The sequence below is a fragment of the Tursiops truncatus genome, chromosome 15 (genome assembly GCF_011762595.2).
Source record: "Tursiops truncatus isolate mTurTru1 chromosome 15, mTurTru1.mat.Y, whole genome shotgun sequence".
In the NCBI taxonomy this organism is placed as follows: Eukaryota; Metazoa; Chordata; class Mammalia; order Artiodactyla; family Delphinidae; genus Tursiops; species Tursiops truncatus.
In genome coordinates, this window is record NC_047048.1 from 85,146,865 (window position 1) to 85,210,251 (window position 63,387).

Consider the following 63,387-nt stretch of genomic DNA (forward strand, 5'->3'; position numbering starts at 1 on the left):
TGGCAGGATTCGGACAGGCCCCATGGGATGGCCGGGTTTTGTTCCTCAAGGTCTGGGAAGACTTGAGCCTGGGGTCCAGTCACCTGAGGGCGTCTCCTGCAGTCGTGGCCTCTGTCAGCGGAACCTTGGCTGGGACCCCTCCCGGGGCCCTGAACATGGCTCCAACTTCGGCACCTGGCGCCCAGCAGAGACCAGCGCAGCCTGGGCCACCTTTTATGGCCAAGACTCTGGAGTGGAATGGCGTCATTTCCACCATGGTTACAGGGCCGCCGGATTCCAGAAGAGGGGACAGAGACCCCCCACCCCTCCATGGAAGGGTGTCAGAGTAACACCGGAGAAGAGCCTGGGGCTGGGAGAGACCTGTCTTTGGAAAAGTGCATCCGACCCTTGAGTGGCTGCCAGCAAGGGGCCCAGAGCTGCGTGCAGCCACCCGCAGGCCCTGCCGCCAGACCCCGCGGACTGTCCTGCTCCGCCAGGCAGCCCTCCTTCCTTGGAGCCCTGGGTACAGCGGGAGTTGCTTCTCTGATTACTGTGACCCCTGGGGGAAGGGGTGCACCCCACGCACACCTAAACACTCCCAGAGCTCGCCCAGGACAGGCCTCAGGTCGGGGCCTCCCTGCTCAGAGCCTGGGGGAGAAAGCACACCCACTCCCGGCTGAGCCCAGACGAGCTCCCAGACCCCGACTGCGGTCATGCCCTCGTGCTCGGCTGCCCTCCCAGCCGTGCTCCCAGGTGAGAGGCCCGGTCCCCAGCCTCCTTGCCCGTCTGGAGCCACTGGAACCACACTGGTGGCCTGGCGCCCACCAGCCTGCTGTGCTCAACCCTCTGTGAACGTGGGGCCCCTCCCCTGCTCTGCACCACCCAGCTGGGCTCCACTGGTCACAGACGTCTCGTCCCAGCCCAGCCCGGTGATCCACTGGCCTCCCTTGGGATGTCTGCTTTTCTGTTGCATCGGTGACGGGGGTTGGGGGGTGTGATGAGAGGTGGGGGTCTCAGCCTGGCTGGGGTCTGAGGACGTGGTCCCTACACCCCCTCCAAGGAGACTGTGCCCACTCCCCTCCAGCTGTGCGGGGCAGCAGGGGAGTGGCCGGGTGGGAGGGGGAGAGGCTGAGCGGAAGGGGCCCCGAGTGGGGAGACGGGGCCACCTGGACCAGCCCTAAGCCCCAGATCTCTGGCAGCTCCGGTCGAGCCCCACTTGGGGCCCCTTTGGGGCCTGATGCCACCTTTCCCTGACCCTGCAGCACTCCTGCGGCCCTCAGCAATGGCCAGCCATTCTCTGCCAGGGCCGGCCCACGCGCAGGGACAGTGGGAGGAGGGGTGCCCTGCAGGCCCATCCTCATGGGGCCAAGGGACAGCTCACAGCAGCTTCAGGACCCAGCAGGCCTGCAGGTGGCCCCTCACTGGTGGCCACTCTTCCAGGTGAGTGAGCCACTGGTGGAGACCGGCTGGCCGTTGGGAATCATGTGAACTGTTATTTGTCATTAACTCTTTTTTTTATAGGTTTTTTTTTTTTTTTTTTTTTTTTTGGCTGCGTTGGGTCTTTGTTGCTGCACACGAGTTTTCTCTGGTTGCGGTGAGCGGGGGCTGCTCTTCATTGCGGCGCATGGGCTTCTCATTGCAGTGGCTTCTCTTGTTACAGAGCACGGGCTCTGGGCACGTGGGCTTCAGTAGTTGTGGCGCATGGGCTTAGTTACTCCACAGTATGTGGGATCTTCCCAGACCAGGGCTCGAACCCGTGTCCACTGCATTGGTAGGCAGGTTCTTAACCACTGTGCCACCAGGGAAGTCCTGTCATTAACTCTTCTCTGATGTCACTCTATGACCTGATGAATAGTTGAGCTGGGCGGCCCCAGAATGTTTAAACTTTTTCGCATTCGGGAATTGCAGGGAAGCACACATCTCCGGAATGTTCTCCCTCACACCTGTCCGGGCAACTTTATAAAATCCAAATTGCCACTCCCACCTTTTGGCCACCATCTCATTGATAACGAATAGAGCACTTATGGACGACACCTTCCTTTAAATGCAACGACTAACCTACTTGGCTTTCATGCAAGTGGGTGGCATCATCTGAAATTCCAAAAGGAGAGAAAGACACTGCTGGTCAGAGAGGGGGGAGAGCAGGGAGGGCCAGGGGCTGATGAAGTCCCTGCCGTCAAGAACAATCCCTTGCTGGAGAACAAAGGGTAAAAATAGCAACCCAGCTAAATGGACCACACTCCTGGCGAGCGATGCCGGCTCTTCCTGCCCCCAGCTCTCCGAGGACCTGCGGGTTGACCCTGAGCTGGGAAGTGCTGGGCTGGGGGCCAGTGAAGCACTCAGCGCTGAGAGCGGCCCAGTTTTAACTGGTGTTATTCATTAGCTGTTTTACTCAGCTGGCTGGCAGGGCCCCAGCATGGCCCCAGCTGCCTCCACGGCTGGAGGGACGCGGGACTCTGGGCGAACGTCCCCCAGGGCCAGGCAGGGTGCACCCCCCACCACAGCATCCTCTCCTCCCTACTCTCTGGGGGCGTGTGTCAGAAGACCCGTACCCCCAGCGCTCACCACCCGTCCCCAGGCCCTGCCCAAGGAAGCTGGCTGCCAGCTCTCACTTTCTGTGGGTGACTGAGGCCCTGGCCTGGGGAACCCCTCGACTGCATGCCTGTCACGAGCAGATTCTCCGAGCTGTGGCCCAGCCAGAACCGCAGCTCATTTCAGCTCAATATTCACACTGAGGGGTACGAGGATCCGCTATGTGTCCGCTGTGGGCGCGCACATTTTAGGGAATTTGGTTTCCTCCTTAAACAGCATTCAAGGGGACTAGCAAACTCACCCCCCAACCAAGCTCCCGACAGAGTAAAGGGCCTTGTACGCAGCATGCTCCCAAACGACGCTCGCCCAGACTGCAGCTAAAGTCTTCCTGTGCTCAGCACTACTAAGGCCTAAAAAGGAACGAAATAACGCCATTGGCAGCAACATGGATGTGACCAGAGGTGATCATACTAAGTGAAGTAAGTCAGAAAGAGAAAGACAAATACCATATGATATCGCTTACATGTGCAATCTAAAATATGACACAAATGGACACATCTATGAAACAGAAACAGAATCACGGACATAGAGAACAGACTGGTGGTTGCCAGGGGGAGGGGGGTGGGGGAGGGATGGAGGGGAAGGTTGGGGTCAGCAGATGTAAGCTTTTATGTATAGAGTGGATACACAACAAGGTCCTCCTGTAGAGCACAGGGAACTATATTCAATATCCTGTGATTAACCATAATGGAAAAGAATATTTTTTAAAAATGAGAAGCTATATATGTATAACTGAATCATTTTGCTGTATAGCAGTAATTAATACAACGTTGTAAATCAACTAGACTTCAATTTAAAAAAATTATATATATAATATATATAATTTTATATATATACATTTTATATATATATATCTAGGGCCTACCTTCAAACCAAGGCGGCAACGCCCACATTTGGAAATCCGTTCTGCTTTATTGTCTCTTGCCTGGAAACTGTTGCAGGGGTGCAAACACCGCATCTCACACTCTATGATGATCTGAGATGGGCCAATAACATGTCTCGTAAACCTAAAACTGACGCGCCCCTGACCCCCTGCTCTGTGGCCACTTACAGCGGAGTTCTGCAGCTCCGAGGCCACGGGGAGATGGGGTCAGCTGGGACTTCCTTCCCCGCTGCAGAGGACATTTGTGGGAGGACCCCGTTCTGGAGGTGGGGGGACCTGGCTTCTTCTGGGGGATCCATCCCTGCCCCTTCCCAGCCCACGTGTCCCAGGGCTGGCTGGCTGGCCCTGGTCCAGGGCTGGCCCGTGGCCTTGGCGGCGTCAAGGAGACTCAGTCCTACGAGCAGTGATGAAAGGAGCAGCCTCTGTCTTTGCAGGGGGCTGCTTCTCTGCTGGCAAGGTGGGCCTGCAAGGGCAGAGCAGTGGGGCAGGGTGGATCTCGTGCTCATAAATGTGCCGTGGGGCCCGAGAATCACCGATTTAAGGCCTTGTTGGCCGTGATAAAGGTGAAACGTTTAAATGAATCAGGTGCTGTGCAGAGAACAGCCTGGGAGGAAAACGGTGAAGCCGGGGTCCCCCCACCGTTGGCCAGGCTGGGGCGGCAGGGACAGGGAGGATGGGAGAAGACACCGGGGGCCAAGGGGCTCCCCGCAGTGGCGGGTGACCCCCACCCCCCAAAGCCATGTCCTGGCTGGTGGCCGCCCTGTCAGGGGACCCAGGGGAGCGAGTGGAGTGGGGAGGAGAGGGAAGAGGTCACTGGAAACATCCAGGGGGCCCCTGGAACACTGGGTGGAGGGCCCTGCCCCCCACCGCCTGGGCCAGGGGACACTGGGAGGCCCCTGCAGGCGTGTGGGAGCTGGACCGGTGTGCACACCCCCATTGGGCGTGTCCCCGAGCCCCCGAGGACAGGCCCACGTGGGCGAGGGGCCCGAGCCGGCGGGCCTGGGAGCATTTTTTTTTTTTTTTTTTTTTGCGGTACGCGGGCCTCTCACTGTCGTGGCCTCTCCCGTTGCGGAGCACAGGCTCCAGACGCGCAGGCTCAGCGGCCATGGCTCACGGGCCCAGCCGCTCCACAGCACGTGGGATCTTCCCGGACCGGGGCACGAACCCGCGTCCCCTGCATCAGCAGGCGGACTCTCAACCACTGTGCCACCAGGCAAGCCCCTGGGAGCATTTTAGTTGCAAATGGAAGGATGGGTGGTGCTTAACTGGGAGGGAGGAGGACAGCCCATTCCAGGGAGTCGGTGTGGTCAGAGGCTGAAGGGAAGCTGGGCCAGGCCACTGGGAGGGGTTTGGTCTGTTTCTAACGCAATAGAGAACCACTAATGGGCTTTTAAACTGGGGCGACGGGGAGGGGGACGTGATATGATTCAGCAGCTTGTGTCTTTCAAAGATCACTGCTCTTGTGACTGGATTGGAGGGGGCAGGGTGAGGGATGATGGGGTGGTCGGGGGATGTGTTAGGTGTCAGGTGACAGAAGGTGATGGTTTGTACGGGGCGGGGGGAGGAGAGACGCCCACAGACACCAAGGACACTCAGGGGCGAAGTCAGAGGGATGAGCCCCAGCCACGCTCAGCTGAGGCCCCTCCTGCATTGGTCAGCTGTCACCGTGTGACCAGCATCCCGTGGCAGGCGCCCCAGGCGTGTCCCCCTCACTCCTGGGTCTGTGGGTTGGTTGGGGGTGGGCTGTGGAACCACAAGCTCTACCCACTGTGTTTCTTGTTCTTCTGGAGGCAGCAGGCTGCCAGGGCCAGTCCTTCCCAAGGAGACAGAAGCAGAGCACGGCCCACCCGCCGACGCGCAAAGCGAGCCTTTGCTGGTCGAGCACAGGGTCCCTACGGGGTGTGGAGTCCCAGGACCGCCCCTGGGAACAAGGGCCTCTGGCCCAGACAGCGCTCCCGTCCCCGGTCATCTCAGAGGACTCAAGGGGCAGTGACCAGCAGCCTTTATCGTAGCTCAAAGGAAAAGCTTCACAAAGGGGGAGGTTCTGGCCTCAAGTCATCGTACGGGGCAATGTTCACTAGGCGTGTAAACTGTTTTAAAAGGCCTCTCCCCCGGGGTATGTCCGATGCAAACCTGGGTCAAATGAACAAAGAAATGCGGGGCGGGGGGGCTCCCAGGCTGTCCACGTGGAGGAGCAGGAAGGCTGAGCGGAGTCCAGCCCAGAGGCCTCAGCTCTCCCCCCGAGGGGTCATCAAAGGACCAGGAGCTTCGGGAACAGCGCGCCCGCCTTCTGCAACCCCTGTCTGGCCAGGCAGCCGCAGTACAGTCATCGGTCGCGAGGATGCTCAACATAAAAGGATTGCTTTCCGGGAAAACTGCTGACGCGCAGGACCCTGGCACAGAGAGAGCTTGAGGCAGTCGGGCCTCCCGGATCCGCACGACCCGGAATCAATTTTCAATCCTTGGAACAAAAATAGTCCTGATTTATGAAGTTCCACAAGTTGTTTCTTTTCTGCATCGCCCGGCGTTGGAAGCAGGGACGTCCTCCCAGGCAGCCCCATCGGGCGCAGGGCAGGGAGCCTCAGACCGGCACATCCACGACCCTCCCGGGCTCCCACAGGGCCCAGCGCCTCGCACGCTGACTCCAAACACAGCGGCAGCAACCCTAGCGTCCACGTCTCCCGCGGGAACCCGGCCACACCCACGCTGGCCGTATCTGGGGGACCGTGTTTCTGTGCTTTTGTGGCGCTCATGGGCTCTCCTCTCTGAGACCTTGTGCTCGCTGGGGTCAGCAGTGGCTCTGAAACTGACTGTTACTTCAGGGGCGTCACTGCCCAGTAGATGGAAGATGACCCATTAAGGGAAAACAATTCTCTCCAAGTCCACTGACCTGGGAAAACTTTGTATTCAGAGGGGTTGATGAAGATCTATAGGATCTGTAGGAAATATCAGCTTCTACCCATTTAAAAACCATATAATCATGTTCCATCTGCAATCTCCGGTCACTAATGCAAGATCCTCAGCTAACTTTTAGGTAAAGCATCTGAAGCGTAGATTAGAAGCTTTGCGTCACCACATACCCCAGTCCACCAGGCAGATAAAATACTGGGCATACAGATGAGTCACTTCATTATTCTGGGATGGCGAGGCCCTTCCAAGCCCCGCAGAGGGAAAGCGTGATATATTTGGCTACATGAACATTTAAAACGTCTGTATGGTTAAAGATACCATAAACCCAAATTAAAAGCACATGGCAAACCAGGAGTAAGTGTTTCAATCCATGTTACAGACAAATGGTTAATAGTGTTCTGAAAAAGCGGTACGTTTCTGAAGGACAAGCACCTCCGCAGAAAATGGGCAAAAGACTTGAACAGGCATCTCACAAACGCTCTGATCGGCTCGTGACAAACACTTGATGTCGCCTGAATCAAAGAGGTGCGATGAAAGCCCTGACGATAGTCTGTTTGTCTTCTGTCAAACTGGCGAATAATGGTTGAAATTTTAAAGCTGGTGCTGGCCAAAGAAGAGAGAAAAGACACCCTCATGCCCTGCCAGCAGAAGTATAAATTGGCACGTCGTTTTTGGAGGGTGCACAGATGGACTAAAATCCCGATAAGATCCGTGGAACTGCGTCCTGCCTGAAGATTCGCAGGCAAGAATAGTCATTACACATAATCCCCAAAGCTGGGAACAATCTACGTAAGTTAGATAAATTATGGTAGAACAGGATGTAGCCCCCGAGAAAGCTGTAGACGACTATTTATGGGCACAGAATGTTATCCATTATACACTGCTAAGTGGTAAAGAGGGTTACAAAAAACGGCGGGCATCGCGTGTGTGCTATTTTATAAGAAAGGAGCGAGTAGATAAATAGATGGTCAAGGGCGTGTGCACACTGGTCATCGCTCTCACGTGACCACAGGACCTTCATAAACTTTCTTGCTACAAATCAGAAGAAATTACAAGGCAGGTGGATCAGTTTCCCAGCTACCCTGCTGACTAATCATCATTCTGTTCCCAATAATTTTGTTCTACAAATCACCTCCAACTGAGTTATTTGGAATCATAACGCCAAGAGGCACGCACTTGCCTGACACCGGCAAACACAGACGAGGAAGACGGGCACCCTCCGGTCAGCCGGATCCAGCAAGTCAATTACTGTAATAACAGAGGGGGAAGCAGCAGGCGGCCGGGGCAGGCCTACCGTCATAATATTTTCCTTGCAATTAAAACTGAATTTCTAAAAGGTAACGTGAGTGGTGGAGAGGAAAACAAGCGCCTGCCTTTCAGAGGTGAATAAAGGCCGTGTGAGCCGTGGAGACCGGTGCCGCCGGATCTGCATTCCAGCTCCCCGCTCACCCACAGGGGGATCTGGGCAACCTCACCTCAGGGTTTATCCTGACCTGAGACGCTGGGGAACGATCGTGTCTGGCCCACAGAGGGGTTGTCACCGGGTTAGAATCCACTTTGGAAGTATTTGAGAAATATGTGTGGCGACTGTCAACCTTGGTATGTTACTGTATTTAAGCACAACACAACTCCTTTCCAGGGAATTTTGCATGGATAAGGCTTGTGAAAAGCCAGTTAAGGGCTTCCCTGGTGGCTCAGGGGTTGAGAATCCTCCTGCCAATGCAGGGGACACGGGTTCGAGCCCCGGCCCGGGAAGATCCCACATGCTGCGGAGCAGCTGAGCCCGTGCGCCACAGCTGCTGAGCCCGCGCTCTAGAGCCCGCGAGCCACAACTACTGAGCCCCCGTGCCACAACTACTGAAGCCCGTGCGTCGCAACTATTGAGCCCACGCACTGCAACTACTGAAGCCCGCACGCCTAGAGCCCGTGCTCCCCAACAAGAGAAGCCCCCGCAATGAGAAGCCCGCGCACCACAGCAAAGAGTAGCCCCCTCTTGCCGCAACTAGAGAAAGCCCACGCGCAGCAACAAAGACCCAACACAGCCAAAAATAAATAAATAAATTTATTTTAAAAAATCCAGTTAAGGCACATGCATACCCTGGACCCATCAGCTCTGCGCAGGTCTCCCCAGGCACGGGCTATGATGTGCAGGTGGCACCATTCGTAACAGCTCCAAACTGGAGACAGCCTAGTGTCCGTGAGCCATTTACTGGATAAATTGTTGTGTGTTTGTACAATGGCGCACAATAAAACAGTGCAAAGAAACAGTCTGCCACTGTATGTGAGAACCAGGATGAATCTCATGAATATAATGTCACATGAAAGAAGCCACACACACACACGTACTGAACGATTCCACCTAAGGTAAAAGACGGGAGAACTAGAAAACAGGACGGCAGTTCCTCAAAAAAGTAGAAGCATAGAATTACTGTCTGATGGGACTTCCCTGGTGGCACAGTGGTTGGGACTCCGAGCTCCCAGTGCAGGGGGCCCGGGTTCAATCCCTGGTCAGGGAACTAGATCCCACATGCATGCCGCAACTAAGAGTTCACATGCCACAACTGGGGAGCCGGAGAGCTGCAACTAAGGAGCTGGTGCAACCAACCAACCAAACAAACAAACAAATAAATAAACAAAAAAGAATTACCATCTTATCCAGCAACTCTGCTTCTGGGTATTTACCTGAGGAATGAAAGCAGGGTCTTGAAAAGATATTTGCACATGCATCTTCATAACAGCATTATTCACAATCACCAAAAGACAGAAACAACCCGGATGTCCATTGATGGATGAATGGACAAAAAAAGGTGGTCCATGCAATGGAATATTATTCAGACTTAAAAAGGAAGGGAATTCTGACACCAGCTTCAACATGGATGAACCCCGAGGGCATGATGCTAAGTGAAATAAGCCACTTATAGGAGGTGCCCAGAGGAGTTGAATCCATAGACAGAAAGTACAATGGTGGGTGCCAGGGGCTGGGGCAGGGCGGATGGAGGGGTCAGCATTTAGCATGTAGTCAGTCTCCGTCCCAGCAATGCAGAGGCTGGGCTGGCTGGCTCCACGGCACCAGAGGGCATTGCTCCTTTTCTCCAGGCCGGAAGGAAGGAAAGGAATCTCTGCTTTGCACTCAGCACCCTGACGTCTGATCCAGCACAGGGATTTGGGAGACTGGCCCCTGCCCTCCCCAAAGAGCAGCCCCCAAGTGCAGAAAGCCAAGCTCCACCTCTATCTCTGCTGTGCGGCGGGGAGACAAGCGCAGAGGAGAGAACATTCAGGAATCCTTCAGGGAGGGAGGCAGAGAAGTGGGGGGAGGGAGGAACAGTCCTGACAGTCGCATCCTTGGAGGCCCTGGAGGAGAGGAGAAAGAGTGTTGAGAGGGAAAAAACATTTAAAGAAATAGTGGCTGAAAACTCCCCCAAATTGGTGAAAGACATAACTTCGCAGATTCAAGAAGTTCAGTGGACCCCGACCAGAATCAGTTCAAACAACACCACGCCCAGACACATCATCATCAAACTGCCAAAAACCAAAGGTGAAGAAAACTCTGGGAAGCGGCCATGGAGAGGTGGAGAGGAGGCGGAGAGGAGGGAGGGAGGGCGGAGCTGAGGGAGGGGGGCGGAGCTGAAGGAGGGAAGGCGGAGCTGAAGGAGGGAGGGCGGAGCTGAAGGAGGGAGGGCGGCGAGGAGGGAGGGAGGGCGGAGCTGAAGGAGGGACGGCAGATCCCCCAGGGATGCCAGGCCCAGGGCTGACACCAGGCATGCAGCTCCAGTGCCGGCTGGGCAGCTCCCTCAGTGGGATGCTTTGTGATGCAGACCCAGACAGCGGGGAAGCCCGCTGGAGGGCAAAGGGAGGCTCCTACCAGGGCTGCCCCTTCTGGGCTGTCTCACCTGGAAGAATCAGAAAATGGGATTTCACGGGTTACAGACAAAGGGGAGACCAATCTGGGGATGTGAAGGACACCACAGCTGCAGGTCAAGGACGAGAAGCAGAACCCCAGAGCTGGGCCCAAGAGTTAGAGGGACCTGTAGGACAGACGGAGTTGGAGGTGAGGATGGTCCAGCCCCTGGCCGTGGACCCAAGGGCAGAGCGCATCCTGAGGATGGCTTTCCCCAGGCTGGAAGGGGCTCAGGACCTGAGCCCTGGAGCCTACAGGACCTGGTTCAAAGCCAGCTCTCTCTGCCACTAGCTGGTGGTGGGCTCTGGACCGAATTTCTTACCTGGGAGACTCAGTTATCCCATCTATAAAGTGGGGATGAGACAGCCTGTGCTCCATAGGCTTGTTGTGAAAGGCCATGCTCGGTGCCTGGCCCGTGGCTCCCACGCATGGCTCTTACTGTTATCTTCCATGGTCCCGCCCAACCCCTAGACAGGCAGGACTCTGAGTGGGGTGGCCTCCCTCCTGGCCAGCTGGTAAAAGTGTGGAGGTTTTGTTTTCCTGAATCTACTCTCTGTGGATTCAAATCTCAGAGAAGATGCCAAGGAGAAGCTGCTCGCAAAAGAACAGTTGAAAGTGGACTCCATTCAAGCAGAGCCCGCTGGGTTCTCATCACCTGGGCAGACAGAGCAAAGAGGCAGAGGCCAAAGGACCGGCAGATACCCTCCCCCCCGCTGCCCAGCTGAGGACCTGACACAGCACTTCCTGCAGGTGGATCCGCACCTGTGCACGGTGCGCCCTCCCCTCACCCACGCACAGGGGCTTCCTCCACAGACCCCGCCTCCAGACAGCCCCCTGCCCGTGGCGTCCGATGGCAGCCAGCTGTAAGCACGAGGTGACGGCTCTGGAAGAGGTGGTGTCCCCTAGGTCTCCCACACCCACCTTCCTGTCACCCTCTTTCTCCTGTTTGGGGGAATGTGGAGCCCAGCCTGCCCTGGAGGAGCCGTGGCCTTGATGATTCAAGACAGGGACTCGGTCGAGGATGCCCCCTCCTGAGAGGATCCAAGTGGACGCCGGAGGCCCCGCGGGTGCCGGGCAGACACGGGAACCGGAGAACGGAGCCTCCCGGGGGATTTTGTAGCTTCCTCTCCTGCTGCAGCAAAGACAGGGACTGTTGGGCATGGAAGAGCCATGCCTGTCTGGACACAGAGCCTCGGGCGGGAATCCGGCTCAGAAGCCAGTGCTCACAAGGTCACCAAGCAAGGCCACCTTCCTAGGTGATGCCGTTTCACTCCCCTCCTGGGAAGGCAGTCCCAGGTTCTCCCTCAGCAGGACCAGCAGCCGCCCCTCCCCTCCAGCCCACAGACACCAGCAAAGACACCGCCTGTCCTGTGGCTGCCGCAGCCAGGGCGGCCAGGGCGGGACTGGGGCCTGGGCGGGCTTTCTCACCTGGCTCTGGGGCCTGGGGCGGCCGGTGTGTTCTGAGCCGTGAGTGTGGAGAAGCCGGCTACCATCCCTCACGTACACCTGATCCTTGCTCACAGAGCCCCTTCCTCCAGGGGCAGGCTTCCTGCGTGGCTGTACCCCTCTCAGGGCCAGGAAGGAGGGCAGGAGGGGATGGTGACCAGACATGCCCGGCTGGCCTGCCTGTGTTCTCGGTGACTCCAGGGTCCCCCGATGGCAGCCAGCTGACTTATCACCTTCCTGCATCATCGACCTTCTCAGACCCGCGTCCCAGGGAGGTGCTGCCTGAGGGGCAAGATGGAAACACAAAGGAAGGACACAGGTAGGAAACACAGGTGCTGGGGGCCAGCTGGGCGGCGTCCAGCTCTCTGCGGCCTCGTAAGCAGCTACCGTCCAGGCCCACTGGGCTTTCATCGCACCTGCCACCCCAGGGAGGCACCAGGAGAAGCGGGTGTCAGACCGCCTTCCTTCTTATCCACCTCCTGGCACTGCCACTCACCCTCAGTGGCCGTGGGAAAGGCCGACGGGCACCTCCCGGCTTTTGCGAGGCAGATGACCTCGAGGGGGACACAGGACAGCGGGCTGAGCATCCCAGGGAAAGAGCCACGGCCACCCCGGCAGACCCAGGCCAGGAGGACGGACGTCCCGCAGTGGGTGTGGGCCAGCCCTCACCGAGGCCCGGCTCTAGGGGGGGCCCGCGGCCCCAGCCCGCTCGCCACCAAGGTCCCCCGCTTCTTGCCTTAGGCTGGCTTTGCCACCAGCCCTGGCGGGGACACTGAGAAAACAGGGCCTGGGCTACACAGACTCCCAGCTGGAGCCCGATGGGTCAGGCCACCGCGCCCCCTCCCCATCCCACCCTCACCCCCCTCACGGCCAGGGCTGCCAGACCCCTCCCCCGGCCTGGTGTCCAGCCCGGAGCCACCTGGGAGCCCGAGGGGTTGGTGGCCCCCTTCCCAGCCCGGGCTCAGGTCAGCTCCCCACCAACACCTGCCCCAGGCCCGCCCGGGGAACTCGTGGTCCTGCGGGAGACGGGAGAGTTTCCCAAAGACAGAGTTCCGACTTGCCAACGCCTCCACGTGGCTGCCATGGCAAGTGCCCGCCATGCGACCTCCACTTCCTGAGCACGGGGGCGGGGGGCGGGGGAGCAGGAGCTGAGCAATCCTGGGACCGCAGAGCCCCAGGAAGTGGCCTTGATGGGAGGGTGACGAGACCGCAGCTCGAGAGCAACTAGCAACCAGCGAAGCCCAGCCCCTCCCTGGAAACACCCCATGCGAGGCCTGCCACCTCGCAGGGGAACCACCCGTCACCCAGGTTTGCCTTCCTGACAACCACCCTCTGCCCAGGGACCTGCCTCCCCGACACGCAGGGGCTGGGGGCTGGGACGCCCCTCAGGCCCCAGGAACCTGTATGTGATCCAGCTGTGCGGCTCTCAGAAGAGGAAGCTTCCAGCCTGGACCACCCTCCCAGGAGTCCTGTTTCTGGATGGAGAGCAACCTCTCCCCTGGGCTCCAGCCAGTGAGCTGGGCTACCCCCAGCAAAGGAGGGGTCAGTGGGGCGTCCACTCTGCCCACTGTGCTGGGGACTGTGGCCCAGACTGGCCCTCTGGAGGCAGAGACCACGGGCTTCACATCCTTGTGTGGCCAGCACTGTGCCCTGCGCCACACAGACACACAGACACACAGACACAGAAGCACAGAGACACAGACACACACGCACACACACACACACAGAGACACACAGAGACACAGACACACAGACACAGAAGCACAGAGACACACACACGCACACAGAGACACACATAGACACAGACACAGGCACACAGAGACACAGACACACAGAGACACAGACATAGACATATAGAAACACTGACACATACAGACACACACACGGAGACACACACAGACCAACAGACACACACATGCACATGCACAGACACACACACAGAGACACAGACACACATAGACACACACACACATACACACACACATTCCCACCACCCTGCAGAGATGCTCACAGCCCCCAGCTGCCCTTTCAAAGTTGCCACTAGGTGGTGCATTAAACTTTCAGGTTTTGTTTTTTAAACTTTTGTGCATCTAGACCATCACAGTTCAGTAAAAATATAATAGAGCCATGTATGTAATGTTCCATGAAACAGGTAAAAGTAATTTTAATACCTTTTAATTTAACCCTAACTAGCCCCCAAATTATCCCTTCAGCATACAATCAACATGAGGAATTACCATGAGGTATTTCACTTTCCCTTTTTTCTGGTGAGTCTTCAAAACCCCATGTATGTTTTACGTTTACAGCACATCTAAATTCAGAACCTAAATCTTTATCAGAAATCGTTGCTTATACTTAAATCTCATAAAATTTATGGTCAGAAAAGGACACTCATTTACTTAAGTTGTTTCAAACATAAAAGTTTTCAGAAACTGCATGGGTATCAGTTTAAATTTTTAAATTTAACTTAAAATCAGAATAAAATTCTCCATGGCTGCTGCGTGGGACTGAGTTTCAGAGACAGTGTCTCCAGCCCCCACCTTCAGGCAGCCCACCTGGCTGAGCAGCTGTGAGATGACATTATCGGTGTTCCGAGGGACAAACAAGGTGGGACGGTAGCAGACGCGTCCCCTGCCAGCACAGCACCGACAGCAGAAAAACCACAGGGACCAGGCACTAGCAGGGTGACCCTGGGGGGCCAGCCCCACCCTGGCAGAAAGAAGGGACACCAGCCGAGATCCCAGAGTGAGAAGGATGGCCAGGCTGAGGGCTTGAAAGCCCCTGGGAGCAGGCACAAAGAGGGAGGAAGGACAGCAAGGTGACCAGTGGAGGGAGGGTGCCTCTTGGCCCCAACAGCACCGCATCCTAACCCCCGAATCTGCGAATATGTTACCTTACCTGGCAAAGGGGTATGAACCGTGAGATGGAAGATGAGCCTGGTGGTCTGGGTGGCCCACTGGTCTCCAGCGTCCCAAGAGGAGGGAGGCCGGAGGGTCAGAGCCAGAGGAGACGCAGCGATGGAAGCAGAGGTTGGGGTGATGCGAGGAAAGGACCATGAGCCACGGGGCGTGGCGCCTCTGAGGGCTGGAACGGAAGAGAAAGCCTCCAGGAGCTCCATCCCACAGACACCGCACCAGGGGGACCCAAGACTCTGGCCCCAGAGCTGCAAGGTGCTGTCTGCGTGCTGCTCCCAGTCTGGCTCGGTGTTCTGTCACAGCAGCCGAGACTCACCACCTCCTGGGGAGGAGCTGGGTGCCGGGAGCCGTGGATGCTTTAGGCAGGAAAGGGACAGTCTAATCCGTGCTTCTGAAATATGGGCTCGTGATGGGACGGCCACCCCAGGGCCGGCCCGAGCGATGCTCACACCGCTCTGGGCAGCTTGTGGCCTTGTCTCCGGAGCTCCTACAGCCCTGCTGGCTCCCCCACTGCACAGACGGACAGACTGAGGCCCACGATGCAGCCTGTGTGCCGGCCTCTTGGACACAGGATCACGGAGGAACCCGGAAGGGTTGATGTCATCATGCGGACATTTAATGTGCCTAGGGTTAGGGTCGGCTGCTCCGGTTTGCCCCTGTTTCCATCCGTCAAGCTTTATGTGGCCCCGGACGGACCCAAGCAGAGCTGTGTGTAACTTTCCAGTGGCTTCTCCCCTGGAGCGTTTAGGAACCTTCCCTGGGACTGACGGGGTTTACCCATGTGTGCTGGTGTGACACCCACACAGGGGGGACAGGTGCCCCAACCAGGGACAGAGGGAGATCAGAGGGGGTCACGTTCCCTCCTCGATCCGAGAGGAGGGAGAGGGGTGACACAAATATTCAGATTAGTGGCATCTACAGACCTGAACGGCATCACCTGTGCAGGTTGGGGAGCTCAGAGGGCTCTAGACCTGCCCCCCACCCCAGGACTTCCAGCCTTAAGTAGGCTGCTTGGCAATTATGTTTTCTGCTCCAATGATTTAGCTGGTACTTAACCCACTTTCCATATTTACCTGACTTCTGGGTGCTTTGAAAAGGAGTTTGCCCAGGGAGGGTGGGGGAGGGCCCGGACTCCTGCGCACATAGGAATCATTTCAGGCAGTCTCTGGGGTTTGCCATGCTTTCCAGAAGGAGTCCATGTGTCTGAACTCACAACTTAGGGTTTGCACCTGTTCCAAACGGCGGAGCCGCTTCTCTGACACAAACTAGCTTGTGTCCACGAGGACAGTCTGGGACACAGCTTTCCTGCTGCCAGAGGGTCAGGAAAGTGGTTCTAATAAAGGTTGCCAGGAGCCCGTGTCTGTCCTGGCAGTCTGAGACCAGCCGGGAAATTTCTCTCTCAAACTGCCCCAGGGCAGAAACCTCCCTAGCTTCCTGGCCTGGTAATTTTCCAGAGCCGAAACTTTCCTCTCAAGGGGCAGGAAGGACGTTCAGCCACTGACAGCTCAACCAGAAACATTTCTGACCCACCAGAAGCCACAGCCTCCCTGAGCGGGAACGGAACGTGACTCAGCAGGACAAGGGGCAGGGCAGGGTGGGTGGCGGAGGCAGCCTGGGGACCGCCATGTTGGGTCGAGGTGGGATGGTCTGGCCGCCCCCCACTTTTCAAATCACGTGCGTCTCTGGCCTCACGTGAGCAGCCTTGACGGGTATAGATCGGTCTGGGGGCGGAGGCTCAGGACGGGGCCGAAGGTGGGAGAGAGGCCACGGAAGTACCTGGCCCCTGTTCCCGTTTGGTGGGAGCATCTGGGGGAGGAGGGAGGGTCCGCAGACTCAGGTTCCTCCCCGTCACAGTGCAGATGGCGGGGCCGGGTGCCTGAGCTCTGCCAGCTCCCCCGAGATGACCCCTGGATTAGACCCAAACGAAAAGGAGTGTCAGGCCGCGACTCTGTCCGGAAGTCCTTCTCTGGCCTCAGGGCACGTGGCAGGAGGTCACCTCCCTGCACTGGGGGTGGAGGCCCCCGTGGAAACTGAGGTTCAGGTGGGAGCCCTCAGAACTCAGCAGGTGGGAGCCCTCAGGACTCAGCAGGTGTGAGGCTCACCTGCCCCTCCTCCCCTGACAACCTGGGCCCCTGCACTGGCCCCTCTGGGGCCCCCTGGGACGGAGCCCCTGGACCTTGGGCCTGCTCGTTACGGCGGCAGAACAGGGTCTGCTGACTGCTGCGCCTCTGAACCGGGCTCAGCCCCAGAAGTGCCGCTAACAGAGCCCCCTCTACTAAGCAACTTCTGCAGTTCTCTATTCGGAGATCTTGAAGGGGAGTTCTTTATTATTATCTAAATATGGCACTATCAAAAAAAAGGGGGGAAAAGAAGAGGGAAATGCCCATCCAAACCACACTTCTGCCAGTTTCACCAGAAAGACCAGATAAAACCGGAAATTGCATGAAGGGACAGAGCGAGGCCTTCATCCAGATAGAGGAAGCGGGCATCACATCCTCTTGCTCCCAGAGGGGCCACGCTGTCTCCACCCTCGAGTGCCTGCCAGGGACAAGTGGGGATGACACAGACTGTGTCCCCACGTCCCCATGTCCCCGAGTCCCTGTTGACCACTGACAGTTACAGATTGGTCTGAATAGAATCCCATGGAGTCCACGCAGGTCACTGGAGCCCTGGCACGTGCTTCCAGAATCACCTGTGTGGAGACACCCCACCTTTGCTTTCCTCCCCAGAAATGAGGGCAAAGAAAACTTAAATGCAAATCCCCATTTTATGAGTTTGGTTTTCATTATAAAACGTCTCCCCATTTCCAGGCAACTCCCTGTGAAGTAGAACAGAAGCCGAGAAAGCGCTGTAAGGGCTGGAACCCGCAGCCCCACGCAGCAGGCAGAGCGGGGCATCACCAAGGTGGCGACTGAGAGCCTCGTCTGCGGCAGCAACTGGGCCCCGAGAGCACTTTCCTTGACCGTCACCCTCATGAGAAGTCCGCTCCGCTGCCAAGCACAGTGAAATTCCCACCATTTTCCACCCTTTGGTTTGTAACTTAATGTTGCTCCGACTAAGACAGAACAAAGCAGCTCACGGAAAAGCCCTCCCTGTGGCCGCCTTCCTGCCCCCGCGGCGCCAGGACGACAGCTGCCAGGATCGATTTCCTTGTTGGGCCCATCCTGCCAAGGGTGTGGCCGGCCCGGGAAAGCAGTGCCAAGGGCAGGAAGGGCACAGCCCTGGGCGATCCAGGAAGGAGACCCCAGAAATCAGAAGGCAGACAGGTGGGTCTCTGTGAAATGGGAGCGACCACAGGCCCCAGCGCGACCTCACCTGCAGGAGGTGGGCGGAGCTTTGCGGGCAGGACCCTTGCTGCCCCCAGGCCTGGTCCCCATGCCCCATGCCCCCAGGGCTTTGCACAGTGATGCAGCTGAGCCCAGTCTGGGATGTGCCGAGGTTGGGGGGCTGCTCAGACCTGAGTCCAGGGCAAGGGGCCCAGGGCAAGGAGCCCAGGGGAGGATGGGGTGACAGGTGACTCAGTGAGCAACAGGCTGCCCTCCTCCCTGCAGCCTGGCCTTTGCTGTGTGCTCTCCCCTCCTTGCTCCAGATAACTCGGGGCCCACCGAGACCTCAGACCAGGGAGCAGGGATCTCCGGGGAGAAGGACACCTGGGGAGAGGTCATCAGCCTTCACATGGGCTTCTTGGGTGCTGCTGTCAGGGTCACGGGGGAGGAGCTGATGCCCCCTCCTCCTCTCCATGCCCCTCTCCTCTGTTGGCGCCTCCTTCCCAGGCTCCTCCCTGCCAACCTCCACCCCGGGGGCCCCAAGCCCTACATAAGTACTGCCTAATTTCCGCAGATGAGGTCCCATTTCTTGCATCCAGGCCTGACTGTCCCTGAAACCCAGAGCAGTGTGTCCAGCTGCTGATCCTGGGTGTCCAGCAGGCATCTCTGAGCAGCTGAATTCAGAAACTTTGGTCCAGATCTGCTCTCCCCACCTCCACATCTCATGGGTGATTCTCTCCCTTACCCGTCACATCTGCTCTAAGAGCTAGTCCTGGGCTCTACCTCCAATACATGTCTTGAACCTGCTGCCTTCTCGTCACTCCTCCTGTCCCCCTCACCTCTTGCCTGACTCCTTGTGCTCCTTCTGGTCCCCTGCACCCACTATGGAGTCTGACTCCATACCGTGACATCCCCCAAGAACACACTTAGAATCATGTCCCAAAGCAGTGAAAACATCTCAATGGCTCACCATCATTCTCCAGATAAAGTCCAAGCTCTTTATCATGTGCTAGGAGGAGTGCTGACGTAGGAGGACCTCCATACATCACTGTCATCACCATCACCACCACCATCACCATCATCACCACCACCACCATCACCACCATCACCATCATCACCACCATCACCACCATCATCATCACCATCACCATCATCACCATCACCACCATCATCACCATCATCATCACCACCATCATCATCACCATCACCACCATCATCATCACCATCACCATCATCACCACCACCACCATCATCATCATCACCATCATCATCACCATCACCACCATTGTCATCACCATAGTTTGCCTACAAAGCAAGGGAGAATCTCCCTACAAGTGGAACCCAGGAGGCAAGGACATCCCCAGACAGTGCTTCTGTCACTGTGAGCGAGGCCCGGAAAGAAGGAAATTAACACCCCCAGGCCATGTAGAGACATAATTAATGAAGGTGATGAGGAAAATATTTATTAAACACTCAGGGTTTTTCCACTTCCCTGACCTGAGCCAACCGGCTATGAGTCACTTGTCACTCGCGGTTGAGTTAAGCAGGCTGGGCAGCCCCCACCTCGCTAAGCCAAGCGTGGAGCCTGCCATCTGGAGCCCCACCCAGCACAACTGCCCCCCACGGGCTCCTGAAGCCTGAATTCTATTCCATTGTGCGGACAGGCACGTTTTGTTTATCCTTCACCCATCGACGGGCACTTAGTTCGCTTCCAGCTCTTGGCAGTTGTTAATAATGCTGCTTTGAACATGGGTGTGCAAACATCTTTTCAAGTCCCTGCTTTCAGTTCTCTTGGGGATAATATACCCAGAGGTAGAATTGCAGGATCACACCGTAATTCTGTTTTTAGGGTGTTTTTTTTTTCAGAATTGCCAGACTGTTTTCCACAGCGGCTGCAGCATTTTACATTCCCATCAGCAATGCATGCAGGCGGACTTTTTGAAAAGCCCCCAGCGGGTAGAGGATGGGGTGGGTGTGCTCTTGAGAAATGCTGACATAAATTCCCTGGAAATTGAGGTCCTAGCTACCCCTGGCCTCCCCCAGTGGCCCCAGCCCACGCAGGAGCCGGGCTCCCATGTCACTTGCAAACACGGAAAGGATGAGAGCAGGAAACAAAGACTGAATCAGAGCAGCTACAACTCTGAGGAGGTGCAAGGCTGGTGCGGGCCGCAGAGGGGGCTTCCAGGGAAAGAGAATGGCTTGGCCAGGGAGGGGTGGGTCCTCCTCAGGGCTGGGTCCTCAGTGGGGCCAGGCACCCCCAGCCCAGTGCATGGGGAGCAGCCTGGAGAAGGGACCTTCCCCATGAATGGCTGAGCCCAGGAGGGTGTCCAGCCCGGGCCCAGCACACCTGGGGGCAGGCAGCCAGCCTTTCTGGTCTCTGACCCTGAAAGCTGCAGCTCCCAGCCCATCAGCTTGATCTCCTCCCCAAAACCATTCTCTGGGTTACTTGGTCTGGGCTGCCAGGCTGCCGGGGCAGCCCCCTCTCCTGGGAGTTGCACCGCCACCCACCCAAAAGCAGTAAGGGTCCCCCACAGGGGGCAGAGTGGGCTGGGGGCACCTTCTCTGCAGGTTCCAGGCCTGGGATTCTGGAAGGGGATTTAAAGGGGCACAAGTGGAGCCTGGATCGCAGCCGGAGAGACGGCAGAACGCGTACTGGCTGTAGGAGATGCAGAGGCCGGAACAGGAACAAGGTAGGGGTGGGAAAGGGGGAAGCAAAGGGGCAAGGTCACACCTGGGGCAGAGCCTAGTGATGTGCTGGACGGTGACACCGCTGGGCGAGGGAGGGAGGAGGGAGGAGGGAGGAGGGGGAGAGGAGCTGCAGGTTTGAGGACCAAGGGCTCGAAGGTGGGAGCCCAGCCCCCTCCCTCGGTGGGTGGTGTGTGGACTGGGGACCATGCTGGGAGATGCCCAGCCGCCCACCACTAGACCGGCTCGGGACAGGCGCGAGTGGGAGGTGCTGAGTGGTAACTGCTGGGTGAGGAGGCCACCCAGGAAGCCGGTGCTGCGGTGGGGAAATAGCTCTGGCCTCGAGAATGTGCTGTCCTGGGCCCGGCTCTCCACCACGGTCCCTTCCCTCGCTGCTTCCCGTGCGCTGGGCTGGGGGTGCCTGGAGCCCACTGAGGAACCAGGCCTGCACCCCCAGTGGACCAGATTGGGGTGTCTAGGAAGTCAGCACCCCCGCCCACACCCCCCAGGGTGGACAGTGGGTGCCCTCCCCACCTTTTGCTAAGACAGGTGCCAGGCCGCAGGGGTGCAGCTCCCGGGTACCTCGCTCTGAGGCATCAGCGCAGCACGGATGTCCTCCAGTAGCAAGGACCTTGCTCTCCCATCACGCACCCTCTGCCCCCTGCCGACGGGCACTGGGCTGTCTGCACGAGCTTGGTGGGGTTACGTGCAGTCTGTGTTTCCGCAGCTCTGCCAGGTCACCCCCCAAAGTGGAGGCGGTAACCACAGCCGCCAGTCCTCTCTGGAGCCACCTGTGCCAGCTCCTCAGGGACCTCAGAGACGTTCCCGAGACGAGGAACCTAGAAAAACACAGAGCACAAGCGGCCCCCACGGCGGCCAAGCCGGGAAAGGGCCCCAGCCCCGTGTCCACGCCAGGCCATGGCCATCAGCATGAGGACGGGACCACACTGGTGACAGGGATGGCGCAGTGGGTAAATGTGGACACAGTGTTAGGAGAGGGTATCTCTCAGGCTGTGTGATGCGAAAGTGGCCGTCACCAGCCAGGACTGCAGAGAACGTGGACACAGGAACGCAGCCGCTGTGCACGTGTGGAACCACGAGCGAACGGTTCTCCTTTAAAAATATCCATTAACGTTGTTATAATGTCGATCTTGCAATAAATAAGATGCCTGGGACAAACAGGAGGCAGAGAACGAGACAAACAGAGGGATAGAGACAGAGAGACATGCAGAGAGCCAAGGGGAGAATAAAGCCTGGCGGGGGCGGATCAGCAGGGCCGGGGAGGGAGCAAATGGAAGTAGCCTGATGAGGGCTGTGGGACGTCCTGGCCCAGGGCTCTGGGGTCTCTGGGGAGCCCTGGCAGTTGGACACTGGGGAGGGCAGGGCTGGGACAATGCGTGGGGTGCAGACAGCGGGCAACAGAGAGGCTGGTCGATGCTCTGGGTGAAATGCAGGGGCCTGTCCGCACTGGTGGCCAGCACAGTCCCTGAGCTGGAATCCCGGACGCAAGCACTGCACAGAGGCACACAGGTCTGGCCAGGGGACCCATGCGAACAGCGGCAAGCAGAGGTGATGGGCCAGGTGCAGAATGGGGAACAGGAAGAGCGAAAGAAGCCTGGGTGTGGGCAGAGGGGGGGGGGGTCCTGGGCCATGACCGCATCTGGGGGACCACTGGAGAGACCCATGTGGACACCTCGCAGGACCACAGGCCTCCACAGGGAGAAGTGGGAGGACGCCTGGTGGGAACACGGGTTTGGGGCACACGGACAGAGGAAAGAAGCTGGCCTGAGCCACGGCAGCGCCCGCTCTGAGGCCGAGGGCACAGAGAGGCAGTGACAAAGGACGCCAGGCTGGTGAGGTCTTGGAGGGCGGGGGGATGAGTTCCCAGGCGGTGCCGCTGGAGGGGGGCTTCCAGGGGAAAGCATGGGAGTGGTTTGGGGGTGGCAGATGACGGGCGGGGCCTGTCGGGGGCTTCGGGGCTGGATGGAGCCCAGGGCAGCAGGCGTAGCATGGGGGTGGGGTCTGCACAGGAGGAGGACGTGGGGACCCGGCCACGGTCACCAAAGTGCCCAGGTTCAGAGGTGACCTCAGGGGGGCTGCTGGCCCAGCCAGGGGCGTCTGGAAAGGTCTGTGGGAAGCCTTTCCCACAGAAATGAGAGGTGTGGCTGCAGAGGGCATCCCAGGCCTGGCCCCAGGCCAGGGGAGGGAGGAGCCACGGGGCGGGAAGACGGGCGGGTCGCGGGGGTGCCTGTGCAGGCCGTGCAGAGCCCCAGAGGCGCCTCGCGGGGCCTGCACACACGGGCACCCTCGGGCCCCGCAGAGCCACCAGCCACCCCACTCCCTGTGGTGATCAAGGCATCTGGGACCCGGAAATTGAGCCGGCTCTTCAAATCCCCTCTGGGTCTGCGTGTTCCTGGGGTTTAATAGAACATTCAGGCCTCTCAGTGAGCCAGAAAATCGCGTTTCTCCCCTGGAATGAGAAAGTGAGAGTTCTCCCAAGTGGGAGAGGGCCCAGCTCCTCTGCAGGGCGCTGGCCACGGGCCGCACAACCATGGAGAGTTTTGGAAAGATTTCCTCACCACTAAGTGGGTTTAGATGTCGTTCACCCTCCCTGAGAACTCGCTTGAGCCTGCCTCGCCCACTGGCTGGCCTGTTCAGGTCAGAGCAAGCTGGTACAAGCTGGATGGGGTCCGGTGGCCGCCAGGCTTCCCGGGCCCCAAAGACAGCAGACACCTCCCCGGAAGGAATCTCGGGGACCAGGAGGCACCCCTCTTTTATGCCCCTGGGTGCTCTCTCCTGACATCCCCTGTAGCCCTTCCAGTGGCCTTGGCCAGGCCCCGGGGGCTTGGAGAGGGCCAGTCGGGGACCCACACACCTCAGGCAAAGCCCCAGAGTCTCAGCTGGTCCCTAGGAGGGTCAGCCCGGCCCGAGGAGCTTCTCCCGGCCGCAGGCCTGACCAGCCCCATCTCTCGTCCAGACGCAGCGGCTCTGTCTCCTCGCAAACCCCGGGCCCTCCAGGAGTCAGACCACGCCCGACCGGGGCTGGCAGTGCCCCTGCCTGCGGCCACAGCGCCCGCCTGGCTCTCCCAGCCCCACCTGCAGCCTTGCCGCCCCCGCCGGCCTGGAGCCACACTTGGGCCTCCTTTCCAGCTGCCCCAGAGCCATGTCAACACCAGTATCAAGGCCACAACACATGCACTTGTCAGGACCTGGGTGGCAGCGCCCCCAGAGGTGGCATCTCCCTCCCAGCAAACTCCCAGACCCCCACCCCACCCTGGGAACTGCCCCAGGGCAGCAGCAGCTGCAGCCTTGTCGTTGCAGCCCCTGGAGCTCGGCTTCTCAGATGGGAATTTGTCTCTTTTTTTCCAGGGGAGGGGCTCTCAGGCCTGGGCACCTGTCAGCAGGTTGGAGCAGGGCCGACCAGGATATCTGGCCGTGGCTGCCCCTCTGGAGGTCAAAAAGGTCCTGGGTTGGGGAGGAAGGTGGGTCAAGGGCTCAGGCCACTCCGCCCTGGCTCGGCCAGTCCTGGTGACTCAATGAGTGTGGTCGGCAGGAAGGAGCCAGCCCAGGTCACAGTTCTGGGACTCTGATAAAGCCATCCTGAGCAGAGGGGACACTGGGGCCCTCTTTACAGAACTACAGAGCCCAGCAATACATTGGCTTCCAGGGGTGAAGAAGAGGGAAGAGAGGACAAGTGGTTCTGGAGGACTTCCTGGAGGAGGCGGGGTAGAGATTTGCATAGTCAACAAAGGAGGAAGCTTTCAAGAACACTGTAAGTGCCAAGGCACGGGGGTGGGGGACGACCTGCAGGGTACCTTGGCGAGAGGAAGGTCCTGGCTGGAGTGGACATGGCAGGCAGATCACTGGGAAGCTGAGGGTTAGGGTGAGGGTTAGGGGGGCGGTGGGGCAGGCCGGGCAGGGAACCAGGAGCCAGGCAGGGGGGTGTGAGCTCCAGCACCAGGCCAGTGGGGGACATGAACGAGGGAAGGACGGGGCAGGAGGGGCCCAGGGGAGTCCAGAGGCTGAGAGCAGGACGGTCCACCCCGGCTCCACCGGAGAAGCAGAGGCCCCTGACTCTCGGCGGCCTGGGTCTATCCCTCCCTTCCACGGTCTGACGCTCTTTTCTGCTGGTTGTCCTGAGTAGCAGGGCATTTGCTCCTGGGGAGGTAGCAGCTTGTGGGTGAAGAGACCAAGGGCAGGGTCTCAGTAGCACGGTTTGCTGAGATTCCCGCCCAAATAAAACACGAAGGAAGGCCCGAGCAGCGCGGCAAATAGTTGTTGATAATTTGAAGGTCTGCGTTTATTGTCTTTAACACAAAAACACCCTCGATGCAATACAATCTTCCTAGTCACGTGGCAATTACAGGATTGACGAATAACGTTGTGCATCACAGGCGGGAGGCTTGGCGGGCGTCTCTCTGCCATGATGGACCCCGCGATGCATACATAGCTGTGTTTGAAGCTACTGTAGCGACTCCCCTGAAGTGGGGTCCTTCCGGAGTGTGAAGTCTCCACCAGGTGGACCTTCTGAGCCCACCTCCACCCTCATACTGGCAGGGCGGGCACTGGGCAGGCCTGGGCAGTTCCCATGCCCTCCACCTGGCAAAGACACTTGCTTCTTTATGGAAGCGGATGCAGAAGGACCGCACAAGTGAGTCCACAATGAAACTCAAATGATTTTTATAGGGAAATGCTGGGCAGCCGAGGCCCTGTGTCTGGACAGTGTTGGGCTCTGCGGGCGCCGGGGGGCCTGGCACGTCCCTGCCCGCAGTTTCGGCAACGCCTGTGCCGTGGAGCCCCCGGCACGGAGGGGGGCTTCTCCTCACTCTGCTGCCTGCCTTTCCTGGAACTTAGGGTGCCCCGGGGTGTCCTCAGATGGTGTCCTTAGGGCTCAGGGCTCTAAGGGAGGGCGGGGAAGTCCAGACTCCATCTTTTTCTACTCAAAACCTAGTCTCTAACTCCAAGCTCTCTGAGCAATTTCCAGTGGCTTCTAGAGAGAACCTGACACCGCCGGCATCTGCCTGTCCAGACGCCTGAGTTATCACCGGCGGAATAAGCCGACCCAAGTAAGTGCTTGTGAATGAGGGTCTCTGTTCTCCTGGCCCAGCGCTCCCATCACCGCCGCCAGAAGGGCAGCCTTTGGACGGTAAACGCATGTTGCTCCGTGTGGCTTATCTGTGAATCTGTAACCCCAGGGAGAGCCTCCCGCGTCCACCAGCGTTTTGGGAGAATGCCCGGGACCTGTGCAGGGGAATCCGATTCCCCAGCAGCTGCCTTCAAAGGCCGCAGATACTCTAAAAAAGACAAAGATGGAATTGAAACTCCGAGTCACCTTGCCGGGGAGACACAAAGAGTGAGGAGCAGGGGGGAGGTTTGTGGCCCCGAGTCGGCCCTTCACAATTTGCCTGGACCAGCCAACAGGTGCTTGCACCGAGCTGGACGGTGTCCCAGCCCCCGAGGCCGACATCTCCGTTCACATCAGAGGTTAGCAAAGCGGTGCTGTTGGAGCACAGAGATCCTGCCACGACGGTGGCAGCTTGAGTGGAGGGCCTGCGCACCCCCAGCACGGCACTGAGCGCTGTGAGAGGTGCCGGAAGCTGATAAAGCGACCCAGGGAAAGGTCAGCAGGCAGCCGTGCAGAGTCCAGAGCCGTCTGCTCTGCTGCAAAGGGGCTCTCCCCGCCTAGGGTGGAATTACAACTTTGAGGACAGAAAACGGTTTGACCATACATAGACTCTTGCTACCAAAGACCCTCCCAGCGGCCCATGCCCTCCTCTCACCTGCCAAGCTTAATCCCCCATGAAGCTCTGCCTTCCAGGAAGTTTGGACGTCTCTGGGCTGAGTCTCTTCCTGGGACCACTCTGACCTCATGATTCTCTTCTTCGGTAAGCCAGCTGTCAGCCCACACCTGGACCGCACTGAATACTCATCCTCACCTGGCCACAGCGTCTGACAGATCACAACAGCTCACACAGCCACTGTCTGTAACCAAGCCTGACCTCCTTAACCTTCAGCAAAATCCTCTTTCTCATGCGAAACAGTGAAATCAGCCTACTTCGTTGCAACATGTTTGCATCATTTCTGAGGTGTGGTGTCAGTTGTCATTAGGCGGAAATGGACATCTTGGGAAGTCAAAAAAGGAAGAACATGGGCAGTTTCAAATGATTCAACTGATACATATGCAAAATTCACCAAAATAGACGTGAACATAGGATTTTAAGTGTTCTTCAAATACAGCACGCTCGCTAAGCTATGTTGTTTTCAGATACCATGTCTGATGGTCCCTTTTCCGGGCCAGACACCAGACTGGGGTGTCAAGTCTCGTGTGGCAGCGGGGGAGCTTCCTGTCTCCAACGACATGGAGAAAGTTTCTGTCTCTCTCTCTCTTCACTTCTCTTCTGATCTCAGGAGGAGACACACTTTCCCCAAAGTGAGATGTCCATAGAGCCAGCTGAAGTCCGTGGAGAGAGGGGGTGTGTCCGCACCAGCTCCTCCATTTCGGTTCTTGGGCGGAGGGGCTCCAAACGCTGTGCCGGAGGACCGTGATTGACCATAAAAGTGTGAAGCGCCTATTCTGAGCCCCTAGAGCTGCCGGGACAGGCAGCAGAGGGGAGCCAGAGGGACCTGGGTTCGTGCTTTCTTTCCCTTTTAATGACTTCCTCTGCAGACAAAGCCCCACCGGGATAGAACTTAGCGAGTTCAGAATGTTCCAGGACACTTTATCAGGCTACCCTTGTTCTCAAAGGCTGCTGTGCTCTGCGGGTGACCTCTAGGGCCTCCTCCCACGCCTCCTAGCTCCTGCAAGGCGAGGATAGAGTCTCCTGAGCCCACGGTGCTGGTGGCCGGGGGGGTCTGAGCTAGATCTTGGACCCCTTGGCATCCGGGGCTGCACAGCACGTGGTCCCAGGGCGCACAGGTGTTCCCGGGGCCCCTCAAGGTGCCTGAGCTCAGGGTTCGCCTTGAGCACCAGAGATCTGCGTTTTGCATTAACACACCTGAAATGTGTGTCCCCGATTTACCTTTCAAATTGTGCCCGTAGCCGAGTCCTGTGGGAGGATCCCTGGTGCAGACACGGTCCAGCAAGACAGGGCTCCTCGGGGGCCTCGGGGCCAGTGTTTCCCCCCAGGGCGGGTGAGGGCCTGTGTGGCCTGTGGGTAATGGACGCAATGGCCCGAGGGAGCTGGCTCCTTCCACCCTCTCGTTGCTCTGTGCCGGTCACATCCAAGAAAACGTCTTGTTAGTGACAGTCCATCTCCAGCACCTGTCTGACACTCGCCAGTGTCCCTTTACAAACAAGGAACGCGCAGGTCTAAGGCTCGGGGGCCCTTCTCAGGCGGCAGTACTTGGCTTACGTCAGAGCAGGTCTAAGGCTCGGGGGCCCTTCTCAGGCGGCAGTACTTGGCTAACGTCAGAGCAGGTCTAAGGCTCGGGGGCCCTTCTCAGGCGGCAGTACTTGGCTAACGTCAAATACCACTTTCTCTTGTGCCCATTTTTTATGGTAATGACACAGATTTACCTTTTTAAAACTAAACTCACTCTTTTTTTTTTTTTTTTTTTTTTTGCGTTATGTGGGCCTCTCACTGTCGTGGCCTCTCTCGTTGCGGAGCACAGGCTCCGGACATGCTGGCTCAGCGGCCATGGCTTATGGGCCTAGCCGCTCTGCGGCATGTGGGATCTTCCTGGACCAGGGCACGAACCCATGTCCCCTGCATCGGCAGGTGGACTCTCAACCACTGCGCCACCAGGGAAGCCCTAAACTCACTCTTTTAATAAAATACATAAATTGTTCAGAGGAAGAAAAAGTGTAAATAATGGTCTCAAGGAATAAAATCCAAAATGAAGTTTGGAAACCCCAAGTCTGATCCTGCTTCTGCCATTGGAAATGCTTTCACGGCATCACCGTCAGAAGGTGGGCTAGTTCTGCTCACACACCTCCCGTGACGGGGAGCTCACTACCTACAAAAAGCATCTCCATTCGGCTCTCCTGGGAAACGCTGCTCCCAGCAGTTTCCACACTGAGCCCAGGTCTGCAGGGCAGCTCAGTTCCCTGTCCTCATGGGGAAATCTTCATGGAGCGGGCACCCGTCCACTCCCAGCAGCCTCCTCTCCAGGCAGAACGGCCGACTCCCCAGCAGTCCCTCATCCTCTTGGAGGGAACTTCTCCATCCAGGAACAACAGTTGCTGGTTTTTTACTCTTAAAGGGCAGTGCCAGGAGTGGAGACCAGTCTTCTAGGAGTAACTGGACATCGCCCCAGCTTCCAGGAGTGGAGACGTGGAGGCGGCCGGGAGCCCTGCAGACATCACGAGGGACTCCCAGCACCAGATGTGAGTGGCAAAAGCCCAGCACTGAGGAAGAGCATCTCACAATTAACTGTGAGCGGGACAGTCTCGCATAAGCCCCAGCGCCTCCTTCTCTAGTTCTGACTCCCCACCCCCGCACAGGAAGAGGCCAGCCTCTTGCATCTCCTTTGCGGTTCCACGGGCTTTACCAGGCTAAGGTCACACTGGTCATTGCTCCCTTACCCAACTTATCTCAGGATTCAAATACACACACACACACACACACACACACACACACACACACACACACGGTTGACCTTTGTAGGCTTCTTTTTAAAATAAATTGATTTAAAGGAAACATTGTGGAGTGTGACTGTGATCGGCTATTAATATGTCACTTCCTGGCAACTCTTAGGAGCCCTTACATGGGCCAACCTCTGGCCCTGTTTTATTTCACTCAGTGTTTTCCACAGCCCTTTAAGGAAGCCCCATCGTCACTCCTCTTTCACCGATGAGGAAACTGAGGCTCAGAGGAATTAAGCACTGTGTTCAAGGTCACACAGCAGGAATATTGGGAGGATTCAAACAGGCCCCCCTGTTGAGGGCAGTGTGTCTGGTGCCTCCCCTTCTCCTGACATCAGCGCTGACGTCAAAAGAGGATCGTTTTACCGAAAAGGCAACAGACGGAAAACAGTGGATTGATTCCCCAGGGGAAGGTGCTGGCCTCGCCGTGCGCCCAGGGCACGTCCCCAGAGCCGCATTCCCAACTCCCACGGGCGCCGGGGGCCCACCACAGGGGCTGCTCCCAGGTGGGCGTCCCAGCCCGGACCTGGGTCTAGACCACTCCTGCGCCTCTGCCCCGGCCCCCACCTGGCCACAGGTGGCCTTGCCGAAGGGGTAGTGCGGGAAACTGCCTCCCTCCCACGTCCTCTCCCAAAGGTCTCGGCCCTACACGCCCTGCTTCAATTCCGAGTCAGTTCGAAACTGAGTAGTCGCGCGGCCTGGGGAACACACTTCACCGCTCGGCTCTCGGTTTCCCAGCCTGTAGCTCGGAGATCGGGGTCTCTTGGGGTTGGGAGGGATTAGTCAGCGAACGCGCGCGCCGGCGCCCGTGCGGCGGCGACCTGGGGGATGGAGGGGCGTCCCAGCCCCCGCCCCTCCTCCATTCGCCCCGTCGGGTCTCGCGCCCCTCCTCCCTGCTCCAGTCCCGGGCCCCGCCCCTCGCCAGCTCCCTCCCCAGCCGCGCACTCAGGCCTCTGTCACCTCTCAGTGGGCGGGCCCGGGGGGGGCGCGGCCCCAGACCGCTCGGCACAGCCATTGGCCGCAGTAGGTGAGGCCGGGCAGCCTCCTCCCCGCGGCGGGGCGGGCCCGGGAGAGGATGAATGAAGCTGGAGTGGGCGCTGAGCGGCAGCCAGAGCTTGGTTCGCAGCGCGGCGGCTGGGTCCTCTGGACGGTGAGTGCTCGGGGCAGCGTGGGCCGCGGAGGGTCAGGCCACCTTCGTGGGCGCGCCGCCCAGGTGCGCCGGGCCCAGACCTGCTGATGTCAGGAGCGCGGCAGGTGCCCTCAGACGTTGGGCGGGGACCAGGGGATCGGGGAGGCCGCGCGGGGCGGGACTCGGGGCGCCGGCAGTGCGCCCCAAGCCCCTCCGCGGCCGGGAAGGCGGGACCGAGCGCGGACCAGCACCCCACATCCCGCCTGCCTCCAGGGAATCGGCTGCACAATGCGCCCCTTCTAGCTGCCCGCTCCCCAGGCGGGGAGCTTCCGAGGAGGCAGGACGAGGGGGAGGGAATGGATGGTGGTTGGGGTCAGGCGGGGATGGGGGGAGCGGCCAGGGCTAGCGGCCGGGGCAGGTGGCCGGGCGCGCACGCGGGCGCAGGCCACGAGAGTCGCACCAGGGACAGATGAGCCTCCCGGAGCTGCAGGCTTGCGGCGGGGCCCACACCTGCGGCGGATGCCGCTGCCGCTGAGTCAAGGAGGAAATCGTCTCGAACTGAAGTTTCTCGCGGGCGGCAGGGCTTTGTTCGCGCCAGCCGCGCTCCAGGCACCTCGGGGAGGGGAGCGCGGGCGGAGCCGGCCCCGCGGGCCGAGCTACTGGGTGGGCGCGAGGGACTGGTCCCAGCCTGGGCGATACGGGCCACACCCCTGTCCCCGCCCCACTACGCGAGGTCCCCGCGTCCGGTAGAGAGCCGGCACTGGAAGACCGGGCGCCCCTGGGCGCAGGCGGAGGCTGAGGGAGGATGGAAACGAGGGGCCCACCCTCTGCACCCAGTGGGCACGCTTGGCTCTGGACGGGAAAACCCAGGCAGATGCTGAGATTTCCAGCCTGGGCGGTGTGGAAGCCGGTGGGGAGGAGCCCATCAGGCAGTGGGGTCCGGGCCCCATCCCCCATGTGAGTGCCTGGAGGCTCCTGCTGCCAAGGTCAGACTTGGTGATGGGCCTGTTTCTGTCTGGAGCCACCAGGAGCTGCAGTAGTTTTCCACAGTGAAGGAACCAGCTTCCTAGTGGCCGCTTTTCGCGGCGCTTTGGGGAACTTGGGTTTCCTCTGTCTAATCAGAAACTGGCTCCCGGGGGCTGGTGGGGCGGTGAGCCGTGAGCATGGCGGTGCCGTGAGGTTTCCTCTGTGCAGCCTGGGGCAGGTGGACGTCAGAGGAGAGAAAGCACTTGGTTTTAGCCGGGTTGGAGGGTGACTCTAACACCGGCAGCAATCATAATGACCACAGGCGTCTTTGTTGGTCACTTAGGATGCTCAGGCCCTGTGTTGCGTGCTTTGAGCGTCGTCTCATCGGATCCTTACCACCACCCACGAGGGAGCTACTATCGCTCCCATTCCACAGATGAGTAAACCGAGGCACTTGTCCAAAGTCACACAGGCAGAACGTGGTGGAGAGGTCTGAACCACATTTGTGTGATTCCAGACGTTTTACAGCTCTGTTCCTGGGGGAGAAGGAGGCCCAGGAGGGCCAGGCCTGACACAGAGCAGGGTGTCTTTTGCTGCCACCGAAAGATGGGCGGCACCTAAGGGGACAAGAGCATTTGGCCAGGACAGTCCAGGCCTGTGGGATGCAGGCGGGATGCCTCTGGGCCTCCACAGCCCAGCTTTCCCACGTGCTGCTGGAGGGAGGGAAGGGAGAGCCCTCTTGGTCGGACCCACGCACCCCTGACTGCCCTGAATCAGCAGGACCCGTCCTGCCGGGCAGGGCTGGCAGATATCGTCTGGAAATTCTTCACGGGGCTGCTTCCGTCCCGGGCGGCTATGACCTAACCCATGGTTCCTCGGGTGTAGTCCCTGCAGCAGGTGCTGGGCAGATCCCAGCCACGCCCTTCCCCGCCGCTGTGGTGAGGCGGCTGGGAGCCTGGAGGTCAGGATGAGGGCCATGTGAACGAGGCAGGATGAGGGCCGTATGAACGAGGTCTTGGGCTGGCATCCGGTCCCGTCTGAGTGCCCAATTCCGAGCAACTCGACTTGGAGAGCCAGCAGGTAGTGACTGACGCCAGCATCTCAGCTCTCACAGGTGGAGCTACGGCGAGCCATCCAAGTGGGGGCCCCTGACCTCCTACCATACAGCTGTGGGGGGGGGGCGCTTGTGAGGCTGTGCGGAGCGGGGGGGGGGGGGGGGGTAGGCAACGTGGGGGAGGGGCCGGGAGTTCCTCGGCACAGACGCCTCTGGGCTCAGCTGATGGGCCAGGCCAGCTTGGGAGTCCGAAGAAACCTGTGGTTTCCTTCTAAGATAGCCGTGCACACACACAAAAGTACGCTCACACGTGTGCACACGCGTACACACCCTCACTCACCCAGCTGAAGCCCCGGGTGCAGAGCTGCTGGCCTGAGGCCCCAGGGTACACGTTACCCCCCTGCCAATCAGCCTGCCTAATCCCGCAGGCTCTGACTCTCCCCAGGGGACAGGGGAGGGAGGCCTCCGGCAGTGGGGCATACTCCCACGGTCCCTCCACCTGCTGCCGACCTGCTGCCGCCTGGCTGGGGACAGCCCGGGAGGGTGGGACAAGATTCCCCCTTGAGAGGGGGCTCCCTGGGGAGAGCTGCGTGCCTCCTGCGAGGAGGACAGTCCCTTCTCTGTACAAGGAGGGGCTCTCCAAGGCCAGGAGAGCTGTCAAAGGCTTCATCAGAGCTGCTCCCGGCCTCAGACGTCTTTCCATGAGAATGCTGGCAGCAGAACAGCAGGGAGGCCTGCCTGAGGGCTGAGCGGGTGCTCCAGGGCCGCCAGCGCCCTGCTGCCCCAGTTTGGGGGTCACATGGCTGGAGCACCCCGGAGACTTTGTCCTAGGGCGGCGGTCCAGCACGGGGCCCGGGGGAGGGTGCCCGGCTCGGGGGGTGGAAGTCACATCCCTAACGTGGGTGCGCCCGTGGTGGGGGATTTCACGGGTGTGCCGTGCGCAGGAGGGGGCTCAGCTGAGCTGGGCCGTGGGACGGGCGTCGATGTGATGGTGGCGGCGTGCTGTCAGGCGCCCTGCCCTGCAGCCCGGCTCCCCGGCCTTTGTCGGCTCCAGGCTGTGTGTGTCTTGCTGCCACCGGCTCTCCGCAGCCCGTGCTGTTTGGATTTGCAGCCGGGACAGTTTGCCGCTGGCTCGGGACAGCCTTGGGTGTGGCAGCTGTGAGCTCCTGTTGGCAGGACGGTGTCCCGCGGTCCCCAAACCCGCCGCCCGGCACAGGCCTCGCACAAGCAGGTGTTGGCACAGGACTACCTGCTGCATGAGTCAGGGGTCTCCGGAGAAGCCCAGCCAGTAGCAGATAGGTCGCTATAGAAAGAGACTAATTCTAGGAGCTCAGCCCACGTGACTTTGTAAGATACGTGGTCGGCAGGCTGCAGGCCCGGCAGAGGTGATGTCGTGGCTGCCGTCTGAAAGCCGGCAGCCTCAAGACCCAGAGAGAGCAATGATGTTTCCATGTGAGTGAAGGCAGGACAAAGCCGGTCCCAGTTCAAAGGCAGCCCTGCAGGGCAGCTCAGGGCTCAGCCTTTCCGTTCTATTCAGCCCTTCAGCTGATTGGATGAGGCCCACGGGCTCTAAATATACCGGTTCAAATGCTAATTGATTCCAGAACCTTCCAGAACCGCCCTCACAGCCGCACCTGGAATGTTTGCGCAACGTCTGGGCGCCCTGGGACCCACCAGACTGACAGGTAGAAGCTATAATCATTCCGCTCTTGGCTCTGAGATCATGGACCGGGCACCAGACTCTGAGGCGTGGGCTCCGCAGAGGGGAGGGAGGAGAGGCCGGGATTTAGATGGCATCGGGGTCTCTCAGGTGAGGATACCTGTGCACTGGACCTGGGATGCTGGCGGGAGCTGGCCCGTCCTTCCTGGGGTGCAGTCTCCACCCAGCTTGGCTGCAGTCACCAGGGCCCCGCTCAACCACCAGCCAAGCCTGAGAATTCAGGTCCTGGAAGAGGCACCACACCTTGCATCAGGCCTCAGCAGCAGGTGGGAAGCAGATACGCTTTTTTGCTAAAACGATTTCCAAGCGGAGAGAAACCATAGGCCACGTGCACACACTCACAGTGCCCAGAGGGGACCGTAGGCCACGTGCACACTCTCAGTGCCCAGAGGGGGAGTTGGTGGGGAGGCCTGACTTCCACCCCAAGCCCAGCCGTGGTGTCCACTCCTTGGGGGAGCCAGCTGGCACCTAAGTGGTGCTGCCACTGGACTCTGCAGCCCCTGTCACCCTCCCACCAGCTTGACCACAGGGACCTGAGACAGAGGAACAAAAGGCAATGGCCTCGGGACCACCAGCCTGGCCTTAATGGGTGTTGGCCACCTGCAGGGAGTCACCAGCCATGAAGTCACCTTCTCCTGGCTGAGCCCCGCGGGGAGTCAACTCTGGCCCTCTCAGAAGCATGTCCAGGAAAGAAATCACCCCGAGTGGCCTGGGTTGCACCCCCAGGCCCCAGCAGCGTTGTCGTGAGGGTGCTGATGACCAGGAGACCAAGACAGAGCAGCTGGCCGTGCCCACCCACTCCACGTCTGAGTCTGCGTCCTGGACTCGGCCGCGGCGGCTGAGATGCCCTCGTGCCGGAGCTGGCAGCTCCTGCAGGCCCGTTTATGCCGCAGACCTTTGCCGTGAGATTCAGTCCTCGAGCTGCACACACAGCAAAGTGTCCTTTAAGTCCGGGGCAGGCGTCAACATGACTGTCCGTGTCCATTTCTGGAGCTGTCTCCTGACACCGTACACGCCCAGCAAGTGTCGCCCGGGCACAGCCGCATGAGATCTGGGTACAAACTCGGGAATCTCCCCCTGAAGACCCGAGAACGTGTGACCGTCCTCGTGGCTGTGAGATTCCAGGTGTCACACAGCCCGGACCCAGGATCCGGCGCTGCCTGCCGACGGAGGGGACATTCCAGACACACTGGCCCCACGTCGCAGGTGTTTCTGTCCGCCTTCCCCCCCACCCCCACCACACCTCACACCTCAGCGCCTGCGTCATGGGAGGGCCCAGCCTCCTTTCTGATCAAGACGCTGCTGTGAGGGTGAACGCCTTCCGGCTGGAACACAGCAGGTGGAGCAGAATCTGGGCTTAGTGAGAGATTGGGTCGACGCTGTCCTCGCGCTGCCTCGACGGTGGGCGGGGGCGTGCAGTCCGCACTCAGGTTGCTGTGTCCTGGCCATCACAGCCGCTCTTGATGGACCCAGGGAGGAGAGCCCGGGGCTGCCCGCCCGAGCGGCGCCATCTGCTTCTCATCCCGTGCGGGTGGTGACCACGCCGGTCGCCTGGCTGGTGTCTAAGATGGGATTTTCAGTCTGAATCAACAAGCAAGTGATGTGCGGGACTGCAGGTTGACTTTATGTGTTTACGTCAGAGATCAGAGCTCTTAGCTCAGGTAAACTTTACGCTGACGTGGAGCTGTTTGGGCCACACACCAGTGGGACTGGAGTCTTGTTGAGGGTTTTATTTTCAAATAGGAAGGACTCTATTTCTTCATGACCATCCCTAGTTGCGCTAGCTCAGCGATCTGGCCGCCCCCTTAGCCCTGCTGGGGTCCGATCCTTCCCGTCCCGGCCCCTGCATTTCTCCTTGCGAGGGACGGGCGGGATGGTTAAACAAGCCCAGAGCTGGGGGGAGGCGCTTCTGCAGATCCCTCCTAGGAAGGCCCACCCACCAATAACAATTCCCCGGCCCAGCACTGACCATCCATCCCCACAGGCCGCTGGAGCGACCTCTCAGAGCAGCCGCTGCCCCTCGGCCCGCTTGGATGCCTTCCCTTTGGGGCCACCCCAGCTGGGAAGGGGTCCAGGGCCCTGCTGGTTATGTGCATGCGTTCACGTGTTTCCATGTGGAAGGTGTGTGCACAGATGGGTGTGTGTGCGTGCACATGGCGGAGGAATGCATCCCCACAGCACGAACACGCGGCCGCCTCTGGGCGAGGTCGAGCTTTTTCCGCGTTTCTGTTTCGGGAGCCCGTCTGAGCCGCGGGGCTGGTGGGAAGCAGCACTGTGCTGTCTCGGGGCTCGCGCCTGTCACTGTCTGCTCTGTTCCACGGCGGCCCAGGTGCCTACAGTGCCTGCTTTGGGAGCAGGTGCGTGGCTTTCTGTCCCTCCTGGAGGCTTGACGGTCCTTCACGCGGGGTGAACTTTGCTCCTTCCGTGGGCACCCTCCTCGTCCGCGTGACCGAGCCTGGCGCACCAGGGTGCACGGAGGGGGTGGCGGCTCTACACATACAGCCCTGGGCGTGGTCGCGGGCCCTGGGGAATGACTCAGGCGGGAGGCCTCGACATCTGGCTGCCGATCGCCTGGCAGTGCCAGTTTCCAGAGCAAAGACTTGACCCCGTGTGTCAATGCCACACAGTTGGTCGTGGTTCTTTGAGTGAAACGTTGGCGAGGACAGCCAACACGCTCGTGGGCTCTGAAGCCGGACCACGTGGTCTCGTCCTAACTGGCCCTGGATGGCTGTGTGGCCTTGGGGAAACTCCTGACTCCTCTGGGCCCACTTCCCTTTCCTGTACGATGGGCTGTGCGTGGAGCTCAGACTCCGCCAGGAAGTGGGATGCTGCGTTGTCTTATGGCATTTGTGCCCACGGCCTGGCCCCAGGGAAGGCAGGAGAGGAGGCCGGGCTGAGGCTAAAATTAGCTAAGACGGCGCAGCGGAGGAGAGGCAGAGGTCTGGCAGAAAGACCTGGCGTCCCAGCCTCAACGCACAGGGTGCGAGGGGATCAGGAGAGGCGGAGCTCCCAGACCCCCCCACATGCAAAACTGCCTCCCAGACCTGGGTGTGGTCCCACCACGGCCCACTCCCCTCACCCTGGACCGCTTCCCAGTTGGCAAGGTTAACACAAGGTAAAGCCAATCTTTTGTTTAAAAACAGTCCTAACCTGGAGGCCCAGTGGTTAGGACTCTGAGCTTCCCTTGCAGGGGGCACAGGTTCGATCCTTGGTCGGGAACTAAGATCCCTCATGCCACGTGGCTTGGCCAAACAACAAAAAACAAAACAAAACAAAGCAAGCTAACAAACGAGACCAGCCCACAGCAGCCGAAAGCCTGTCGTCGCAAGGGCTGAAGGACCTGCCCGTGGCCAGCATGGCGGAAAAGTCCTCTCTGCCCTCTGCCAGCTGGGCCCCTGCCAGGTGCACCTCCCCCAGAGGCACCCCATGTCCCCTCCCGCCCCGCCGCCCAGGACTCTCAGTGGTACCGCCCTCTGCACTCACCTCTGGGCTCACGTCCTGTTCTGAGTGTCTGTTAGACTCCACCTCCCTCCAGGCCTGTGGTCTCCTGGAAGCCGGGCCTCCTGGGGGCTGCGTGAGCGTCCTGCAACGAGGGACCAAAAACTGGGGGCTTAAAAGAACAGAACTCTCTTCCCCACCCATTTCTGGAGGCCAAGAGTCAGAAGTCAGGGTGGGGGCAGGGCTGCCCTCCCTCTGGAGGCTCCGGGGGAGGGTCCTTCCCACCTCTTCCAGCTTCCCCCAGGCGTCCTTGGCTTGTGGCCTCATCACTGTAGTTTCTGCTTCCGCCGTCACGTGGCTTCTCTAATAAGGACACTGTCGCTGGATTTGGGGCCCTCCCCAAGCCAGGAGGACCTCATCTCAAGTCACCGATCACATGTGCAAAGACACTTTTTCCAAATAAGGTCATGCTCAAGGTCGGGAGGATGTATCTTTTCGGGCCGGGGGTGGGGACCACCGTTCTGCCCCTCCACGTCCCCGGCTCGGGGCCCAGCAGAGTGGTGCTCTGTGACTAGCTGCCTGAAGGACTCGGTCCACCAAGCCTAATCTGAGACAAGTCTGGGGGCAGCGGCAGCCCTCTGGGCAGCGGCCTCTCCCGACATCACTGACACCCGTGCGCGGTGGGGGGTCTGGGGCCGCCTCGGGCCCTGAGTGGCCGACAGCGGGTTCTCCCTGTGTGCCTGTCTGGGTCCAGAGTCCTTCCTTTAAAGGACAGTAGCCGCAGTGGACCAGGCCCGCCCCCGTGACCTCATTTTACCTGTCACCTCCTTAGAGGTGCCCCCTCCAAATCACTCCCATTCCAGGGGACACGGTTCAGCCCAGAGCGAGAGGTAACCCGATGGAAGTGTGTTGAGTTCGGCAGAAGACCCTCGCACGGGGCCCCCGGGGCTGTGGGTACAACCAGGGTCAGGTGTTTCCTGTCACAGCGACTGTACCTGTGCCGACCGGCTTACTTCTGTCGGGAAAGTCAGCGTTTTTCCTCTTAAGATGCAGAGTGGTTGTTGCCACCTGGGGGGTCCAGAAAGATCTGTTTACCTGGCAATAGGTCCCGCCTTTTCTCAAAGCTTGGGGGTGTTGGGGGTGTTTGGGAGCCCCGGGAGCCTCGAGATGCAGCCATTTCTCAGGCCCGACTGAGCTCCTTTTGGTCCGTGGGCTGGGAGTCAAAGTGAGGGCCCAGATAGGGCAACGGGAAGAGGCCGGGCTGGGAGTTTGCAGAAAGATGGAGCGCTGGCACAGTGTCCCTTGAACCTGTCTGCAGGGCTGCGACCTGCAGCGGTTTCAGCATCTCGAGAGACCAGCCACGGGCGAGGCCCAGCGCCAGCCCACCCTCCCGCCAGGTGCCGTCCCGGCGGCCCGGGTGGGCCTGCCTGTACCCCCTTCCTCACTTCCCACACTCTCCACACGCTGGACTAAGTTGGATTTCCCTTTCATGCTAAAGAGCACAAGGCCGGCCGGGTGTGAGTTCAGGGAAGATGGAGGCCGGGCGTGGAGTTGAGGGCGGGCGCGGTCAGCTGCCCCTGGCGGAGCACACAGCTCAGGCCGGCGAGCCAAGACCGTGGGGAAGGTGCGGGTCGGGGTGGACCAGGGGCTCACATGGCGTCTGATTCAGTCCTTTTGTGTCTCAGCTCCACTCTCAGCTCTGTGGCCTCATTCAGGCCGGGGGCTGCCCTCACTAGGCTGGGTAGCGGACAGGCAGAGCCGTCGGTGCCCCCGGGGACAGGCCGGGGGAGGGTTCTCCTGGAGATGGATTCTTCCCGCAGATCGGACCGCCGCTGGAATTCCGCATCCACTCCCGCTGCCGTCGCTGTCACGCCCTCGGAGATGCCGCAGCTGGTCTTCCCCGGCCCCCCGTTGGCCACCAACAGCGAGTGTGACCGCATGCCCCCCAGCAGGCGGGCGTCCCTCGGCTCACCCCTGAGCCAGCCGCTGTGCCAGCCGCAGCCCGAGAAGCACGGGCCCCAGGCGGCCCGGGAGGTGCGCTACGTGGCGACGGGGCGGCCGGACGAGGCCTGCGGCTGGCGGGCCTTCGCGCCCACGTGCCTGCAGGCCTTCAACACACCCCGGGGTTTCCTGCTATTCCTGTGCGCGGCCTCCTTCCTGCAGGGCATGACCGTGAACGGCTTCATCAACACCGTCATCACCTCCATCGAGCGGCGCTACGACCTGCACAGCTACCACAGCGGCCTCATCGCCAGCGCCTACGACGTGGCCGCCTGCCTCTGCCTCACCTTCGTGGGCTACTTCGGGGGCCGCGGCCACAAGCCCCGCTGGCTGGGCTGGGGCGTGCTGGTCATGGGGGCTGGCTCGCTGGTCTTCTCGCTGCCCCACTTCACCACCGGCCCCTATGAGGTGCAGGTGGACGAGGCCGTCGGAACGTGCCGGGCCAACCGCAGCGCAACCTGCGGGGGCCACGCCTCTGGCCTGTCCAGCTACCAGCTGGTCTTCATGCTGGGCCAGTTCCTACACGGCGTGGGCGCCACCCCGCTCTACACGCTGGGCGTCACCTACCTGGACGAGAATGTCAAGTCCAGCTACTCGCCTGTCTACATTGGTGAGTGGTTCGGGTGTGATGGTGGTGACGCCAGCCGGCCATCTACTCAGAGCCCTGCCCCGTCCAAGCCCCCTACATGCGTGTCCCTGTTGGCCACACGCGGCCCCAAATGGCCCCAGGTGCTCCTAGGCGAGGTGACACCTCAGGTGTTGGAGGTGGTACTCGCCAGCCTCGGCCCGACCCCTGGCACATCCCACAGGGATGGAGCGCGGACACTCGCGGTCCGGTGGTGAGGGCTCTGCGCTGCCACTGCAGGGGGCCCAGGTTCGATCCCTGGTCAGGGAACTAGATCCCGCGAGCCGGGCTCGGCTGGTGGCTGCGCTGCAGAACTGGGTGCTGCCACGCCGCCCTCGGGGGTTGGGCTCGAGCCCCGAGCTGCCCCCGAGACCCTCTCGTTTATCTGGGGTGAGATTTCCGCGTTCTCAGCCTCAGGCCAGCCGCTTCTCCAAATCCCTCCTGCGAGGTCAGCTCTCCCAGGGAAGGGGTCGGGGTCAGTGGAGAGCCCGCGGCCGACGCCCCGGCCCGGCCAGATTTGCCCGCTGTTCTGCTCCGTTACGTCCACCTTGGACTCTGCTCATCCGTGTCACGTAGCGGCTGCCGTTCCGGGGGCATTTGGGACCCGGGTGAGCCTGCAGCGCTGCATGGGTGCCGCCCTCATCCTGCAAAATGAGTCTTAGGATCTTTGCTCTTCTGAGGGGGAAAGAGTCCAAATGGTGTCTATAGGGGCTTGAGGGAAATAATTTTAAAACACCTTGAAAGACTGATGCCAGCCGATATCAGACACAGTGGAGACTGTGCAACGAAACCCCAGTTTCAAGGAGTTCATGCCTGGGGATGGGGTGGAGGTGCAGAAATGCAAGCGGGGCCGGAGGGGTGGCGCAGAGGGCGCACCAGGTCCCCGACAGCTCTGCTTCCCTTCCAGCCATCTTCTACACCGCGGCCATCCTTGGCCCCGCAGCCGGCTACCTGGTCGGAGGTGCCCTGCTGAATATTTACACTGAAATAGGCCAGCGGTGAGTGACCTGGGCCCACAGAGAAGACGCCCACTCTTGGGGCAGGAGGACGCGGCCCGGGTGGGGTGGGTCCAGGCCGACCTTGCTCTGGTGGACCTGGGAGTCTGGGCAGCTTGGAGAGCATGGCCTGAGGGAGGGGACTGCATGGATGGACGGCCTCCCGAAGCTGGAAGGGACCAGGCCACCATTGCTCCAATGCCCTTTGCAGAACCAAGAGGGGATTTCCTGCTGCCACCGGGAGGTTCTTTTTTTGGGGGGGGGGGGGGGTCTACACCAAACAATTCTCTGGACACCAGCTGGGTGTCCCCAGTTCACCTCAATCTGACACTGACTTCTGGAGTCAGCTCAGACCCCACAGGTAAGCGAGAGCACCCACACTTCAGACGCCAACTGCAGTGGTGGCTCCCAGTTACCCACGCTTCCGTCCAACCTGGCTGCAAAGCGGAGGGTTCTAGGACCCCGCCTTCTAGGAATTTGCTAGAATGGCTCACAGAACTCAGGAAAGCACAGCACTGGCTCAGTCGCCAGTTTCTTCCCCAGAACACAACTCAGGGGCAGCCGGCTGGCCTCTGCCAGCCCCTTGTCTCCTGTCCACCTGGCTGTCCAGCCCAGGGTTCTTTCCCACGTACCTTTGAATTTAAAGGTGCACTTGTGTGCAGGCGGGGGTCGCAGGCAAGCCCCCTGAGCTTCACGAGGCCAGGGCACCAGCCACCCACCCTCTGCCCTGCCCCTCCTGGGCCCCCAGCCCCTATGGCCTCGTCGGGAGGCAGCCTCGCAGGTCCCAGAGGAAGGAGTGGGCCTGGGCAGGGTCCCCTGGTGCATGTCCACCCCGTGTCCGTCCCGATGCCCTCCGTCCACTGCTGGTCCCAGACCGGGGGTGGTGGGGCATCAGGGCGGGGGCCTCACGCAGAGCCCTTGGTCTCCGCCTCTCACCGACCGGCAAGCAGGATGCCCGGCGTGCGTGCCCTAGATGTTGTGAGCACAACGCTGTCCCCACGTGCCTCTTCCCGCAGGACGGAGCTGACCACCGAGAGCCCGCTGTGGGTCGGCGCCTGGTGGGTGGGCTTCCTGGGCACTGGAGTGGCCGCCTTCCTCATCGCTGTGCCCATCCTTGGCTACCCGCGGCAGCTGCCAGGTAGGTGCGTCCCGCAGAGGGACACCCCATGCCCTGCTCCTGCTGCCTGCCAGGAGCGGTGGGGCCGGGATCGTCGTCCTCTGGGTGGGGGCTGCCATCCGGCAGGGTGGCCCGGCCGGTGTGCTCCCTCCAGCCCTGCGGCCTCTGCCCGCTCGGGGACCACGGAAGAGGCTTGTTTCACCGGGCGATGGGCGCCCCTTTCAATACCTCCCGTCTCCCTCTGGTCCCAGGTTGGGCCCGTTGGCTCTCTCCCACCTCGCCATCCCTGCCACCCGTCACCGTGGTGCATCTGTACGGGCCGTCTGTCTGGGCGCCCTCGTCCACCGGCTGGTCCCACACCCAGGAGGAGGGGCATCGGGGCCTTTGGTCTCTGCCCCTCACAGATGTTCACATCCTTCCAGGCTCCCAGCGCTACATGGTCATGAGAGCATCTGACACACACCAGTTAAAGGACAGCAGCCACAGGGTGACCAGCAACCCCGACTTCGGGAAGACCATTAGAGACCTGCCTCTGTAAGGACCTGGGGGGCCTCTTGTCTGTGTCTGTGTGTCCTGAAGACCCTTTAGGGTCCTACACATGCTAGGTCTTGACCCTAAGCTAGGAGAGTCCTGTGACCCCTCCAGGGCCACATGGGGAGCCCACAGCCCCTAAACCTCCTTCTGACCCAACCGTCTTCAGGGCTTGGCCCCAACACTTGGGCTAAGGGATTAAGGGGGAGCGGACAGAGCCTCCTGGCTTGGGGGAACCGAGGGCCTGGTGCGACGGAAGGCCCGGGGCCTCAGCCTCATGGTGCCCACCCCTCACTTCCCGGGCCTGTGGGGGACCCAGGGACACGCACGCAGGGACCCGTCTGCGCTGCCACACGGCAGGCTCTGGGGGCTCTTCCTGACGCCTCACGGTCACGGAGTGAATCCCTGACGCTCAGCGAGTTGCCCACAGCCAGCTTGTCCACAGTTCCCAGGAAAGCAACTGACCACCCCCCCCAAGATCATTCCCCAGGAGTCACCCCTGCACCCCGTTCTCTGACCGTTTCACTGGGAGTCACCTGCACGTGCCCACGGGGCTCCAAGGAGGGGACCGTCCGGCTGCCCGTCCTTGCCGCCCTGCGGCCGCCCCTCCTCTCGGGCAGTGACCTCTCGTTTATCTAGTACGTGACCTGGTCTTACTGTGCTGTCTTCACACACCGTTGGGACAAACAGAGCCTGGGCTGCTGGGGCCTCAGAGGGACAGCGTGCGGCTGGGGCCTCCTGGCCGGCCGGTGCCCCTCATCAGGGCATTCCATGGGGGGCTCTCCTGGCCAGGGGGAGGCGGCCCTCGGAGGGTCCCCTGCCCGAGTCCTCGGCCTCACTGAGCGCCCACCTGCCCCGCAACTTCCTGAGCCCGTGAGTGTCTACGTGGCAGGTGGAGGCTCTTAGTGGCGGGAATGAGCCCCCGCCGTCTGTCTTCAACACGGGGGGGTGACGTGGGGTCAGGGAACCCCCCTGGCTACCCGTTGCCTGGTTAGACCCCCCCAGGAGAGCCGCCCGCTCAGGAGGCTGTCACCAAGGTCGGCAGAGCTGGCCCAGGGCCACGGTGGCCGGGGCGGCGGGGTCGCCCAGGCAAGGCAGGCTCGCCCCGTGCAGCGGGGGCAGGGCCACCTGGGAGCACTGGCACCGACGGCGTCAACAGCTTGGTCCCCAGTGGACCCGGGGGGAAGCCCGAGATAAGGAGGTTTATGCCCAGGCTTGGTTCCCCAGACCGGTTGCTGATAGTGAAATAACTACTGGAACATGGGCCCTCTGTCAAGGTCATGACTAGTTCTCTGAGCAAATTCAACATGGGAGTTGCAGCCAAGCAATCTGCAGGCTGAGATTAAGAAATAAGGAAGTTCACATACTTCTGGGGAGAGTCACCTGCCCCTGAGCCCAGGCGAGCCTCCCCAAAGCCTGGGCAAGTCTGGGCAGGACCGGGAAGGGACTGGCTGCACTTGGGCTTCCCCTCAACACACACACACACACACACACGCACGTGCACACACGCACGCGCACACACGTGCACACACGCACGCACTCTGCTCCCAGAGAGCCCCACCAGGATGGCGTTTCCTCCGCATCTTGTTTCCTTCATGGATGTGGGACTTGGGCTGTTGACCAGAAAGAAACCTTTTCAAGTCCTTGAGTTTGAAAGTCAGTTTTGAAGGAATTGGGTCCCTGTTTGAAGCAGGATGGGGAAGGAGGCCACTCTGCAGTTACCCTGAGAAGCCGCAGGGGCCGGGGGTGGGGGGCAACTTCCTTAGCGTCAGTTCCCTCCCAGGGCATGAAGGCTAACTGGCCACCCTGCATGCTCCGTGGCAGGATCCGGTTTACTGCTGGCCTGTGTCCTCAAAACGAAGACCACCGGAGTGTCAGGGTGTCTGTGCTGCTCTGACGCGCACAGGGAGGTGTCGGCATTGACGGCTGGCCGGGTGGGGGTCTCCCTCCCGGTGGAAGATGACCCGTAGGGTCGGTGGGGGCTGGTTCTCTGGGTGGAGGCCGTAGCTGCAGACACGGAGAATGTGAGCGAAGGCAACCTTGTCGGAGCCGCCGAGATGGACCCAGGGCTCCAGGGGAAATTGTCCCCAGCCCACATCACTCATGAGTCCTGGACCTGCCATCCGGTGGCTGAGAGGGGCCGGGCCCGGGAAAGGCAGGCGGGGTGCAGAGCCGTGTGCACTGGGTTCAAGGGGGAACTCTCAGGCCAGGTCCAAGGCCCAGTTCTCAGGCCCCTGGCATCACTACACCGGCCACTGCCCCCCAGGTGCACACCAAGAGAAGTCGGAGAGACAGCCAAGCCCACACAGGGTCTCCCTGGAGGGGCCTCTCGGCCCAAGCCCTCAGGGATTTCTGTCCCTCCTTTTCACCAGCTGGCGACTGAGAAGTGGTCCCACCCCTCAGGCCCCGTTCCCCTCTCCTGGGGGGCACCCAGTCCTGGACTTGGTGACAGCCGCCTCCCCCGCAGCCTCCGACTCCTGGCTCAGGCCCCTCTGCTGGTTCTCCCGGCTGCCCCTGGGGCAGACTCAACAGTGTCACAGTCACTCAGGGTCTCTTTCCCCACTGCAGCCGACCTCTGTGACAGCGGCTTTCACAACAAGCCACAGGCCCTGGATCCTGGTGCCAGCTCTCCCCCTGCCCCAGCCCAGCCCCACACCCACTCTCTGTTTCTCTGGAGTAAATGTGGGGTGCCCCCTGGCTCTCCCACACCCCACTCCACTCCCCTCTCAGAACCAGGCTCTTTGTGCTCAGTTGGGAAGGGCCAGGGCTCTGGCCCACTCTGACCCTCTGTCTCTTCTCTCTGGTCTCCATTCCCCGCCCACATCCAGCTCCATCTGGCTCCTCCTGAAGAACCCCACGTTCATCCTGCTCTGCCTGGCCGGGGCCACAGAGGCCACGCTCATCGCTGGCATGTCCACGTTTGGCCCCAAGTTCCTCGAGTCCCAGTTCAGCCTCAGTGCCTCGGAAGCTGCCACCTTGTTTGGTGAGAATGCTCCCTGAATCTTGTGGTGGTGGGGGTCCTCCGTTTTTTCACTGGTTCTTAGAGACTGAGGGGCCTTTGAAGGTCTCTTCTAGAAAGACGGGGCGCACATCCTGGGCGTGTGGTCCCCCCAGGCAGGGGCCCCGGAGCAGGTGTCTGGTCTCTTACACAACAGCTCTAATCACACTTACAAAGGCTGCCGCCGCAATGGGCAGGACAGTTTGGGAAGTGCTAAACACGGCCTGCTGACCCGTTCTCTCTGCCGCCCCCCTTGCCACCCAGAGCCTGGGCCTTATGCGTCATCCTGGCTTGTGGCGGAGAGGGTTTGGGTGGCAGGTCCCACCACGCTCCCTCGGGCCTGGCGGTCCCCGTGAGCCAGGCAGTGGGTGTCCTGGGGTCTCCCTGAGGCTGGAGCCCTGGGCCTGCCTGACCGGAGGCGTTCAGTGGCCAGAGTGAGAGTCCCCCTCAGACCCCCCCTTCTGGCCCTGTCCACGGGTAGCGCTGGGCGGGGGGGCAGCCACAGCCTCATTGAGAACCTGCCAGGCAGGAGGTGTATGTGGGTCGATGCTGGCCGAGCGCCTCCCCCCAGGGAGGACGGTGTCAGACTGGGGCTCCCCGGTGACTAGTGCCCCAGACTCCCCTCCTTGCTGGCCTCTTGGCTGTGACCCCACCTGCAAGAGCCCCACCCCCGCCAGCTGCTTCCCTGCCCCACAGCGGCCGACAGCCCTCCTGGGACAGCTGTGTCCTCTGGGTCCCCCCCTCTGCCCCCAGAGCCGGTCTCCATCTGGGGAGACGGGCTCACCGCACCCAGGGTCTTTGAGATCTCCTCCGCCCTTGGAGAGCCCCCCCTCCCATCTGCACCCCATCCCAGGGCAGGCCTGGAAGCCACATGCCGATGAAGCCCAACTTGCTACCAAAGGGCGGCCACCAGCTTCTCCAAACACCCCCTTGTGGTCAGACTCCGCAGAGGCCGTGTGGGCCAGGGGAGCGCGATTGTCCTTGGGTCTCGCCAGTGGGAGGGGCAGGGCCCAGGGACCTCTCCTCCTCCCTCTCCTGCTCTGCCCCTGCACCCCTGGGCCTCTGAGCAGCTGGCCGGGTGGCCTCCCCAGGCTCCGAGGCCCCCTGTGAGCACCGGTCCGGGTCCTCACATCGAGAGCAGAGCCCGGTGCCGCCACGCAGATTGGGGCCATGGCTGTGGGCCTCCGTCTCCCATCGCTAAAGCGGAGACCAGGCCCAGGGGGGTGCTGGCCCCACCCCCGTGGCTCCGGGACTCACCGAGCCCCTCCCCCCCCACAGGGTACCTGGTGGTGCCGGCGGGCGGCGGAGGCACGTTCCTGGGCGGCTTCTTTGTGAGCAGGTGCAAGCTCCGAGGCTCGGGCATCATCCGGTTCTGCCTGCTCTGCAGCCTGACCAGCATGCTGGCCTTCCTCGTCTTCTTCATGCACTGCCCCAACGTGCCCATGGCGGGCGTGACCGCCAGCTACAACGGCAGGTAGGGGCCAGGTGGCCCCTGGGCGAGGGGAGACCTCTGCACACCTGTTGGGGGCACCGGTGGTCCCTGGGGAGGACGGGGCGTGTCGGGCACTTGAGGTGAGGTCATCGGAGATGGTCGTAACGGTAAGGATGGTGTCCTCAGCGGGGACCGATGGCCAGTCACTCACACGCGGCACCTGAGCCCCAGTCCTCTGTCTGTAAAACGGGACAGTCCCAGCCCCACCTCCTCTCTACGAGTTGTCTTGGAAAGTGGGGCTCCCGTGCGTCGCTGCGTTGGGAACGTGAGGGGAACAGCCCGCTGGGGGTGATTTGGGAATACCTGACGTAGACGCAGGTGAGCGATTGCTGGCCGGGAATTCCCCGTAGAGACGGCAGTGTGAGTGCCGAGGGCAAGGATGCCATCGTACCGTTACAGCCAAACTAGGCAAGAGTTGGTGCAGGGTGGAGGGCTTGGGACCACGGCAGAGGGAGGAGTCTTGGGCGCCTCCCAGATAGTGCTGAGCGGGAAGGAAGGAGCAGGACGAAACGATGCGTACAGTGTGCTCCATCTGAGCGCAGAGGGAGCGTGCGTGTCTGTGAGGGCGCAGGTGAGCGATCTGTGGAACGTCCACGCCTGCGCTGTAGAGCAGGGACCGGGGCCACGGGGACGCTTTGCACCTGGCACTCAAGCAGTTTTTGCACTTCGAGCCCTGTGAACGCACTGCCTGCCCAGAACCAAGCCAGGTAGGGAGTGCGCCGCGCAGGGCTGGTTTGCTCCGCTCTGAGCACATCCAGCGATTCTAGGAGCCAAGGCGATGCAGGAAGCCCCGGTCCTCGGGTGGAACAAACCCAGCGAGTTTGGAAACCTGCAGACATGGGCCCTCAGGGACCAGACCCCACGCTGGCCTGCGCCCCACTGTCGCTCTCTCCCACCCGCAGCCTCCTGCCCGAAGGCCACCTGGGGCTGACAGATGCCTGCAACGCCGCCTGCGGCTGCCAGCCAGAGCACTACAGCCCCGTGTGTGGCCCCGACGGCCTCATGTACTACTCGCCCTGCCACGCGGGGTGCCCGGAGGCGGCCTCGCCTGGCCCCGGTGGCCAGAAGGTGAGTGTGCGTGGCTGCTGCCCAGGCGGTCGGTGGCGCCCGGACGCGGGGCGGGGCGGCCTCCGCCCCTTCCTCCTGTAATCAGCGCTGTCGTTGCGCTCCCCAGGTGTACCGAGACTGTAGCTGTGTCCCTCAGAATTTTTCCTCTGGTTTTGGCCATGCTACCGCAGGGAAATGCACTTCAACTTGTCAAAGAAAACCCCTCCTTCTGCTTTTCATATTCGTTGTAATTATCTTTACCTTCCTCAGCAGCATCCCTGCACTAACGGCAACGTTACGGTAAGCCCGGGCCTGGGTTCCCTCTGGCCCAGAGCCTTCCCTTTGCAGCTACGGCGGAGCTCTGCAGACCCCTGCGGGGTACGTGCCGGGCCCCCCGGAAAGCTGTGGCAGGAGAGCGCTAACTGCCTCTGTGAGGTGCTTGCCACCTGGGGATGCGGCCCGGGGCTCGGCCAGGACGCGGCCACTGGCGTGGGGTGTGACTTGGCCACGCCTCCCGGGCGTTGACGCGCCGGTTTTCCGTTGCAGGTGTGTCTGTGACCAGCAGCGATCCTTTGCGCTAGGAATCCAGTGGATCGTGGTTAGAACTCTAGGTATTGTGCTGTGGGAGGGAGCCGGGCGTAGCTGTGGTGTGCATTCACCGCACAAGGGCACGCGCCGGGCTGGGGTGCGTCCCCGCACGAGGCTGTGCCCGCCCAGGGGAAGGGCTCCATTCCCTAACCGTCCGCTAGAGGGACCCGTGGCCATGTTTTTGCCCAGAGGGACCCATTTCCTCATTAACACACGGGCTCCACCAGAGTCGAAGACCGTGGGGACTCTCCCGGCGTGGAGGCAAGCCCCCAGAGAAAGGACCATTAAGCCCCCTTTGCACCCGCTGTGAACACCAGTGGCCGAAGCCATGTTCCTTAGAGCCCGCCTGGTCTGGGTCTCTGGACGCCCCCGCGGGCTGTCCGGGTACTGAATGTGCCTCTCTCCGCAGGGGGCATCCCGGGCCCCATCGCCTTCGGCTGGGTGATCGACAAGGCATGCCTGCTCTGGCAGACGCAGTGCGGCCAGCAGGGCTCCTGCTTCGTGTACCAGAACTCGGCCATGAGCCAGTACCTGCTTATCGCAGGGCTGTCGTACAAGGTGAGTGGGCTGGCCTCGCCCCCCGGTGCGCTGGCGGCGGGAGAGAGTCCCAGAGTCTGCTCCAAAGGGCCGAGAGCCTTTTCCAACTAGCTCGGGCACCTGGGCATGCCACTGGGGTCTTCCCACTGGAGCCCTGGGCATCATCCGGCAGCCTGGCTTCCAGAAGTGGGATCCTTCCCCCTTTTGAGCTGTTGTTGTTGGGGATCGTGATGCCGTGATGCCAGTGGCGGGAAAAGTGGGACAGCAGGCCCAGGTCACAGGGGCTCACTCTCCAGACCCCCTGCCCTCCAGGGCCCTCACCATCCCGGCTTGGTGGTTTGCCCCTGGGCTCTGGTCAGCTAAGGCTTTGGAGAAATCAAAACTGCTCCCCCTGCAAGAGCCCGGGCAGGCCTGCTTGCTCTGGGCCGGGTCGCCTGGCTGGGTCCACAAGCAGCGCTTCTCCTTCTCCATCCTTAGTGGGTCTTGAGTTATGTCCTGCTTCTTAGCCTGACCCTCTGCTGTCAAGCTGTTAATGGAAACTTCCTGCTGTGTCTCTTGGCGTGTGCTACATGGGGTGAAGCACAGTGTTTATATTTTGAGTTTCCCCCGTTGGAGGAAAAGGCACACAACCTCCCAAAGAAAATGAAATCCTAGGGCTGGTATATAAGAATGTCTTGGATTTCTTTGGGTGGAGGGTGGACTCGGGAACGTCCCACTGGCAGAGCCTTTTCGGGAGGGGCCTCAGAGACAGAGGATTCTCAGCCACCCTTGGGTTTATCTCCCCGAAGATTAGCTTAAAAATAGCCAAGTGTGAGAAGGGATTTGCGCGGCTCTGGACAAACGGGTCAGTTCAAATAGACGCACCCCGCGCAGGGAGCCGGCCCTTGCTCTTCTTTTTCCCTGTGTTGTAGGGTCCCTCGGCCAGAGCAGCAGGCTGGACCCCGGGACGGCTGTCTGCCCAGATAGTCCCCCCGCGGCCTCGGCACAGGGGTAGGATTGGCTCCCAGAGTCAGTGCTAATTTTAGCGGGGGTGGGGGCAGCCGGGTGCACCCCCGAAGTGCTATCCCACTCGCTCATGGGGCCACAGAGTGGAAACAGCCTCTCGTTCCTGTGGCTTCAGGCCCATCTGCCTGGGCGGTGCTCCAGGAAACCCAGGGTTCACACGCTGAACGCACACACCCGCGTACAGAGGCTGGCACGCGCGCCCACACTGTCATCTTCCAGGCTGCGCGTGATTCCCAGGGAGCTCAAGGTGGTGGCTGTGGTGGAGTGACCGCCGAAGCTGGCCGCCTCTGACTTAGGTTCTGGGGTGGCCATGACGAAAGACCCCACACCGGGTGGCTCAAACAAATTCCTTTTTTCTCGTTCTTGAAGCCAGACGTCCAAAATCAAGGTGTCTGCAGTGCCCGTCCCCCCTGGGGGCTCTGAGGGGACTCTGTCCCGTGCCCCTCCCGGCTCCTGGCGGCTCCTCCATCCTTGGGGCTCCTGGGCTTGTACACTCCTCACCCTGTCTCTGCCTCTGTCATCACGGGGCTGCTCCCGGTGTGTCACTGTGTTAAACCTTCCTCCCCTTTCTCTGTTTGGACACCCGTCACTGGATCTGGAGTCCACCCTAACCCAGAGTGATCTCAAGACCCCTAACTTAATTACATCTACAAAGACCCTATTTCCAAATCAAGGTCCCATTCACAGGTTCCGGGGGTCAGGACTTGGACACATCTTTTGCGGGGACCCCGTTCAGCCCACGACAAGCACCTCCACTTCATCCAGTGCCTCTGTATTTAAGTCAAATCATACTTTTCATTCCCCCCTAACAATATTGGGGTCCAGGCTAGGGACTGGCTATGCAGAACGGGTGGACCCTCTGGCCAGAGTAGGGTTGGTTCCCCAGGACCTCGTGAGAAAGCCGGGGCTGGGCGGGTGGCCCAGGAGAGGCCCAGCGGCTCCCTTCTCCCTAGGTCCTGGGCTTCGTCTTCTTCACCACTGCCTGCTTCCTGTACAAGCCCCTGTCGGGGTCTTCGGACGGCCTGGAGGCTTCTCTGCCCAGCCAGTCCTCAGCCTCCGACAACCCCACGGACCTTCAGGAAGCCCCCTCAGCCCTCCAGATCCAGAGCGACATCTGACAGCCCACCCGCCTGCCCGGGGGCACGGGCCTGCCGTGACACTTCCTAGGAACACTATCTAATTTCTCCCCGGAAGGGGTGACCCCTCCCTGATTGATCCCCGGCACTGAGGACCCTGCAAAACTCTGCCACTGGGTCTGGGGGGACTGAGCCTCAAAGGCACGGAGGAGAACGAACGCAAGACGTCCGAACGGACGCCCCTGCCCCAGCCCCCCAGACCTCGCCAGAGAGAGTGGGGTGACCGGCTCTTGGCTCGGACGGAGCGGCCCACTTCCCGGCCGGATGCAGGGCTGCCTCCCTCTGGTCCGCTCACACTCTGGCCCTCTCCCACGGACTTAGCCAGATAGCATCCCCTGGGGGCTCAGGATCCCTCGGAAACACGAACAGCTGTGCTTCCAAAGCAACGTGTGCGATACCTACGTAACTCCGTCAGTAGTTACGAGAAGTGCGAAACCACCTGTGGACTTCGGGGAGACACTTCTGGCACCCCTTGATCGCTCCTTTGAAGGGCGGATGTGGAGCTGGTGGCTGCCCGGCGGTTTACAAGCTCTCTGCTCTCTGGAGACGTTAGGCCGGTGATGCTGGCGCTGTCGGAGCTGCTCCGTGGAAGGGACAAAGCACCCACCCCCGTGGGTGAGCCAGAGCTGGCAGTGCTTATGCGCAGGTCCACACCATCCTGTGCGCGGCCTGGCCCTGACTTCCTGTGTTTCTCCTGATGCAGAGGAGGCCGGCGGGCTGCCGTCCCCGGGGCACATCCACGTGGACCCCTCTCCTGCGTGCGTTCTGAACCTGCCGTCACCTCCTGTCCTTGGGGCCACAGCGCTGCAGCAGGACGGGAGCGACTTGCATAAGGATGTTTTTATGGACGCGTATTTTGCATAAACACCTATTTATAGAATTTGTTTTTTACCTGACGGTGTGCTAAGCACTTGTGAATTCTACCCGGAGGGTGTCGGGACTTGCGTGGAATGTCTATTGTGGGTGATCTCAGTTAAAACTGTGGGTATGTAAATATATTTTAATATTTAAAGCATATATTCCTGCCCCGTGTGTTTTATTTCTACAAATCTGCAAAGTTCGGCAGTTTTGCAAATCCTCCAAGTGGGCTTTCGTGAGTTTGTTTCGCCGTGGGCTGCCCGGGGTGAGCACTCGCTTGGCTGGGTTCCCCCGGTGGGTGTCCCCCCACCCCTCGAAATGACCCCTCCGCAGCTGTGACCCAAGAGTCTCCTCCCTTCAGGGCCCAGCACCCAGGTTCGTGGGGGGGGCTGGGTCCTCAGCCAGTGTCCCACTTCCTGCCACTGTCATGGCGTGCTGGGATTCGGTCAGGGTGGCCAGCGCTGCGGTCAGCACACATGTGCGTGAACACGTGTACGCACGCAGGTGAGAGCCGGCACTGAGTTACTCTTTCCCTAAGTGTCCAAATGTGGCAGCCATGACCAGGCTGGGCCGCGACCCTGTCTGCTTCCTCTCCTGAGGGCCAGAGGATAGCGATGGCGGTTCTCAGCGACGCTTCTTGGAAGAAGCAGAAGAGAAGGGATCTGGCTCGTGGCTGCTGTCAGAAGGTGGCTCCCCCGTCTGGGGCCTCATCGCACAGGGCGCGTCAGGCACCTCTGCCTCCCACTCTGGGAGGGTCTGTGAAGTCCCCGGAGTCCAGGGGTGTGGACGGAATGGGCTGCTTAATTGGATCTGGGTGGGGGTCCCCCAGCACCAGCTCTGGCTGTGAGCTCTGAGCCGGCCCCCAGCCCCGCACCTCCCAGAGAGCCCAGAGGATCCGCAGTTGTGGCCGCAGGCACCGGGGGCGGCACAGACGCGTCCTAGGCACAGGAATCCAGACCCATGGGCCCACCTGCCCACACGGACCCCAGTCCCTTCCCCAGCCAGCGTCCCCTGCCCCGCAGATGCAGGACAAAACAAAATGGGGGTCTCTCCCTTCCACTCCCCTGGGAGACATTTCTGAGATGTGAGCTGGACACCAATCCTTCCTCAAATCCTGGCCCTCTATTTGCTGGGAACTGGGCAGGACCTGGGTTCAAGCAAGGAACAAACAGGCTCGCGGCCTTACAGACAACACCCGAGCATTAACTGAGCATCTGCCCCACGTACCTGCCCCGCCCCAGGCCCGCGAGAGCCCCACCAGCCGGGCCTGGAGCGCACCCCCTCGGGGGGCGGGACCCCGGGCCCCTGGCAGAGCCCATGCTCCTGCGTTCCTTTACTCCTGTCTTCGCCCTGGAAGGGGTGTGTCTGTGGTGCGTGCATCTGCTGAGCTGGGTGGGAACTCATTAAAAATGACATTTAAGAAAAAACAGCTTTAGTGAAATATAAATGACATGCGTGTAATTCACCCACTTGAGGTGAACAGCATGGTGGGTAGGTTGGGATGTTTCAAAGAGCATATACGAAACAGCCCCTCCTTGCTGACAGCGCGCATCAATGTTTAAGTGACACAAACAAGCAGAATTTGAAATGAAAGGCAGGGAAACCCCCAAGAATCGGAATCAGATATTATAGCATCAGAGCATCAAACGCTCCCGGGGAGCTCTGGGCTGTCACTCGAGTCCCCGTGGTAATTAAGCATCACGTGTCAGGCTGGTGGGCTGGAGATCAGAGATGAAGGGGGAGATGCAGCCTGGGGGATGGGCGGGGGGGGAGATGCAGCCTGGGGGTTGGGGGGAGGGGCACAGGCAGACTGGAAGCCAGGCCCTCGGAGCAGCAGAGCCTCTGGGAACAAAGGTTCGGCCCTCCGCGGAGACCTCTCTGAAGGGGAGACACTGCCCGAGGCAGAAGCCCAGCTGGGAGGCTCTCCAAGCCCACCTCCTCCTGCGAGCCAGGGCCGGGAGGAGGAACCGGCGGATTTTCAGGGTGGAAGAGGATCCACATCTCCAGCGCCTCCATCTGGAGCGAAAACCAGTAGCCAGAGGATGCTTTTGCGACAAAGACAGGTCACACACTCCCTCCGAGAGGTCCAGGCCCCGCCCTCCGGCCACACCTGACTCCTCGTCCTTGTCTGACAGGCTCCTCGCAGCTCCACACACGCACCAGGCCCATTGCTGCCCCAGCACCTTTGCACGGGCAGCTCCACCTTCCCAGACATCCCCACGGCTCCCCCTCAGTCTTGGATCAAACGTCTCCTTCGCCATGAGGCCCAACCTGATGGCCTCGGGGAAATGGCAGCCCACACCCCACTCTGGCACCCCTGCTCCCCGACCATAACTGTTTCCAAGGTGCCCGACACCTTCCAACCATGGTGTCATCAGTAGCTGTGCCGTCTGTTGCCGGGATGCGAGTGCCCTGAAGGCGGGGATCTCGTTTGCTCCCCTGCAGCAGTGCCTGCGCACAGCCGGTGCTCAGTAGTGTTTGTGGGACAATGAGTGGGGCCCAGGAGGCGGTGGCTCTCGCTGCCCGATGGCCAGGACTCTGGAGAAGCAGCTGCAGGGGAACGGGCCGGCATCGGTGGCTCTCCCAATGGGGCGGCGGCACCGCACACCCCCACCGGCCGGCCAGCTGGCCTGAGTCCCGCCCATGCAGGAGGTAGATGTGGCGGCTCCCCAGGAGGGATATGGTACAAACATCAGATGGCAGTTCCTGAAATGCCACCAGAGGACGGAGCAAGACCCATTGAAAAGGCAGAGGTTACCCAACGCCCTTCCCCAGGGAGCCGTGGGGGAGTCATCGCTACAGCAATCGAACCTACAAGGGACAGGTGTGAATTGACCCAGAAATTAGCCCAGATACAAGTGAGCAAACTGCAGGTTGGGATGTGGCTTCGTCCTGGGGTGGAGCCCCAGGGGAACCAGAAATACCCGGATCCAGTGGCTGGAGCAGGACCCTCCCCCCCCCCTCCCCCTCCCCCTCCCCCAGAGATTCCTCCACCTGAGCAGCCGGGTTAGGCCTGGGGGCGCCTGGGGGGCCACGTCCTCACAGGTTGTGGCCATGTTGCCGGAGCCCTCAGGCAAGGGGACCTTTCACAGGACACCTCCCCTGGGGGTACAGTGGGGTCTTCTGAGATCCAGGTCCCAGCCCATCCTTCCCACAGTTCCCCACCTCCAATTTGGGGAGGACCCCCCTCAGGGGGCTGGTGGGATGCCACATGAGTTTGCAGGACTCTGGGGCATCTGCTGAAATCTAGGGCCTCACCCCATCGAATGACAGTGTGTGGGCACACATGCGGGCGTGTGCAAGCGTGACCACGTACACACAGACACTCGCTCACTTCTAAAGTGCTGTCCCATGAAGTGCGTTCCAAACCTGGGCCTGGAGTTGGGTTTGAACCCGGCCTCTGGCACGTACAAGTGGATTGACCTTGGGAGAGTTATGGCGAACCCCGCCTCAGTGTTCTCAGCTGCAGGCGGGACCCGTACGGGGACCCCCTTCATAAGGCGAGGTGAGGATGGCTCAATCCTGTGCAGAGCCCCGAGGACGCTCCTGGACACAGCGCGCTCGACTGCCGTCATCCCGGTCGGTGCAGGACCCTCTGTGTCCCTTGTGGACTGAGGCCGGGGGTCGGTGGTCCCTGAAGGACCAGTGGTGCTGGGGGCACTTTGAGGCCCTTCCTCCCCATGCCAGCTCCCGGGGGCACCGAGACGAGCTGGAGAGCAACTGCTCTGAATGACAGTTTGCACTTAGATTTATTTAATCGTCAGCACATTAGTCAGGCACATGCAATAGCTGTTTGATGACTGTTATATGTATAATCCATTTTATTCTCAGCTGGCTGCCACGGTAATTACATTCTGTGGTGTTTAATTCAGAACGTGATCATTTATTCCAAGTCATGTTGGGTTGGGCCACAGGCTCGAGGAAGGTGCCGCGGGAGGAGCCCGGCCTCCACCCTGGCCCCTGCAGGGAAGAGGCGAGGCCTCCAATGTCCCCCTGGCTCTCGTGGAGGCTCCCGGGGGAGGCTTGACTCTGGGCCACGACGGGGCCGGCAGAGAGTGGTGACGATGAACTCAACAATTTCCTACTTAACTGAGTAGCTGCACGTGACGCGTCCACACCTCACCCCACCTCCACGCCTGTGAGGCGGGGCTGGCAGCGCAGCATGAATTTAACAGGCCTGGGCGGATCTGTGGGTTCAGTTCTGTTGGTCCTGGGAGTTTGACTTGACCTTTCTGTGCCTCGGTTTCCCCACTTCCGAAACGGGGATGAGACCACGGTATCAATTTCACTGGGGCCCACGAGGACTCGAGTTCCCAGATTATGGTAAATGCAGTAAAAGTGTTTTTAAAATAATTACAATAATCATCACCCTTGCTGCTCAGGCAGGGACACTGAGGCAGGGAGAGCGATCCGCCCGCGTTCTCCCGAGAAACAGAGCCCGGAGGTGCGTATAAACACACAGATACGAAGGCATTCCGAGGAGCTGGCTCCCAGCCACAGCGGCCGAGAAGTCCCACGTCTGCCGTCTGCAGGCTGGAGGCCCAGAGCCGGTGGGCAAGTTCAGTCTGAGTCCGAAGGCCTGAGGACCAGGGGAGCTGATGCTGTGAGTCCCAGTCACACCACATGGGTGCCCCGTGGCCCGTCGGGCTGACACAGAACATAAATCGTCACACACACATGCGCCAGGACTCGCTGCCTGTCCTGAGAACTCAGGTATCCCCAGGACATCCGTCCACTGTGCCGGCCTTTCTCGGGCTTCGGGGCCCCACCACCTCCACCAGAACCTTGTGGGAACCTGCTTTTAAAGGCAGAACCCACTGCCCGCACACGCGCTGGTTTAGAATCGGTGGGGAGGGTCTTTGCCCCCAGTGTTTAAGGAGCACCGCAGGCAGCGGGGGCTCATCGTCAAGTTCAGGCCACCCCCCGGCCCCGCCCACACAGTCCCCGAGCACGCAGGCAATCCCGGGGGCCGTACTGTCAGCACCCCCGGGAGTCACTCACTTGCCCGAGAGCAGTGCCGAGCCCTCCACGATTAATCACGGCTACCCAGGCCATCACCACGCCTGGAGCCCCTGATTAGGAGCCTAATTCGTCCCACGGCCTCCGTTTCTCACCCCAAAGGCCCCTTCACGGGTCTGGTTTGCACCTAATGACCGTGTCTTCACGACAAGCATCACAAGAACGGCAATTTCCTCGAGTCTTTATCTCCCACCTTCACCAGGAAAGCTCTGAGGGCAGCATGCGTAAGCCGCCTGCAGCCCTGCATCACCGGCCAGGACAGGGCTAGCAGGTGGTCAGAGCACGGAACACGAGGTCAGGTTTCGGGTGACCACCCTCCTGTCTTAGCAAGGATGGGATGGCTGGAGGAGGGATGAGCTGCTGAGGGGTGAGGAGGAAAGGGAGGAGGGAGGGGAAGGGGGCATGGGGGCTGGGGGAGAGGTGGGAACGGGGGTGCCGTGCAGGTGGGTGGGGGGTGGGGGGATGGGGTGGGGGCCTCCCCGGCCTGGCTCCCCAGGGATGGTCCACGGGGGCCACTTTGCACTCAGCCCTTTCTACTCTCTGTCTGCGTGGCAGGGCAGGAAGTCTCGCTTTGTCTTAAGGAGGAGTGAACTTGGGAAGCTGCCAGACCCCTCATGGGCCTTACGCATCGCTCGCCTCCAGCTGGAGCTTCACCAAGGCCACCGGGAAAGTCCCATCCACACGCCGACGCCCGGCTTTTCTCTGGAGGGTGAACTGCCTGCTTGCCTTCTCCTTGGGAAGGAAATGCACTGGTTTCCAATATGCCCAGAGACAGAGGCGCAAGATGCAGACAATGACCGTGGAGGAAGCTGGGGTTCTCGTCCCGGGAAACCCCAGGTGCGATGGCTTAAACTGAAGGCTTTACAACGAACTTGTGGATAAGCTGCTGTGTTCTACGGAAGTAACAGAGCTCAAGCTTCCTGAGCAGTCCTGGCAACTTAGCAGGGGGAGGAGGACTCCTTGCAAGGAGGGCTGCTCCAGGCTTCTTCCTCGGGAAAGCCCCGCCCCCCGTGCCCTTCCCCCTCTTCCCCCTCCCTCCTCCTCCAAGCTGCAGTGGTGGGACCAGTCAATGCAGCAGCTGGGCCTTCTCTTTCCGGCCACCTTTTTTTTTTTTTTTTTTCGTCGGTACGCGGGCCTCTCACTGTTGTGGCCTCTCCCGTTGCGGAGCACAGGCTCCGGACGCGGAGGCCCAGCGGCCATGGCTCACGGGCCCAGCCGCTCCGCGGCATGTGGGATCTTCCCGGACCGGGGCATGAAACCATGTCCCCTGCATCGGCAGGCGGACTCTCAACCACTGCGCCACCAGGGAAGCCCTCCCACGGCTCTTAATTTAAAGGCAAAGGAGGGACTTCCCTGATGGCGCAGTGGTTGAGAATCCTCCTGGCAATGCAGGGGACACGGGTTAAAGCCCTGGTCCGGGAAGATCCCACATGCCGCAGAGCAACTAAGCCCGTGCACCACAACTACTGAGCCTACACACCACAACTACTGAAGCCCGCGCTCCTAGAGCCCGTGCTCCACAATGAGAGAAGCCACCGCAATGAAGAATAGCCTCTGGGCTTCCCTGGTGGCGCAGTGGTTGGGAGTCCACCTGCCGATGCAGGGGGCGGGGGTTTGTGCCCCGGTCCGGGAGAATCCCACGTGCTGCAGAGCGGCTGGGCCCATGAGCCATGGTCACTGGGCAAGAGTAGCCTCCGCCTGCCGCAACTAGAGAAAGCCCGTGTGCAGCAACGAAGACCCAACGCAGCCAAATATAAATAAATAAATAAAATAAATTGTTTTTAAAAAGGCAAAGGAGATCTGCAGAGAAGCCGACGGCCCCCTCCCGGTCCCCCTAAACCTGGATGACAAAGCCGGGAGCCCACGGCCGACAAGGCGGGAAGGACGCGGCCTCCAGCTGCTCGGGAAGGTTCAGAATAGGAAGGTGCAGACTAGGAAGGTGCCAGGTGGAGCTTCTGAAGTATTTTGAAAGAAGTATCCGAGGGCCCTAGAACTATGTTTTCTCAAAACCTTGTTTTTCTTAAGTAGCTGGCTGTGTAGGCAAATCAGCCTGAGACAGCGACATGCTGTCACAAAGCTACTCATTAGCTGTCACGGGAAGGAGCAAATCATCTTCACTCCGCTCCCATCAGACCGAAGCATCCCAGGAACTAACGTCTTCATTACCCAGCCTTGAAATTTCCAGAGAGGACGGGAATCTATTCATGCGTGGCACCGTCATCATTCTCCAACTGATTACAGAAACATGAGGGCTTGGGCTTTCTCTCCACGCCTTGCTGCCATTTCTCCATCCTCACACCTGAACGATTCGGCAGTCACGAGGACCTGGAACAGCCAGCGATGTCTGAAGGGCCCGTGGAGGGCTCGGCGCGTCCATTTCTGCTCAAGCACCCACAGTCATGATGCTTGAGTGCAGGAGATGGAACCAGCATGAGAAAAAGCGGGGTGGGCAGGGCGAGCTTCAGGTATGGCAGGATCAAGGGTTAGAGCAACGTCATCAGGGCTCTGGGCCTCTTTCCGTCCCCAGCTCTGCTGGAAGCAGCCTAGCAACCGGTGACAGGGGCCTCCCCTTCCCAACAGGCAGGAAGGACTCTGGGCATCCACCTAGTGTCCCTGGGGCAGTGGGAATGGGGACCCTGATTACCAGGTGTGGGGAGGAGAGGACCGGCCCTCACATAAGGCCATGCAGGGTGAACTCTCAGGAACAGAGACCCCTGGGACCCAGCAGGGGGGCCGGCCTGGGGCGGGGGCGCTGTGGGTCTGGACAAGCAAAACCAACAGATGTCCCCTCCTGAGCCAGCACCAGCTGTCACCAGCAAAGCAGCGCCGTTTGGCCTGTTGAGGAGACTAACAAAGGGGCAACAGGTTTCCCGTCCAGCGGACGAGCCTGTTCAACCAAAACGGCATTTGAAGAAAAGATTATAGAAACCAGACTCTGAGATTCAAGGGCTGTGATGGTTGTCGACTGCGAGATTATTCACTTGGCGGCTTCCAGCAGCCTCGGCCCTTTTTAAAAGAAAAATAGAATGACATGTCATCTCTCTTAGCCATCAAAACCATGATATATGGGTGTGTGTTTAATATGCGATCTACGGCTCTGTGTGTGTGTGTGTGTGGAGGGGGAGGGGAGGGAGGGAGCAGATTCAAGGAGACGGTGCATGTCAAGAACAATGCCGGCAGCAGATCCCAGCTCCGATGACGGCCACGAGGCAGTGTATGTGCACAGGCGAGCACGCGTGTATTTAGGGACCCGACAGAGGGTGTGATTTCAGCAGGTTGCGTGGTTCTGCATGCATAATCTGATTATATTTTAATTGCTCATTTACACTAGAACACATTTCCCTCCAACATGTTAATGCTCTTTTCTCCCCCCATGATATTTTTAAAAACCAGCTTGCAGAGCGGTACTGCCCCGCTGAAAGAGATTTCCGAGGGGAGAACAGGCAGCCCTTCGTGCGCGGGCATCGCGCTCCCCCAGAATTACACACACGGGGGACAGACTGTGTGTCTGCAGAGCCTTCAGCTCTGCCCCAGGAAAGGGCTCTCCCAGGACTGGGCCCCAGAGAAGGTCCGCCCTTGCCCTCGCTGGCTGGGTCGTGCTCCGAGTGCCCACAGGGATGCCCACGGGCAGAGTGACGGTGTATCTCTCCTGCCCCTGGAGAAGGGGGGTTCATGCACACCCTGCGTTCACCCACGGAGAGATTGCAGTCCCCCAGCCTGTGGTTCTCGGTTACGGCGGCCCTGGACCCTGACGGGGCCCAAAGAGGGACTCCTCAGCCACCCACGATCCGCAGGTCCAGAGGAAGCCCTTCTGAGCCCCCGGGCCGGGTGCTGGCCAGCTCTGCCCACCACACCCCTCCGCTGGCGGGTATATCTGGGGAGTGTCTGCACTCCGGTCTATCGCAGCCAAGGGGCCCTTCAAGTCTTCCAGCTCTTCAGAGGTTTTGATTCATTTCAACAGAACAGCATCACCCCCAGCGTCCTATCGTCACCCCGATGTCCAGGGTGCCCCTCGCGTGCCCTGAGCAAGGTAGCCTGGCAATCTCTTAAGGGCTGCTGTCTAAGCTCCAGGCCCAGAAGCAGACCCCGTGCAAGCGGGGCCCCCCGATCCCACAGGGAGCCTGGAGAGCTTTCACAGCTCAGAGCGTATCCTGTCTCAAGGGCCACGGCACCAGTGGGTCATGGGATGAAATCTGCCCCGGGGAGTGAAAACCCGAGACACTTCCGGCTGGTGCTCTGGGCTTGGGGCACCTCCAGGGGCAGAACTTTGAAGGTCTCAGTCGAGATTCTAAAGTTCTGGGCCTGGTCCCCAAGCTGTGAGTTTGTAATGAGACCTGGCAAAGGGGCCTCTGCACATGTGGTTATGGTGGAGAGCTCATCGTGGATTACGGGTGGGCCTGTCCCGGCCTGGGTCCTTGAGAGCTGAGAACTTGTCCGGACGCCGAGGGATGGAAGCACGAGAGGTTTGCAAAGTGCTGCGCTGGCTCAGCGTGGAGGCCTCAGGGGCAGGCAGCCCCGCTGAGAGCCAGCAGGACGGGACCGCCATCTGATAGCCCCAAGGACCGGGATGAGCCAAAGCGATTATCTCCAGAGCCCCCATCAGGGGCCCAGCAGGTGACGCCTGGGCCAGCCCACTGCACTCCTGACCCGAGAGCCGAGACAGGACAGCGGCCGCCGGGGGCCACGGGGTGCGGTCCCTTCAGGGAGCCCTCACCACAGCTGCCCCTGCCCAGCCTCTGCTGCTGAGTCAGATGCCCCTGAGAGGAGACCGGGCCCTCCAGGCCTCCTCGTCCCATAGGTGAATAAATGATGGAGGCATCTGGTGAGTTCACAGATGACCCTCTCAGGCCACTTTGGGGGCAAGTGGCCAAGTCTAACCAGCTGGAGGGCACAAAGGGTTCATTGTTCCAAAATGCCTGCAGGAACAGCCGGCGCCGCTCCAGGGCCTCAAGCCACGTCCTCGGGAGCTGCAGGCTCCACTTCACTCCAGAAATGGTGTGACGGAGGCTGGGTTCCCAGGGAGGCGGGGGTCCAGCACAAGTCAGTGGTGCTGGCATCTCTCCCGTAGCTTCTGTCTTGCGGTCCCGCCACCGTGAGCACTGGACCAGGCAGTGGAAGCCAGAGGAGGACCCAGGCCTGACAGGAGGGGCGCCCCGTCTCCGCACACCTGCTGGCCAGAACTTATTCCCATGACACACCCGCCTGCAGGGTGAAGGGGAGAAGGGGTGCTTGGCCCCGCCCCGCCTCGTCATCCCTCACGAGAGTCCCAAACTTGCCACGGGGACTGCACCCGGAGTGGCGGCCTGCTGCAGGCGCCTCTGTGGGATCCCCTCCTCCCTCCAGGGCTCCCGTCGTGGAGCAGGGGCCGCCCCCCGCCAGCGGGTCACCCGGTCTCAGCCCTTCTAGCACATACTCGTTTCCAAGGGCGGCCCTTGAATGGGCCATCGAAGCTCCACGGCAGGAATGACTAAGGGTGCATGGCTCAGGTTTTATTTCGGAATTATTTATTTTTATTTATTTATTTATTATTTTATTTATTTATAAACATTTATTATTATAAATTTATTATTATTTATTATTTATTATTATTATAAATATTTATAAATATTTTATTATTTATTTATTTATTATTTATTATTATTATTAATTTATTTATTAGGCTCAGGTTTTATTTCGGAACTTATACGAAGTCATTAGGAAATGGGAAACGTTTTTCCATTTAAATATTTCTAGGCAACTAGAACTCCTGATTATAGACAAAGGGCACAGGCTTCGGATCTCTGGAGGATGAGCTGGAAGCACCAGAGTCCTGTTTATGCAAATGCCATCCCCCCTCCAGGAGAAGAGAACGTCAAAGGCAGAGGAGAGGGATGCTGACACACAGCTGCCCCTCCCGCCTCAACCAGAGACACCGCCTGGCAAAGCCCCCGGAGGAGAGCCAGGGCCACCGGGGCGTGCGGCGGGGTCCCAGCA

The 63,387-nt window shown here is 60.2% G+C and overlaps 1 protein-coding gene across 10 annotated transcripts; it reads left to right on the top strand.

Annotated features, from left to right (window-relative positions):
- Positions 1–30,183: 30,183 nt before the first annotated feature.
- SLCO4A1 (solute carrier organic anion transporter family member 4A1) lies at positions 30,184–52,554 on the top strand. Of its 10 annotated transcripts, none has more exons than XM_033838991.2 (13): positions 30,184–30,308; positions 39,286–40,076; positions 40,999–41,089; positions 42,103–42,224; positions 42,626–42,737; positions 45,563–45,717; positions 47,011–47,206; positions 48,127–48,292; positions 48,399–48,571; positions 48,818–48,882; positions 49,269–49,417; positions 50,308–50,386; positions 51,355–52,554. In XM_033838991.2, the coding sequence occupies exons 1-13, from the start codon at positions 30,238–30,240 to the stop codon at positions 51,579–51,581; spliced, it is 2,397 nt and encodes a 798-aa protein (XP_033694882.1). In that variant the 5' UTR covers positions 30,184–30,237; the 3' UTR covers positions 51,582–52,554. The 10 variants fall into 10 exon arrangements, 4 of the variants coding, with proteins under 4 accessions (XP_033694882.1, XP_033694883.1, XP_033694881.1 ...); XM_033838992.2 differs by lacking the exon at positions 30,184–30,308 and having other exon boundaries at positions 32,494–39,499; positions 39,629–40,076; XM_033838990.2 differs by lacking the exon at positions 30,184–30,308 and having other exon boundaries at positions 32,494–40,076.
- The last annotated feature ends 10,833 nt before the right edge of the window (positions 52,555–63,387 follow it).

Bases quoted from the DNA above. Each gene is read 5' to 3' on its own strand.
- SLCO4A1 (XM_033838990.2), top strand. From the start codon at position 39,119: ATGGCGTCTGATTCAGTCCTTTTGTGTCTCAGCTCCACTCTCAGCTCT. The intron at 42,225-42,625 runs GTAGGTGCGTCC...ACATCCTTCCAG, and splicing joins CTACCCGCGGCAGCTGCCAG to GCTCCCAGCGCTACATGGTC. The intron at 50,387-51,354 runs GTAGGATTGGCT...CCTTCTCCCTAG, and splicing joins CCCGCGGCCTCGGCACAGGG to GTCCTGGGCTTCGTCTTCTT.